At 40.8% G+C, this 71,923-nt stretch overlaps 4 protein-coding genes across 5 annotated transcripts; 3 read left to right on the top strand and 1 right to left on the bottom strand.

The window, feature by feature from the left end:
• The first annotated feature begins 9,760 nt into the window (after window positions 1-9,760).
• Window positions 9,761-28,147, top strand: htr1fa (5-hydroxytryptamine (serotonin) receptor 1Fa). Its single transcript, XM_058615497.1, has 3 exons — window positions 9,761-9,896; window positions 25,173-25,295; window positions 25,670-28,147. Exon 3 carries the CDS (start codon window positions 25,671-25,673, stop codon window positions 26,859-26,861), a length of 1,191 nt encoding a protein of 396 aa, XP_058471480.1. The 5' UTR covers window positions 9,761-9,896; window positions 25,173-25,295; window position 25,670; the 3' UTR covers window positions 26,862-28,147.
• A 1,712-nt stretch (window positions 28,148-29,859) lies between these two features.
• Window positions 29,860-40,780, top strand: LOC131444799 (zinc finger protein 654-like). Its single transcript, XM_058615460.1, has 12 exons — window positions 29,860-30,009; window positions 31,394-31,539; window positions 31,847-31,928; window positions 32,203-32,338; window positions 32,906-33,108; window positions 33,533-33,669; window positions 33,897-34,038; window positions 34,426-34,710; window positions 34,799-35,956; window positions 36,138-36,925; window positions 37,569-38,605; window positions 38,717-40,780. Exons 1-12 carry the CDS (start codon window positions 29,884-29,886, stop codon window positions 38,719-38,721), a joined length of 4,245 nt encoding a protein of 1,414 aa, XP_058471443.1. The 5' UTR covers window positions 29,860-29,883; the 3' UTR covers window positions 38,722-40,780.
• Window positions 40,781-40,886: 106 nt separating this feature from the next.
• On the bottom strand, window positions 40,887-48,152 carry zgc:152951 (uncharacterized protein LOC569013 homolog). Of its 2 annotated transcripts, XM_058615476.1 has the most exons (11): window positions 47,943-48,152; window positions 46,499-46,738; window positions 46,293-46,410; window positions 45,153-45,305; window positions 44,803-44,997; window positions 44,048-44,121; window positions 43,701-43,898; window positions 43,451-43,588; window positions 43,264-43,353; window positions 43,031-43,174; window positions 40,887-42,622 (listed from the first exon to the last, which is right to left on the bottom strand). In XM_058615476.1, exons 2-11 carry the CDS (start codon window positions 46,736-46,738, stop codon window positions 42,494-42,496), a joined length of 1,479 nt encoding a protein of 492 aa, XP_058471459.1. In that variant the 5' UTR covers window positions 47,943-48,152; the 3' UTR covers window positions 40,887-42,493. The 2 variants fall into 2 exon arrangements, with proteins under 2 accessions (XP_058471459.1, XP_058471468.1); XM_058615485.1 differs by lacking the exons at window positions 44,803-44,997; window positions 45,153-45,305 and having other exon boundaries at window positions 47,943-48,151.
• Window positions 48,153-48,598: 446 nt separating this feature from the next.
• On the top strand, window positions 48,599-51,072 carry c2h3orf38 (chromosome 2 C3orf38 homolog). The gene is made up of 4 exons (XM_058622293.1): window positions 48,599-48,789; window positions 49,137-49,312; window positions 49,910-50,121; window positions 50,373-51,072. Exons 1-4 carry the CDS (start codon window positions 48,663-48,665, stop codon window positions 50,734-50,736), a joined length of 879 nt encoding a protein of 292 aa, XP_058478276.1. The 5' UTR covers window positions 48,599-48,662; the 3' UTR covers window positions 50,737-51,072.
• Window positions 51,073-71,923: the final 20,851 nt, after the last annotated feature.

The following is a 71,923-nucleotide window of genomic DNA, read 5'->3' on the forward strand; positions in this document are numbered from 1 at the left end:
ATACATTACAGATTGGATATCAGGGTGTATTTCTTACTCATTGCAAATACTGTCTCTCCCCTCACGACCTGTGGACCTTTGAGTTAATATTATTTTGTCACAGCTCAGGCGCTTGCAGTTGTGTCGATGTGTAATTACCAGAGCTTAGACGAGCTGCTGCTATTACCAGGACCGCTGCTGCAGATAAAAATATGTCTTCTTGTCATCAGGAGTCTAGACTTCTGAGCTAAAGTTTAAACTTCTTAAATTACAATTACCATCACAACCTCCTCAGCGTGGGCGGAGTCATCACAGCACGGCTGCATGAAACTGCAGTGACTTTGTTTTATGCACGATACAAACAAACTACTAGTGACAAACTAGAATTAGTTAATTAAAAAGATTAGTTCAGTCCTTCCTGCATGACCGGAGCACAGACTCGGTCTGACACAGTCACTGATCTGAAATACAGCCGCAGGGTTTGCCGTAGGCTTTTGGTAGTGCTGTCACCAAATACACCTCCTCTGTTAAAAGTCGAGATTTTAGACATCTCCTTGCTAAATGTTGGAGATTAACGCACATTTTCAGGATTTTTAAGTCTTCTTAATTGATCTACAGTTCGGCATTGTTCGGTTTGATGCTTGCGTCATGCCTCTTACAGGGACGGCACTCTGAACAATCGGCTCAGCTCGCTTGGAACCTCGCCAGAGCAGCTAATAAAAAAAAGTACAAGGTAACAGGTACTATCACTAATGGAAAAGCAAAATAACCGTGCCGTGCAGAGGCGAGGCGAGTCACACTAGTGGAAAAGCACCATCATTTGCTGGAAAATTTTGCTTGTGTTAAACAATTGCATAGTGAAAGTGCAATTTGCTGACAACATAATGTTTACACAAAACACTCGATTCCAGTCTTACAGCACAGTTTCCACTCATGTTGATGACTGCGTCATTACACCTTTTTTTTCCTGATTATGTTTACACATTTGCAGCACTTGGTTAAACTTAATGGGACAGATTGCACTTAAGTTTATTACACAGAAAGTTCACAGTGACTCCTGACACAGTGTATTTACTTACATTTAACCATATTGACTATCATTTTGTGTTTTGATGCCTAAACCACAATAACGACACAGTCGTGGATGTTCTGTAATCTCTGGTGCCACAGTCACCATGTGCATTGTACACGTGCCATCAACCCCAACCACCTCTTGGCAGTGCTGCTAATGTTAATGAATGTAGCACTTCATTCAACACTGAATTTAATCTACTCTAGCCAGTGAACAACAACAATAATATCCCAGAGACAAGGTTTCTAGGGACAGCAGAGTATCACGTTGGTTCATCATGCCACTGCTGAATTTTTTGTATGGACCTTTGTGATCCACAACCTCATGAATGAAATGTCTTTATAGATTTATGCCCCTCAGTACTTTAGGTTTATTAGTATATAGTATGTAAATATTTACTGCCTTTTAAGTATTAATGCATGGATCAGCTGTTTTCCCACCTTAGCAAAGTTACTGTGTGTTCAAATCACCACAGCGTCAGAAAGGCTTCTAGCACGGCTCAGTTTTGTTGCAACATTCAAATTTCACTCACTGTTGAAGTGAGATCATTTAAAAAGTTAAGTATTTATCAGCATAGTTGCCAAGTACACTTATTATGTGTAGTGCTTTTGGGCTTGTTTTTCTATAAAGTCACTTACAACTATTGGTAGTCGCAAGTTGTGGGGTTTTTGGTCTCAAATGTAGTTGCGTATTTATTTGGGCTTGTACCCAGCTCCATGGGTTTGATAGTTTGTCCGCTTGTTGGATGCGTCCACAACCCCATGTCTCCCATACGCACAGGTGACAGCAGAGTTTTTCACCACCTGCACCCTTCTTCGGATTGGCTCTAATCCTGATGGCAACCAGTACTAGCCAATCAGAGGTAGAGTACGTCCATTATATTTCGGTTGGGAATTTAGGAAAACTTGAGTGATAGACTAAAAGAAAAAAAAAGGATGAAGAGCGCTTAAAAAGCAATGATAAATTTGTGGATTCAGGATGATGTTTAAGTGTGTGTGCAACGTTTTAATTTCAGGTTTAGTGTGTAAAATTGATTTGCAAATGTTAATTTACCATCTGTTTTATAACTGAATGATAATGGTTGTCGTTTAGATCAGGCTTCCTTCTTCATAAAAGCAACAGGTGATGAGCTGATGGTGTAGAAAGAGACTCCGCTGACACGAGACTTGTAAAGAACAAAGAAAACTTTATTTGTTACAAGCCAAGCATCAGATTCGAACACTACAGTTTGCTTGAGAGAGGGTTTCAGCCGAATCTTGGTCCAACAACTCTGCCCTCAGTGAGCCGGACCGCACTTTTAAAGGATATCTGACATCATTCCCCACTTTCTCCTGCTTTCCTAGGGGCCACGTTTCCTGAAAAACAAGTTGTGTCCACTTCTTCTATACATTGTCATGACCGTAAATATTGGATGCACAACAACAGGTTTGACATTGTCTAAACCCTAAAATCAACCCTCTCATGAGGAAGCTCCTGGTTGCGTCTCAATGCCCATCTTTAAGACAAAGATCAAGATTAAGTTAAGGCAAAAATCAGATCAGAGTCAGATACTTCATGGTCATTGTGCTGATGTTTTTTTGTTTGCGAGAGAGACGTCGCTCGCTTTGGGCTTGCTTTCATTGGCCCGGTTGTTTGTTTCTCTCGCAAGATCTGGCAACACTGTTCATCAGCCATTTCATGAAAGATGTGTCAGTAGCAAGAGAGCAAGGGAAGCTCAGCTTCCTCTAACATGTCATAACATAAATGGTCAAATATGTACTTTGCTGGGCTTCTTCATGATGATGAAGGAGGAACCAGTTTTTGATTGACAGCTTTGCAGAAACATATAAACAAACAGCCGGTAGTTATTATTGTTAATTGCTTGGTGCTATAGCCCCTTTCTGTTTGTGTGCACTGTAAATAAAAACAGCTTTTTAACATCATTAACGCATATCCTTGATCCAGTTCTTAATTCCTTCATTAATTTTTTCCAACGTGGGCAGAATTTATGTACAAATATCTGGCCATGAAATGAGCTTCCCCTGTTTCAAAGAGCAGCAACCGTCACTGGTCAGTAGTCACAACAGTCAGGCTCCATCCATCAAGCCTAATTGGAAATGCTCATACTCAACAAAGTGGAATTACAAATCTGAGCATTCCAGAGCAAATCAGAATCATAAAAAAAATATTCCATCTCTTCCAATACTGCCTGAGTGCATTAATAGTACAATGTAAAAAAAAATAAAAAATACAATACAATCACTCTGTTTTATGAAGCTTTTACTGTACATTGTGAGAGAGAGTGTGTGTCTTGTTCTGAGTGTTGTTTTTGAAGCTGCAGTTTGAATGAGGTGTTACAGTATTGAAGCTGACAGTTGTTCAAGCCTGAATATGCTTCTGACCATTTCACAACAACACCATTAGACCCACAGATTTTTATTTTTTTTTTTACAAGTGACCCTAACAAACTACTTTTTTGCTATTTTCTCCGATATTTTTAGATTTGCTCAACATCCGTGGCAAAGTGAAACCTCTGAAAGGAAATAAGAATATCAGGGATAAAGGAGAAAATGATTGCATCGATGAATTTGCCTTTTCATTTGCCAGAAACGCAATTGAATTGCACTAGACTTGTCTTTTTGAGTGCAGCACATTACAGACCCCGTGAAACCTTGACTTTGTTTAGATCTCCTGAAGGATTAACAGGTATCTAAATCAACTTAACCACAGGTTGCACATTAGCGATTGCCAGGCAACAGCGGTATATCAGTGGTACATGTTCTGCTCTCTAAGACTTCAACAAAAGAAAGCAGTTTAGAGCACAGTGGCTTTTGTTTCTTAGCCTTCCCAGTGCTACCTTAAACAAACCATAAAGCCGGTTATGATTAGGAAATGATAAAGTCATAATGGCTTCGCTCTGTCGCTTTCAAATGACTAATAAACACACTACTCTTTTCCGCAAAAGTGTGACCCGGGGTTGTTTCGCACTTTCTACCTTCACTACAGTTCCCACGCTGTGAGGAACGTTCAGTTCAAATTATTTGTGTTGCTCTTGATATGCAATTGTGTAGGCGGTGAAATGCAACAGCTGATTTTTAGTGGAAATAATGGTGTGCTGTTCAATAAAACAGAAAGCATGCTATTCATTTTAATGCCAAGCGCTCCTTCATCCCGGAACCTCTAATCTGCTTGTTTCGAGAACAAGTGGTTCAAGTAATCAAAGGGTCACAACAATGTGAGTTTGCGTAGAAAGAGAGAACTGAAACTGTCCCTCAAGCTGTGTATCAGTCTCACACACACACACATATAGAGTCTGGTGAGCCAAATGAGGTCTAGTCACAACCAGAGCTGTGATGTGACACACAAGCGTCCAGCATCTCTGCAGGAGGGGGATATTACAACTTAAGCATCTTTCACTGATCTGATGTCATGCCGATATGCAACCGCAAACTTGGGAATAAAATAAACGCTTACAAAGCACGAGCACTGGCATAAACATCAACGCGCGGGTCAAAGTGATCATTTTTTCACCGTTTCACAATTGCTTTCCGTCCATAGTGTACGTGTGAAGCTTGATGGTCACACGTGCAGAGCAGACAACCAGCCACACAGTTAATGGTCTCATTGCAAATTCATTTCCCTGCTCTGTGGTTCAAAGACATAGTCCGGGGCATCGGAAACCCTCAAAGGAGCTGGCATGTACATTATAGCTCAGTTGCATCACATTGAGGAACTAATGATTTCAACTTCCCACCGAGGAAAAAAATATGATATCACCACATGCTTATGCTGCATGTTTGGTGGGTCTTCCACCTCCGCAGTTTAATGAATGCAAAGTTATTTTTGGATTCTTATTGCACCAGTCAAAAGGTGAACAGAGGATGTGTATTACCCTTATATACTCACATATAAGAGGCATGGCCATTGCTTTTTTGCCTTGTCTTTTCCTGTATTTTGGAATTCCACCCAAATTGCTTAAAAAAAGAAGAAAAGAAAAACGTAGCTCTGCAACATAGTCAAATTGATACAATTCCCCTTTTAAAAATATATAAAAAAAATCTTTGGATGAAGAAAAACACACTGTGTGGCCACGGAAACGACACTGAATAAAACATAAGAGTCTCAATCAGCGAGAAGGCCATACTGATGTAACCTCCTGTTATCGTGAGCTATTTCAAAATTCCATGTTATCTAAAGGAGTCACTCACAATGATCCAGATCTGCTGTTTGTGTGTGGTCTACGGTAGCAGGACTACACTACCGACTCCTGTACTTTTATTTTACCATCACAAAACTTAGACTTAGAAATAGGAGCCTTTTCTCTCTCAGTTTAAGTATCTGCTGCTTTTCAATTCTTTTTTTTATAGCACCTGTATGCTAAAGAATTTCTAAAAGACACAAATTGTATTTGCAGCAGTATGATAATGAAGGTAGTGAAGATTATGGAATTAAAATGATTTCTTGTTTCACAGAGAATGTCGTTTTTACACATGCAATAAGCAAGAAGACACAGGTTGATTTTGTAGAGCTCAATAATGCAGGTTTACCGCAGCTAATTAATGTCTCCTATAGTGACAAGATAAGAAATATGCTATATGTATATATATAAATATAAAGAGGAGGTTGAGTGTAATTTTCTGTGACGAGATCTTAATTATGTGTTTCTCTGCATCTGAGAATGGAAGCGATGTCTCATGCGAGGCTTTCCTATTTCAAAAACAGTGAAACAATAGAGATGGAGAGATGATTAGAGGCAGTCCTTGGCGTCCAGGTGAAGGCTCTGTTAGCAGTGACAGATGGAGCCGCACTTTTTGAGCTGAGAGGAAAGTCAATAAGACTTGATGAATGAATGACTTCAGTGATGGATCTCCCTTCCAAAAAAAAAAACAAAAAACAAGTGGATTAGGAGTCTGCCCACAAGTGGAGAGCTGAAACTGCACTTTACCTGTAAAAGTTGAGTGCCTAAAACACGACGCCATCCACGTCTGACAACTGCATGTTCAAGACCTTTAGAGGGGTTGATACACACACACACATACACAAAAGTCTTTGCTCAAGATCTACTTATTTGCTTTGGATTTTAATCCTAGTTGACATTTATCTATTCTTATTTTAATTAGGGTGCAAGTAACAGTAAGTTTTTATTGCTGTACTTTTTTGTTTTGTTTCTTACTTTATTTAAGCGTGTACAGAACCTTGGACAACAGGGGTTGTTTTTTAAATGTTTGATATGAATAAACTTGATCTTGACTTTAAACCACAGTTTTTATCATATTATTATAATTTTTTTCTTCAGACCCACCTTTTTAGCATTGGCTTTTATTTAATTTTAGGGTGTGCATTACCGTTCTTACCTTGTTTAATTATGTTATTTATTCATTTATTTACATACTTACCTTATCCATTCCATTCCATTTTATCTGGGACTACTTATGGTTTTAATTTCTCTTTTACCTTCTTTTATCTCCTGTTTTCATCACCCATTAGTATTTTAGTCTCCCGTGTTTTCCCTTGCGGCTGTTTGTGAATTCCATGATAGGGTTTCCTCACTTCCTTTCCTCTCTCCTTTTCCTTCACTTCCCCATTGTTTCTCCATAAGTTGGCTGAAACGGTTGTTGTTGTGTGGTGAGTTGCTTTCTGTCTGTCTGCTTATGTTTTTTATCCTGTGAAGCACTTTGCGTCGCTTCGCCTTGTATGAAAAGTGCTATATAAATCAAGTTTGATTGATTGAAGCATTTCCAAAACCACTTGACTACATTCTTAAGTGCAGTTTTGGACTTTGGTGACACATTTGCGTTTAACAAAGTGTTATACCAGTGTTTTGTGTTTGGTTTCATCTCATTCCGAAGGTATTATTAACATAAAGGCTTTGCATTATTATATTGCTTGTTTGTGTACCGGTATGTCAGAATATATGAAAGTTTGAAGACGTGAATGGAGACTTATCTGCTTTTAAGTGTGGATAATAAAAATAAAAAGTGACAAGGCTGGTTTACAGAAGAATAAGAAGAAGCATTAACCGCTGTATATCTGATAAAGGTCTTTATGCGTAATCATACATTAATCTTGTTTGTGTCAAGCTAAAAATAAAAAAAAGAAACACTTTACTTTTAAAAACACTTCAAATGCCCCCTTAAACTCTGTGTTGATCTAATTTTATCGTTCAGCCTGCAATATTTCAAAAAATGTTCCACCACAGTGACTGTTAGCTTGTAAAATTTGTATTTCCTCACAGACACTGTTACAGCCACTTACACACTTTGATTTTTTTTGTTTTACACAGGATTATAAATGGTTGTTTTTGTGATGTGATAAAAAAAAAAACAACATTTCGGTCAAACTGATTTGGGACTCCACGGAGCTCCCAGCATTTCTTAAAGACACGTTTGACACAGAGACGGAAGAAAAATCCTCCTCTGAAGTATTGTGTCTTCTTAGAGTTACTCAACATGATTCTCCCAGGAAACACGAGAGCTCTTACCACCCACTGTCCTCAGCGAGGAAGAGAACGAGAACAACTGCAGCAGATGTTTTTTTCAGGGAGGCAGACTTTTTCCTTTTGTTCCATTTTATTTTTACAATAGAACAGAATAGGATAGAATTTTGATTGCACGTTCACAACACCGTTGCCACGGAATTTGGATGCAATACACCAGTGCAACATCTGCTCATAAAAAAATGCCAATATTAAATATGTTAAGAAAATATACATATTTGTAAAAACAAAATCTGGTGTTGTGAGGCTGTCATGCAGCTGTTGGCATTTGTTTTGACTAAAAAGACCTTCAGTTAGTTTTAGTTTTCCTTCTGGCTGTTTTCACAAACACAAAGTCCATTTCCACGATACAGTGTCACGTTAAGGTTGTCAGCGTGGAAGAGGAAAGTGAACATCTGTCCAAGAGTCACTCTATATCCTGGTGTATAATAGTTTAACTCTGTCGATACTTAATTAAACGGAGGATTTGTGTCGCGTCGCCGTGGCCATTTTGTTCCCAGTGACTAATATGGGCTTGGGATTCACTGAAGTGTTGTATAGTAGGCAGGAGACGTCATATTGCTTCATCACTGCAACCAAGGCGTGTGACTGCACTGCAGAAAAACCTACCCATTTATTTCCCTTTTTGGCCTTGAGATATTAGTTTATTAAATCAAACTATATTCCACAGGTTTTTGAAAATCCAGCAGCATGTCTCAAAGAATAGTGCGTTACATAACCAGATGCTCACCACACCATCTTTTTATCCAACCCACCATGAATCAGTCTTTTTTTTATGTTGGATTTGGGCATCTGTCTTGTCAGTCTTGACTGCACGAGCCCACACATCACATCCAACTGTCCACATTTCATCGCCGCAGCTCACCAAACCCCAATCTCCCTCCTGAATGGGGATCTAAACATCAGTCGGTGATTCCTGAGCGGAAACAAAGTGACTACACATTTACATAACACCCAGCCGAATAAACAGCGGAGAGAGCTGTGGCGCTCAGAGGGAGGCGAGATTGATGGGAGAATGTAACACAACACCTCCAACTAGACATCACGAGCCAGCTCATTTCATAACCGGTGTTTTCCAAGACCCTATAATTATGACCATCATCCAAACCCCAAGTATTACCCAAACGACATCATCTGGCTGTTTTTATTTTTTGTTTTTTTTTACATAAAAGCATTTTCTGGTAACTTCACACTTGCTTCAACTCTCAAATGAACCTTTTCTCTCACCTCTGCATGAAACCTATACACGTTTTACACCTTCTCCGCAACGTGAACGTGTTACTGTGAAACTGTGAAGTGACTGTTAATGTGAGGCAAGTGTAGTTTTTAGAGTATAGCATTTCACTAACTTCAGACTGACTCATATGTGCCCTTAAAGAGTCCCTCCGAATCTTTTTTTTTTAATAATGTTTCCTCCCACAATAACACAGCGACTTTTCTAGATTTTTCTTCTTTTAGGACTTCCTGGTAAAGTCCTGAGCCTCTCTGCATAGAGTTTGCTTCTTCTCCCTGTGTGTGCATGGGTTCTCTCTGGGTTCTCCACTTTCCTCCTGTAGTCCAAAAACATGGAGATTTGGGGATTAGGCAAACTGGACACTCTAATCTGATGGTTGTTTGTCTCTATGTGTGTCCCTGTGATGGACTATAGCGACCTGTCCAGGGTGTACCCTTGCTTTTCGCCCTATGTCAGCTGGGATTGGCACCAGCGACCCCCACGACCTTAATGTGTGGAGGATAAAGCGCTAAAAGACGGATGACTGGATGGCCCTCACCCAAACCTACTGTATATGTCCTTAGAAATAAACCCCAATTAAAAGTCATAATCATAACTCTCATGCAGTAAAGATTTCTTTATGATGACTATGGTGACTTTTGTTTGCTGTAGTTTGCAATGCACATATTGCCTGCTACTATATACACCTGCTGCTTATAGAACCCCCCCTCTTTTTAAACACTTTTCCATGCGCAATGATTGCACAGATGACAAGTGAAGCGCGGACACACTTTTATCTGATGAAGTTTTACAGATAATGCCACAGTCAGCTGGCTGGCGGCAGAAAAAAACATTGTCTCCTTATTAGCTGTGATTACTGGAGAGAGCTGTTATTATCTTATCTTTTCTTCACACCGCCTCCTTACTGACGCACCTCTCTAAAGCTCAGTCTGTGGCCAGGGAAGCGCGCTCCCGTACGCGCGCCCACCGCCGCCACCACGCTCTCCTTTCTCGCCGATACAGAAAGCGGGTGTCGGTGCGAACGTCGCTGGGCTGTGAGTGAATTGGCTGTAGTGGGGAATGTAATATCCTTCTCTCTCGCTCTCGCTCCCTGCGCCTGGTTCCTTCTGTCATCTCATCTCTGCGGCGGACGCCGGGTAAGTTCATTTTCTGCATTTATTTGCAGGTATATAGAGAGTGACATGCAGTTATGAATCCGTGAACCGAATATTGGAAGTAGTTAGACCAGACAGAGGCTGCACAGGGTATGTGGAAATTGGGTTTTACTTGACATGGGCGTAAATAAGCTGTTGACATCTTAATTGGTTTTTGAAAAAAAAGAGAGACCCTAATTAAGGTGCATTTTAGACCTATAGGCAGTTAAAGCTCCACACGAGTGCTGGACATAACTATTGTCATTGATATTAAATGATAAAGTCAGGGCTGAATGATTGAATCTGTGCATTTGAATGAACATGCAAATAATTATTTTTCCCTCTTAAATACAAGGCACGGTCACTATGAAGGGGTGGTTTTAATTATGTTAAGGGTGTGGGAGTGAGGGGCTCTCTGTGTGTGTGTGTGTGTGGGGTGAGTGGATGTATACCTGCTGTGAGTGGCTTGTGTAGAATGACTTGTATTGACTGGCTATCGCCTGGATCCTGAGCAGACCTGGCTCACAGAAAAAGAGTCGTGATGAGGGAGATTCCCGCTCCTCTGGAGGGTCAGCAGTGTGTGAGCCAAGAGTAACCAGTGGCTGCATGTGTGTGTTGAGGAATGTCCAATATTATGTCCATGGGCTGCGTCTGCCTGCCCAATGGATGGGATGTGACATCTTGCTTCATAAAAGTCAGCAACACGTTTCCTGGGGACATGTGCTGGAATCCAGGTGGGGATGAGTTCTGCTGCATTGACAGTGTGTGTGTGACCAGACGGAAGCTGTGGTGGCCCGAGCCACAGCTTCATGTCGAGTGTGATGAAGAATGAGGGCGTGTGTGGTAGAAATTATGAAGGGAGGGAGAGCATTGTATCTCAAGTGTTTGTGAGTGTGTGTGTGTGTGTGTGTGGTTTCTTTTTGCCTGACTGTGTTGGTATGAAGAATAGACAATGAAGGAATCACAGAGATGAATGATTTGCAGGCTTTTTTTTGCATTCGCATGACTGAACATACACACACACACACATCTGACTGTTGTGCCCATGTGCAACCTTATTGTAACAAAAGAATATTTGGAATGCACTGTATGGTATGGTTAAAACTACAATTAAAGGTCCAGTGTAACATTTACTGCAGGTTCATTGGAAGAATAAAGATCCTTTGGTTTTCATGGCCGTAGAATGAGTCTTTTTTTGTGTACTGTATGTAAGGCAATGTCCTTCCCAACGGTTTTGAAGGGAACACTTACGACCAAAATGAAGAAGAATGACTTCCTTTCTGGAATACGAAGGCCACAGTAGTTGCCTGATGCACTTGACTCCGAAAGGGAGGGTTGAGCAGAGGAGTCCTCGGTTTGTTACAATCTGGTGTTTCACCACTATCACTCATTCTTACACACTTAAAACCTTATGAAGGATATGGTTCTGGTTCCATGTATACCATTAAAAAGACTTTTAGCCTCAGGTTGACAGCTTTAGAAAGCCTGTGCTTACAGTACATAGTAATTGCTGGTCTGTCACTGGACACTCTTCTGCACCCAACGTCCTCCACCTTACTTCACTACCTTAAAGGGCACAGCTTTGTCTGCGTTGACACTCAGCTCTGACACTGAATGTAAATATGTGTGTAATTGTCAGGATTGTGGGCTGGTCCACACATCGCCTCACTGCACAGTCATAAGTAAAAGGAGGATTTTTAATTGATGTACTCTAAGGCCAGCATTTTCCTTGCAGTATGGGGCAGCATCGGAAACCCTTTCATTAAATGACATGAAGTGTTAAAGGAGGTCTCCACACTTGGCTTATGGTTCTATATTACAGCAAGAGAATTATCTAGGAAAAAAATGGACCCCAGTGATGAGTGACAGAGTCAAATGAAGGACACCTCATGGTTGGTGATGATATGAGGCCAAGGAGCAGCAAGCATATAGTGTCACTCATCCTGTGCTCTCAGCCTAGTCAGCTTTAATATTAAGGTTGCACCAACCATACATTTATCTATACTGATACTCCGTCATTTGTATTCATGATATACTCTGACACCGGGTTCATGTTTCAGTAACTGTGTCATGCTAAACGCACCTGATTTGCTTTAGGTGTGGACCATTAAACCTACATATATTTAAGGTAAGATGCTTGGCTGTAAAGAATTGTAAAAAGACATGATTAAACATTAGACCAGAGGTAGATGTACTGCCTTTCCAACGTTGGTAATTTGTCTTGCGAAGAACATTTTCCTGAGTGAAGTTTATTTCCATTTAGTGACGGCAAATGGAAAACAAAATATACAAATGGATTCACCCAAACGGTAAAATCAGATACAAACATCAGGCATTCGCAAAAAAAAACCTCTCCACTAATTCTCGCCGAGTGCATTACCATAGTCCAAGTGATAAATGATAAAAGCATCCGCACAACTTTGAATGTGCATTTTACATCAATCTCCAAATAAATGGGAAGGTGAAAAAGTTGCGAGACGTGACTTCAGTGAACACCAGGCAGCAGGTTTTATAGCAAAATATGCCAAAGGGATATGAGAGAGAGAGAGAGAGGGAGAGAAGCAGCATGCCACGGATACTTTGGTAACTTACAACCCTAGACAGCCAACGAGCAAACAAAACACCGTGGACATGTTTGCTTTTAGATATTTAACATCTGCTTTGACCCTGGGCCAGACTGGTGTGCTCAGGTAAATTTGTTTTGTTCATAGCCTCAGGGATCTGAGGCGTTGTATTGGAAGTTCAATGTTTACAAAGAGGGAAGACAGTGCTGATGGCTGTGGTTGATCTGACAGGTGGTCTTTAGTGAGGCAGGCATAAGTAGAAAAAATACGTATACATATCTGTTTAAATGTCAGAAGGTTTCTCATATCTGTAGCTTAGGTGGTTGGTGTATGGCAAATCCAAAACAGCTCAATGTTTATTGTTTCTTAAGCCGACTGTTTGTGTTTTCATACCACTGATTTAGGTAAGACTGCAGCCGGCAGCTATTTGCACCACACATTCTGACAAGTAATACCACCACTTCAAAGTCGAGAGCTTTGATTGAATGGGATTTTTTATTTTTTTTTTTCCCTTTGCCCGTGATCCCTTGCTACTCTTAAATCTGTTTGTCCTTTCCTGTGACGGAGCTGTCTTTACTTTATTGTATAATTTCATTAGGATAAATGCAGTGAGTATAAAAAAGCTCTTCAAGTACACTGGGGGGAAAAAAACAACCCCTCCCCCCCCCAAGAAAAACCTATGTCATTTTGCCTTTTTGTGTCACTCTGGTTAAACCCTGGCTACCAAAAAAGGGAAAAAATTGCAGACAGATACAGTTCACAGCTCATCAGAGACATGTTACAGATGGCGGAGCCTCAGTAACAATCAAATTTACTACTTGTTTACTTTATTTAAAAAGAGCAGGGTCTTTTCTAACCCTCACTGTCTGCCTGTTAGGTAAAGAGCATTCAATAAGAATGTGTGTCTGCTACGTTTGAAAACAAAAAAAAAGGCCCATTGCCTTTAGGAACCACTCTTAAATTATTTTTCACCAGTCCATGACTGCGGAGAATAAAAAACAAAATTATGCCAGTGATAGTTGCCAGAAGTATGAGAATGCTAGACAGATCTCATTGTTGTTGGGTTTTTTGTTTTTTTTTTCTTGAACACATTTGAGAGGTCTTCAAACCTAAGACAGCATAAAACAAACATTCAAGCACCGCCGAAAGGGATTCTCCTCTGTGTGTGTGACAGAGACACATAGCAACAGAATGAGACAGATGGAGGACGACCATTTGATGGCTGTTGTCTTGTTTGCAGAAATGAATTCTAGGATTATATAATAACTCACCACGTAACGGTGAATTAGTCTGTTACCCTGTCTAACCTGTAGGGGCTGAAGTGGACCTGAAGAGATCATCCATCACTGAGGCACATCTAATAGTGGCCCGTGTCTAGATGGTCTCTCTCTCCCTTCGGCCTTTTATGTGAAATTGACTCTTCATGAATAAAAGACCCAAAACCCTAAGAGCGACACCTAGGGGCTCCAATGTCCCCCACATTTCACAAAACAAGTGGTAGCCTATTGTTCATCGGGCTTAAGATGCAAGTTGCGTCTTGAGGATGGAACCAGACCCATGCTGTTCACAGACTGGGTCTGGTTTAATCCTACAGAGACCTGAAAGTCAAACAGGGCTGATTTTTGGTTTTTGAATACCAAACAAAAACATCACCAACAAAGAAAAAGAGCTCCTCAACCATACATTATGTCTTGTAAACAGTAAGTTACTCATTAAGTCATTTTTATTAACATTTTTAAGGATTTGTGGCTGAGGAACTGCAATCATGTGACATTATAAAATCCACCAAGTAGCCACAGCCTGAGCCGAGGAAAAACAAATCTCTGTGCCACAGCAGTCAGCTGTGTCCAACACCATGTGATTAACATGTCCAAGCTGTTAAAAGAAACAAACACTGGTCTCAATATTTACATCCTGTAACTGCAGTTCCATCTGTTTTGCTCCGATGTATCTATCAATAATAGATAAGCGCCAGAACCAAATACCTCACACAAAGTGGCTGCCCTCAGGACTCAGTATTTGTCTCTTCAAGGCTGCGTTTCTCTGCACTTTCTGAGGCACAGACAGTTTATCGCAGCCATCTTCAAACCTAAGTTACAAAGGTGGCAAAAAAAACAAACCCTACATTTGGCGAATAGATTTATCAGCGGGGTAATGCATATACTTCACTCTGCATATGTAATGCAGCATGTGCCTGTATGTATAATCAATAAAATAGGACGTGTAGTATGTGCACTATGTCCAAATAATTGCATTATCATAAATCCGACGTCTTTCAAAGTCAAGGTTTGAAAGATTTCAATTGATTTGGAATTGCATTGATTTTCTGTCTGTACTGTATGTTTTCTTCCAAAAATATTAGCTCAGAGTCTCAAAGGAAGACTCTTTGAGGACCTTTGATTACATTTGTGTTTGTAGTGGTGTCTGCGTCTTTTGCTATGAACGCAAAACACTGAATGCTTAATTATTGCGAACGTGTGAATGAGTTCATAGATCAAAGCTAATTTGTTAGGCTGTTGCTTGATGAATAGGGAATCAAGAGAGGGCTCAGGGGGACATTGTAGCAAGTTCAGCCTTGAACGTTTCTTCCGAAAAAGTTCTGCACTGCTGTGTTAGAAGGTTTTAATATGAATATTATATTGGCTTTCCTGGAAGCTTGTTGCTCTTCAGGTTGGAAATAAGCTCTTTTAATTCCCTATGAATGTTGTGGACACTGCTGAATGCATCTGCTGAAGATTCTTCACTACCAATCACATATCAGTGATCGTAACTTTCATCCAGGAGAAGATGTCATGAGGTGGTACCGAGCTTCACTGGGTGTTTTCGATTCCTTAACCACAACGCCTTCAGCCGTGGTGACCAGTCACTGCCCATCTACCCCTGGCTTCCAGCTCATCGTTCTGCTGCCTCCTCCAGCCTGTGCGTCCCCATCTTCCTCTCCCTTCCTGAAAGTCCTAGCATCCTCTGTGTCCCTGCACTGATGGACCAGGTCCTGTTACTTTGTGGTCTTTGAAGCCTCTTCGCATCCGTCTTCCCACTTTCCTGAGCATCCTCCCCAGATCCACCCTCACCTCCCGTGATCGTGCCTTCTTCAGGAGGCCTTTCACGTTCTTTGAGGAAGACAGTGTCTCCCCCGCCCTGATGAACTGGATAGATGTAGCTGGTGCCTCATGGGTCTATTGGGGTTTTTTTTTTGTCTCTCCCACTCCAATATGTCTGCCAGTGCTGTGAGGACCTTATCATGACACCACCTGTATCTTCCCTGGCTGAGTGCAATCTTGCATCCTCCCAGAATGTGCAGCATTGTTCCTCTCGCTCTCTTTCTCTGCACAACTTGCACAGTGGGTCCACTTCTAATTGAAAGGTCTTTTAATTCCCTGTGCATGCTGTAGTTTCAAGTAACTAATATCGTGTTGGGGATTTTGTCAATTTGACAATTGAGAACTGTAAAAGAGGAGTAGATTATCTGATGATGAAAGTGAAGAACCCAATGTTATTCCATTAACTGAGTCACATTTACTTTGGGGGAGAAAAAAAAAGAGATATACTTGATAGTACAGCACTTGTCCGTTACTTATCTCATCAGAATGTGCAGTGACTTCATCCCAGGTACTTTTGTAGCTGTTAACTTTGTACTGTGTGGGAGGGTTGTAGATGCTGACAGGATAATGTTGCTCTGGTGTATTCATTAGTCATATGTGTTTGTGAATTACGCTCTGAGAACTTCTTGTAATGTGCACAACTGCAAAAGACTATCTATGCTGTGAAGTTGTGAGAACTCACACATCATTGACAGAAAATCCAAGACACAAGGGTTTACAGACGTTGGCTAAGGTTCGATTAAGAAGAGAAGCTATTGGATATAATCAATTATGAAATAAATTGGAATTTAATAAGCATTGTTAAATCTGTGATATTCTGTAAGATTGCTATCTGACATCATTCAATAACTGGAAAATTAAGCTTCTGATCAGAAAGGGCTGGATTGGTCGATGTTGCATTCACAAGAAACATCCATTGACTGACTTTCTCTTATTACTTATTTATAATTACTCCCAAGGCTTCTAGGGAACAAATATAAATGTGGATAGTGATTTCTTTCGCCATTATGCTGTGAAATCAGTTTTAACAAAATAGTTGTCTAATTCAGCGGTCACATTTTAAACAAATTAGCAACGTATGCTTCTCTGCATTATGAATCCATGCATACTGCCGTAATGTGGTGCCGGGCAAATACCTTCCACTTCCGAACCCCTCACCCCAGCTGACAGGGGCTTTTCATCTAACATTTCATCATCCAAACATTTTCAGTGCATCTGCTGCGGGCAGAGCTTGTGATGAGGCGAGCGAAGACTAATGGACTCAGAGTTTGTTCCAGAGCTTAATACCTGCTGGAAATGAGCTCTGGAAGCCAGAAAGCTGTAATCAGATTGGTAATTTGTGATTTGGTCAACCCCTGGAGTTGTAACAAAAATCATTCTTAAGAGTGTTTGTTGTTGTAGACTCACCTTGCAGGTTCTAATCATTCATCTGCTTCAGTTGAGAGAAGAAACAATTTAATTTACATTTTTATACAAATGACAACAAATGTAGCCACCTGGTTCAATGTTATTACCATTTACACTAAGGTGCCCTCATTACAGGGCAGCTCTTGTGGAAATAAGTGACCAAAGGCAGTGGCTATTAGCTCCTGTAGGTTTAAGGAACTATGCATGAGGTGCACGTTAATTTAAATTATGTGGCTGATTATGTCTACATGAGTGCACGATGGGGGTTGTTTATGTTATTTTAGATTGAGTAAACTGATTGCTAATTGTTTTCTGACATTGACTTTTTAAATTTCACAAAAAATGATGCTGAAATCGGAGTCACGACTCCATTAAAGACTAAGCATATCCATTTACCAGGAAACAAAACTCCTAATGAAACATAACGTGTCTCTGCTTGCTAGATTTGGATTTGACTGCATGTTTTGCCAAAATATTTGGTGACACAACTTAGTTGTTTCCACTTAAGCGACACGATTAGCTGTAACATGTTGGTAGCATGCCAATAATAACATCAAACATCGCATTTTAAATATTTAAATAGGTATCTTTAATTAATTTATATCACCATATGGTTCTCTATGGTTTCAGCATTTTCGTGACAATTACTGTTGGCAATTGACACATTTCTTTGACGTAAATGAAGTACAACGCAGAACATGTGTCAGAAAAACCCAGATTATCTCACAAACAAAAGCTATGGGCTGTCAAGCTCGATTGAACACCTGATTACACACACATTTGTATGCATGTATGTTGTCTGTGTAAAGAATTACACCCTTCACTGTTGACGTAAGTAAACATGAATTAGGTAAAATGTACATCAGCAGCATGACACGAAAAAAAAACAAGGATACCCACGGTACATTTAATTCACCTGTTCTGGATTTACTCGATTTGTAGATCATTTTTTGCAAATGTATTCCTGCTCCAACTTTGCTTGCTCAAATTAATTATTGACAAATTTCCTTAATGGAAGCAGCGGCTTTTGTCAGAGAACATTTTAAAGACGTATGAATTAATAAAATATGTGTGAGAAAGAGAAACTTGTACAAATGTGCTAAATTAGGGTTGGGAATCACAGAGTACCTCACAATACGATACATGGGCCACGATACCAATAATATCACGATACAACTGATAAACGTTACGATATCTGTCGAACTGAAGAAAACGTCTGTGAAAAGTTAAAAGTGCAGTATTTCTCTGTTTAATCACGTCTTAGAGAACAAAGTGCATTGAACCTGGATGGGGCGTCTCTTCACGTAGCTTTCTCCGCTGTAAATTCCCTCTTCCACCCAAGTTTCCCTCATTCATTTGAGCAGTGCCACCACGAGGAGACATGAAGTAACGATGCCCGACGAGTGAAACTGGCAGGGACTGTCTACTTCAGAGTGCCTTCATTTGTAAAAAATTGTCAGTATTTGTCAGTATAGCATGTACTTTTCAAAATGCACAACCAATAAGCAATAGTTTTGAGTTTTAGTTGTCTGGTATTTAGATTTGTTTACTTCATAAGCAAATCTAAAAGTCTATCTGTATATGCAATAATATACTCAGCTATATAAAATACTGTTTAAGATGCTTTCAGCTGTTTCCCTGAGAGACCAGGTTATTTAGATGAGGACGTAGGATTGCTGGGACCGAGCTGTTGTCAGGATGTTCACTGATGTAGAGAGATAGTGAATTACTTTTTCATCTTTGTGAGCACAGTGCATCCCAGCCAGATGTAGAGCGCACATTTAAGCCTGCCAATCGGCACCTATTTCAGGCAGCACTCGGCTCCCCCCTTCACCTTCCTTTCAAAATCCCCTCCACTAAGGGAAAACAAGGATATCTGAGTGAGAAATCTCTGAAAAGTATAAGAATCCTGCAATCACACAGTCAAGAGTCAAGAGAGAACAATAATGTGAGCAGAGACAGACCGTTCTCCAGTCATAACACAATACTGTGGAGAGAACGCTACCATCTCCCACAGGCACAGGGGTTTGGGTTTTGTTTTGCAGCCCCTAGACATGTAGAGCTCTGTGTTTTAATCCAGGTAAAGTGTGGATCAGAATGTTTAATGATTATGTGCTTCGATGCAGTACTTTCCTCATTAAAGACTGCAAACCAAACACAATACCAGTCATGCTGCCTTCAAAGGAACTCGATCCATTGGGAAGAAAAAAATGCATTCAAAAAGCTGTTGATGTCAGTCACCTCGAATGGTCACCCAAACGTTTCAAACTCACAAACTAAACCAGAGCTTTTAGTATCACACCTGTTTTGTAGATGTGGATTAAAATGGGAGAATCTCTGTAATTCCTTGCTCACTAGACTAATGCTTTAATGGACTTATTCTTTCCCTTATTATAATGTCTAATAAGGGAACGTGTAAGCTGTTTTGGGAATGTTAAAATATTTAACTTACAAACTACTAAATTGTAGTTGAATTACTATAGGGCAGGGTGACAAAGGAATACCAATTATTATATACTGCACATATGTTGTATATATGACACCCAGCGAGAAAACTCATGACATTGACTGATTAGATTTTATGTTTCCCTGTGAGAACCTTTTTGGCCATATTACCCAGCTCTACCTGTACTGGTGATGAGCCATTAAGCCATTAGGAACATTAGCTGTCACTGTCATCTCGTGTCAGAATGGCGACAGATGCTGATTATAAGGTCTGACTGCACGTCTGCAGCCCGATTCAATGTTCCCTATTAGGGCATTAACGACTTGTCATTTTTCAGATCGACTTATCTGTCAATAAAGTCGAGTCGACAAGTCTTTCGAAGTTCTCTGTAACCTTAACAGCCAGTAGCAGAACAGTCACTAATAGAATTTTCAGGTCATTTTAAGTGCACAACAGAAAGTCATAAGGTAACATCTCTCCCACTCAGCTCTTGTCTGGGCTACGTCCACACCCAGGTGTGTTTCCCCCCCGTCCGCTCATCCCGAAACCCCCCACCAAAGCTCAGCGACCCCGTTGTACCCACTCGATCCCAGGGCTGATGAACTCGACGGTCACTCTCCGTGCACTGACCGCATACCCAATTCTCAGTTACGCGTCTGCTTTTCTGTTAATGCCCGATTCCTGATACATTACTACGGCACATCTAGGGGAAAAAAATGATCTCCGTCAGTTTAGCAGTGATTGAAATCTTGCTGTCATCATCTGGAAGAGGACAAGACTGAATTCTGCTTTGACAGATCGTTTTGTTTGCTTTCTGATCCGCGTTCAGTTCACATGTAGCAGTGACGTCCACGTCTTTATGTAAATTTCGCATTTGTAAATGAGCTCTCCACCACTTTCCCCCTGCAATACTAAACCCCGTACGAACAGCAGAGATGTGGCAACGAGTCAGCAATGTAAGCTGTTTTCCCACATTGTGGTGTCACAAGCTATTCAGAGACATGTGTCAGTGTAGTCACCAGTTACGATGAGTAAGTGATTCATGGTGTTTTCGTTATGTCTGCCTTCTATGTCCGCTTGGTCAGTTTAAGCTGTGTGTGTGTGTGTGTGGAGTGAAGTCAACACATCATGAAATTCTTGAGAGCTTGGATGAGCTGAGTTTAAAGATCTCACACAAACAATGACTGCAGAAGTGATATAAGAGATGGACAAACACAGCAACAGATGCCTTTTCAGAATAACTGCTGTGCTGAACAGATGCTGAGCAACATAGCTGAGAGTCTTAGATTTACTTAAGTTTCATTCAGCATAAACACAGCTTAGTATCCAAGTCAGGCTGGTTTTCAAACGCTTTAAAGATCCCACAGCCCGGAAGTGCCAATCAACGTTGCATTTTTGTGTGTATCTGCGTCATTACCTCGTTTATGAAGCCCTAAAAGTCCAGTTCAGCCACTGCTGAGAGCGCAGGGTTTGATTGTTTTCCTGAGCGCTACAAAGCGGAACGGCACTTCCGTTGACTAGTTACGTCACTGGCGAATTTCACCACTCCTCTAACAGCAGCGCCTCGTAGTCCGGGCACTAGAGTCCAGGCACATCCGGTGACATACTTTCAACCATAGAAGAAGAAGAACTACTCTCATTGTAGCTGCTGAGCTCCGTACAACCGATACGCTCAGCAGCTAGCAACGAGAGTAGTTCTTCTTCTTCTTCTATGGTTGAAAGTAGCAATATAAAGCAGGACACGGCACCAAACTTCACCTAAAGGAAGGAGCAGTGCCAACAATACGTATATTACTGTCTATGTGTGCTTGTTTTGTCCTTTAGCATTAGCGATAGCCGGCTACAGACTAAGCTACACGCTAAGCTCATGTTTTCTTTGCAGGTGTGTTCATCATCTCGGTAACCACAACGTTATCCAAGCTACAGGCGTTCTGCAGCAGTCTTTCACTTGACACAGTGTCTTCTGACTCTGGGTCAGACTCCGGATCAAATGCGTAAGGGATTACGGCATTACTCAATGTTATGATAATTGCTAGTGGTGCATCTGCCTTTCCAGAGGGGGAGCTGTGGATCTGAGAGCTGTGATCAGTAGGAAAGCGCTCATTGGCTGGCCAATCACAAGACAGTGGGAAAGCTCTCGTTGGCTGGCAAATCACAAGACAGTCCGTGTTCTGCGGGTGTGGTTTTGGTCTGAAACTGCGCGGCTGACAAGAGCCTCAGTGATGAGATATTTACATCGGCTCGCTTGTAGCGACTGGGACGTTTTTGATTTCATAAAAACGACTTCATGTTTGTAAGTACACCTCCACATCTCACATATAAGTGAGATAGGACCATGCTATGGCCGCTTTAATGTTTAAATGTTTCTCCGTGCCTGTATGCATAACCTGTAGCTTTTACGCCGTTCTGATTGTTTTGTACTTTCTCTCTTCTGGTGTTTCTTTGGGTTTGCTTCATTTCTGTAAAACACACTTGAATGGATGAATCTGCCTTGTCTTGCATTGCTCGCTTTGAAGTCAGAGTAAGTCGTCTTTCGACCCAAAGGTTGTGCGTTCGTCTACATGCCGATGGGCAAGACACTTAAGGCCACGTTGGCAGCTGTACCGGCAGCTTGGTGAATGGGTGTGAGTGAATGGCAAAACTGTAGTGCAGCTTCGAGTGGTCGTCAAGACTAGAAAAGCACTATATAAATACAAACCATTTACCATACAGTGAGGAAACATCTCCTTTTCCGGCACTTTTGAAGGTGCCATCGGCCTTTGTCAATTACCTCAAACTTAATGACTTTGCTCGTCAACAGCTGTCTTCGCCAATGGAAATCAGCACCGCAGCATGCCAGAAAGCCCCAGTCCATCCTTTGAGTACTGTAATAGTGAGTCACTGTAGCATGAGATGATGAAGAAGTCGTATTGCCCAGAGACCGTATTCTATCCTCTTGTCTTGTCAACAATGAAACTCTCATGGCAAATGCAGCTCCCAGCAGGAAACCCGATCCAGCAGCAGAAACCTACATATACTTTACATACATAGCACCTTCAAATGCACAGCATACAGAAACGAGCAAACACTGACAGAACCTCACACATAAGCCTACTCAGTGTTTAAGATGAGAGCAAGATGTCCTGTTCCTGTTTCCACAAACCTCCAGGTAAGTGGAAACAAACAGGGGGACGCATCACATCTGCCTGTCATGTTTTGACCCGGTCAGCGAGTGCTAGTTCCATCAGTTAGTCCCCGCTGGGCATCTCACCAGTTAATACATCCGTCTGCATGCGGCAGGTAGATAAAATAGATGGTTGAGGTTAATGTTTGTGCGTGAAGTGATCCAGTCAAGCTTGAAAGAAGAACATAGGTCAGTAAGTTAAACCAGTGACTGCTGCAATAAGTGAACATGACAGTCGATCAGCCCACTCATGGCAATGGGCACGATATCTCCCTTTCAAGATGGGTATGACTCAATGTGTCACTCTACAGTATTTTGTTCACTTTTTTTTTTTTCCGTTTTTGTTTGTGGTCTCTGCACGTCATATTTAAAAAAAAAATAATAATAATAATCTTACACAGTGACTTAAACAAACCAAAAAAACATTGCTCAGATGTCATAAAGTCTAATCTAAGCCCACTTACCTTTGTTTAGTGTTGGGTGCTTTTCTGTACCAGAAAGCTGGAATTATTCACATTTACATTCACTTAAGTTTAAAATGCTTTTTCTGCTCAGTAAGAGAAGACAAAAAAGTACTTTATTATTAGAAAGTGTCATTTGGAGCTTTTTGGGTTTTGTTTTTTTTGCAAATAAAATAGATAGCAGATGAAAACAGATGAACATACTTGTGCTTGTCTCCACAGTTGATAGTCGTTTTTTTTTTGTTTGTTTTTAGCAATGTGAGTTGTCACTTACACAATTAGCTCCATACTATCCTCCTTCACACACATAAGAAGCCCACACTTGGCAGCTTGATGTCCTTCCTGGAGCAGCCTGTTTGTGTTTCACACATTGTACTACTCCACGTTACACATGCAGCTGCAGTCTTCTTGTATGATGAGGGAAAGATGGACTGACATTGTTTGGAAAATAGAGTCAAGTTTGCCTGCATACAGAATAAACCTATCCTCCTCTCTGACAGCTTAGGAAATATTGAAATATTTTTGATTTTCTGTCGGCTTTGTTAGCCACCTTTTTTTTTTTTTAATCTGCTACCGTGCATGTGATAACCTTGAATTTGACGTTTGTCGTTAATTCAGTGCAAAACAAATATGCCGATATTGTAGATGTACAGTAGATTGACAACCGCATTACATGGAACACAACTTGCTGTGCAATTTAAAAACAATGTGGCTCAGTGAATAAAGCTGTTTTTCCAGTTCACGGAAATGTACACGTGGGCTTTGGGTTTTGTTCTGAATAAAGCCGAGAGCAGATTCCCCCTGACTCACTGGAGCTTATCTTCAGATGGCCTTGAGCAGTTGGCCTATGTTTTAGAGCATTTCAAGACAAAAACAGATTATTTCTTTGTGCTATATAAACGCCGACACAACCTGTCTTATCTATTAACTCACACTGACATAATGCATGCTGCACGTGCACCCTGTACATATACATATATACTGTATGCATACCCATATCTCAGAACTGTATATATTTCTGCAAAACATTGACAAAAATAACTGTTTTTCAAATGCACATCAGAGAATATGTCGGCGCAGTAACAGAGCGCAAGAGGACTGGAGCTGTAATTATCATCTGTCTATCTGTGCAAAGTAATCTGCATATTAAGTACCATTTTCTTCCATATTGATCCAAGAGTAAAAGGGAAGAGGAATAGAACTGCATGAGAACACATTAGAACAGGACTTTTTTTTTTCTTAAATGCTAGAATCACAGATATAAAGAAACAAATAGCTTTTTTATTGATTTACTTCACAGTAGAAATCCAAATAGGTCAGTTTGTGCCAGTAAATGTGTCATACACACTAGAAATAAAATACAAGAATTAAACAGTAAACAATGAATCAGTCTGGCAAATGGATGACCAGTGCCCACACCTTGAATGAATACACATCATATGCCTCTGCACTGCTCTTGAATTTCACCTGCGTATTACATAAGAGGGTCAACATTATGATGTTGGTGCAAATACAATAATTTCACATTAGATTTTTTACAAATGACGCTGAGAGCTTTTCATTATAATGCACAATTAACTATGAATAATGATTACCTAGGGTCCAATGCTAATAACTAAGTGAAGTATTCACTCTTGATTTATATCAGCAGGCACTTTGCCGTGTCTGAGGGTTAAGTGAACTGTTCACGTACTCACCTACCTCTGGAGCTACCATCTGGGGATTGAACAATGTCATTAGGGACCTGATGGTCAGAGTTTGGCTGCCTCTGCGCCATCAACACATTAAGTAAAACTACTGTAGTTCATGCGTTTCTATAGCAACAGCTCCCACACATGTCTTCGGGATACTAAGTAATGCAATGCGAGTGAATGAAAGCTGCCATGAGCATTTCAATTTAAACTAATCAATCAATCAACTGATAATTATATGGATATGGGGGGGGGCATTACATGAATTAAGTGAAATAAAGTAAGACATGAAAGCAATGACTGTAACTGCATCTGCAGTGATTTTTACTGTTGTATAACCATACTTGTCCTTGGTGGATTTTTTTTTTCATGTCTCCTTTCTCTTTCTCCTCTTTTGCAATTTCTCTCTCTCTCTCGCTCCATCTCTCGTTCTGTCTCTCTCCTAGGTGTTGGTGAGTGACGGGGGGTAATGTGATGGCAGAGCTGGCAGGAAGGTCAGATCAAAGCAGACTCTCTGCTGCACACTGAACCAACTGGATGCAGCCATTCTAAAGCTACAGCCAAGTCAGGTAAACGTTTGGGTGCGAATGTGAAGAAAAAAGTGTCGTGGCTCTGTCAGCCGTTTCCTTCCATAAGACCTTGAACACATATAAGGTTATCACTAAAAAGCACATTTTGAAGTCAAACTTTTCTTTCATCCACTTGGACATGTTTTATGTGCGAGGATTAGAAACCACAAAGACACCAAAGAACAGCACACATTTTGCAGCCCTTTAAAGGTGACTATTTAAATTCTGCGTCAGATTAAGAACTGATCAAAACAAACAAACAATATACACAGTTTCACAAGAAATGGTCTCCTAAATAAGTCATTTTGACAGCTCAATTTCCCAACATTTGTTTCAGATTCTAATGCACAATTGTCTTTAACTTCTAACTGCAGAATGGATTTCCTCAATTCCACTGATGGGGTGTTTGCCACAAGCACCAGTGGTTATGACTCTTTGGATACGCTTCCTCCCAGTAAGACACTGCTTACACTGACCCTGTCTGTACTCGCCATCCTGACAACATTCTTCAACTGTCTGGTGATCACCGCTATCGCAGTGACCCGCAAGTTGCACCATCCAGCCAACTACCTCATCTGCTCATTAGCAGTGACTGACCTGCTGGTGGCTGTGCTGGTCATGCCCTTCAGTATTGTGTACATCCAGAAAGAGCGATGGGTCATGGGCCAGGTGGTGTGTACCATCTGGTTGAGTGTGGATATCACCTGTTGCACATGCTCCATTCTACACCTTGCTACAATTGCCATTGACCGTTACAGGGCCATTACTGACGCAGTGGAGTATTCGCGCAAACGCACAGGTGCCAGGGCTGGAGCAATGGTAGCAGTGGTGTGGTTTTTGTCCATACTCATCTCACTTCCCCCTCTTCTGTGGCGGCACTACAGTGGGGATGCGGACCACAAAGACCAGTGCATCATCATCCACCATCACATGGCCTTCACCTTGTACTCTACCCTTGGAGCATTTTACATACCCCTGCTGCTCATCCTCATCCTCTACTACAAAATCTACCGGGCTGCTCAGACCCTTTATATGCGCAGGGAGGCCAGCCGAGCCAGCCGTCACTCATGCATGACCAATGGGAGCATGATCCCTTCATCGTACCCTGCTGGAGATGGTGACGCTGATGGGGAGCCTCAAAGTCCAGAACCCATAAACCCACCAGAAAAGTCTATCTCTGAACCTTCAACTGAGGAACCTCCACGGGAACGGGCGCGTGTCTCAGTGAAGACTTTTCACTGCAAGAAGCGCCGGCATGAGTCGCGGAGCGAATCACGCCGGAGCCAGTTTTACCAAGGACCTCGGATCTCTGGCTCACGTGAACGCAAAGCAGCTTCCACACTGGGGTTGATAATAGGAGCCTTTGTCATCTGTTGGTTGCCATTTTTTGTCAAAGAGGTGATTGTCAACACCTGCAGCTCGTGCAGCACTTCCATGGAGATGGCTGACTTTCTGACATGGCTGGGATATCTCAACTCCCTGATCAACCCCCTCATCTACACCATCTTTAATGAAGACTTTAAAAAAGCTTTCCAAAGACTAGTAAGGTGCAGCCATTACCTCTGATGGTCGCATTTGTACATGACAACACGTAAACACATAAAGGGGAGGGTACAGATAAATAGCTGGTGGTCAAAGAATAATGACTATAATGGGCCTGAGAGAGAATAATCTCATACAGGAAAGGACTGACTCTGCTTTTCAGACACTCCACCAGGCATTTCAACAACCTTAATGGCACTAGCTCAGAAATGAGCTTTGCAGTTAAATTCCACATTGAAATCCAGGTCCTGCTATTAATAGAACAGCCTGAGATCTCATTGATGTTAAGTGGTGTGCAAATGTGAAGGGACACTGACAAGTTGGGGTTTGGAAAAAAGGCCATTGCTGACCTTTTGGAGATATGGGTTCTCAGCATTTAGTGAACAGCTCTATTTAAAGGTCTAAAGAGTGCAGTCTATTATGTCTCTTCCTTCTAATGTCCGCCCCTCTATATCTGCAGGCTGGACGTGTGTGAAATATCACAGAATTAAAACACACAAAAGTTTTCTTCGTATGATGTTGTGGGTTGGGTTGAGTGACTTCTATCTGACTGGCTAATGACTGCAAACCATGTCAACAAATACGTTATAGAATAATAAAAAAAAGGTTGATTGTTGAAGCTAAAATAATGGCACTGATTCTTACATAATTGATTTGACAATTTGAAAAGTGGTATGTTTTCACTTCCTTTTCATAAACCTCACATTAACATACAGTATAAATACTGAAAAAGATGGATGGCACCATAATAGAATGCCTTAAGTGTGATGGAAATGTTTTATCATCTGGGGCCAAATCATATCATTGGTAACACTTCCCGAAATGTAAAAACAACACGCGGAACAAAAGCATCTAATTGTTGGAGAAGTTGTAAAGGTTACAGTTTCTATGAAGCCTCTTAAATTGATATTTTTGCACAAGTCATTATGTTCCTTTAAATATGTTTTCAGTTTTTAAGTTTGAATTATATTTGTCTTGAAACCATTACCATTGACATGCCATCCCATCTAATTCCCACACTATAGCCAGCATTTGGTTAATGGCTGTGATAAACCACTGGTGAAGAAATCCTCATTACATTACTCCCACTCAAGTACTTGGAATAGAAATACTGTTTCTTTACTGCCTCCAAGAGGGCACATGATAAATTGATGAAAATATGGATGAGTCAATTGAGAGGGTGTACTGTATGCTAAGGAGTATACACGGTGTGCAGTATTACATACATCTCTGAAAGTATGTCCAGTATTTGTATGCTGTTTCTTTGTCTTTCCGTCTTAATCATCACTAATAAACATTCCACATCTGAACGATGACCCCCCCGCTCTCCGAGTCATTGCTACTGATCATATGATGTTTGAGATGAGTACACTTGCTATGTGCATGTAGAGAGAGTAAGTATCAACAAAAAAGACAATCCATTGATAATCAGAAAGCGTTATTGGCTTTTGAAATCACATGGTGTTAATCTAAGTTTCACTCTGCTAACATTCTGCTGTTAAATGAACAAACCTCAGTCTGGTGTGATGGCACCTCCCTGTGGCTAGCAGAAATACTGCAGACTTTGCTGGTTGCCGTAATTAATCGAACAGCTTTCTTTCACAGACGCAACAAAGAAAACCATGAATGTGGCAAAATAGTGCTGTTCATTTGTAAAGACTGTTTTGATGTCTAAGTCCTCATTGTATCACATATAATAAATAAATAATCTGAGAGAGACCATCAAGGCAAAGTCAAATTCACTCTACATTATTCACTATTTTTGTGATAGTGAACATTTTGTTCTTTACCCAGCGCACATAACAAAGCCAATTGTAAGTCATGCTTATCATATGTTTTAGGAAACTGCTTAGAGGGTTATATTCACATGTTGCCATGTCCGTTTGGAAAATCTGAAGAAGCATACCCCTTTAATTCTAACCTATACTCACTATTTATCCCATTTCCAGTAAAATACTGTATAACGTAGATACTAGGAACAGAACTGTCTGTGGATGTTCAGCCCATCTAAAACTTACAGTACAAGCTGCAATGTTCATGTACATGCAGTTGTTACATCACAAACGTACTGTGCTCTGAAGGGCCGCTGCCAAATCTGTCTCCAAAGCACACAAACTACAACTGCAGCAAAAGTGAGCGAACGCTCCCCAGGGAACATCCATGCAGATACTGTATGCCAGGCACAGACCAGGCAAAGCCTTCTTTCTCTGGCCTTAAAGAGACTGTGCTGTTCTTGGAGGGAAGGTTCATCCCAAATTCCTCAATAACAAGGTACAGGACTGAAAAGGGGACGCATGGCCTTTCTTGACATCCTGGTGGATTTGGCTCAGAGCCTGTAAAGTTTAACATTATAGATTCAATTTTACTTGTTAGAATGTAATTTTTATAAAATAAAAGTATGAACATTCATCCATAGAATTATGGTATATATACACAGTGGTACAATACTAATATATTGGTTCATTCAATAGGTCCATCCATTCCAATTTTAAGGTATGTTGTTCTGGTGATGCTTACATTTTTGGATTAGGAGTCATTTGTTTTTCAATGTTGGTGGTAAATCTTTTTTCTTATTTTTTTGCACCCTCTTGAAACAAATCAAAAAATGGGGCTAATGCCTCCATGAAGTGTCGAAACAGTTGTCGAGACATATCAAAATGACACTGTTTTTGAACTAAAACAACTCAAATAAATAAATAAATAGAAAAACACATACATAAATAATTAAATAAATTAATATATAAATAATGTTTTTGTAGTTTTTTTTTGCCTCAAACCAAGCATCTTGTACCTTGTGACATTACATTTTCCTAGGTGCTTTGTAAAAATAATTCACCTTTAATCTGCCAGTTTAATTCGGTCTAAAGATTTGAATTGTTGGTTGGGAGTGTGTATTTTTGTTGTTGTAATTTACCTTCTAAACTTTATTAAAACGTTTTTGTAATTGCTGTGTTGCCAGGTTGGTAGTGTTTTATTTGAAGGCGATTGGTGGATGCTTCCATACCAACCTGGCAACTTTGACTATGCGCTGGATACAGCAATCAGTATGGCGGACAGCGAAAGCGATGTAGATACAGAGGGACTTGAATCAGCCCTAGACTCGTTGTGTAGCAGACATTGCAGCGACGAGTCGTCGCTGAAGAGCAAAAACTATTGCTCTGAGTTTTGTGAGGTAAGTTACACTCCATTTTGTTGCGTATTCTACCAATTCGGTGTCTGTTTATAGCTGACGCGTCTAGCTTAGCTAGCTAGCATTAGCCTCCAGACTAGCGTTATTAATGCAGTTGTGTCGCTAGCGCCAGCTATGCTATAGCACACTAGATATACAACATAGGTGGTTAGCAGAAAGTAGAAAACATAAACGGCGCTCCTTGCAAAGTTAGTCGAAGTATTAATGTGTTATTCCTGGCGTTTGATAATGCATGGCGTTATAGCTACTATGTTGAGCTAAGCTAATCAACGAGATGAAGACTTACAGCTTTCCGTATATTACTGTTTTTGATAACACTCAAGTTACGCGGTGAAATTCTCCATGTTTTGCTGTCCAACATTGTATCTCAGGAATCAGTTAAATACCCCGAAGATGGTTAGCCATCAGATAATATAACGTGTCTTAAGATAACTAAGTGCACCTTTAAAGAGTCGTACGACTGAATTGTCTGTGTCAATTACACCAAATTTAAACTGCAACCTTGTTTTATGGAGCAGGCATTACCAATGACAACAGTCATTAAAAGCTAGTGAGTCCCACTGTAGGACCAACAGGGTTAATACAGGCCTGATATGATGAAGAGTTTGATGGCATTTCTATTCTATTATATTTATAACTATTATAAAACTATTTAAGATTGTTACACATATGGACATCATTTTAAATATAAAACAATACAAATGAGTTCAAGTAGTGTTGAGCTACTATCACAACAGATAACTTACAGTAGCTTCTGCGCTTTTTATTTAAATAGAAAATCAAAAATCGTAATTTCTCATTTGTAAAAGCATTTGAATTTCAAACCTGTAGTATCTTGGATCCACAAAGTAAGAGACTCTCACCAGTATCTGGCACCGTTTATTCAAGCAAGTTACTCCAGCAGTTACATGATCACTGTAGTCTGTTCTAGCATTAGTAAACCTCTACACAGTGGCCTCCATAATTATGAAATGTAAATTTGGAGCCATTATGTCTCTTTGAAGAGTTGGTTGGCAAATTGGGAAGTCCTTTGCAGAGATGTGAAAACCTGCTGGAAGGAGGATCATTGAAATAGCACCCCATCCCTCAGGCTTTTATCAAGTAGACAGGCAAAATATAATTAATTAAATATAATTAAACTCAATTGTCAGAATGATTCTCTGGCATTATGAGACAAAACTGAAATTGTTTGCCAGAACTTTAAAATTCACCATCATCTATACTGTGCACCATGATTGGGGCAAAATCATGGATCACCTGAATCAATGATTCTTCTCAGCTGCACATGTGTAGTGCGTGTAATTCTTGTATTCTTGTATTAAAGTAACATGAGTGTTTTGCGGTGTTCTGTGTTCTTGTCACACAGCTGGTTGAGGAGTACACAGGGCAATGGCAAGTCCCTCTCCCTCAACTGATGGTGCTGCGTACAGCACTCTGCAGTTTCACCAAAGCCACTGCTGCCTTCCCCGATGACTGTCAGCACATCCACTATGTTCTCAGTAGTTTGGCCTTGTAAGTATTTAACTTGGAACTAAGATACTGAATATGTCATGTTCATGCTATATTTTCCACTCTAATTTGAGTAACTGTTCACAGAAAGCAGGAGATATGAACCTTACCTTTAAACCTTTCACCTCCATTAACATAAATGTGGGGACATTTTTTTATTATAAGAAAATATTCAGATTAAGAGTAAATTCAAGACACAAATTTGTAAAGAATGGATTTGTAAATGCCACTAAACACCCTAAGCGCAATTAATTTTTTTTCTCACTAGGTTATTTTTGATTAACTCTTTTTTCCCCTCATTGTCTTACAGGAGCTTTTTTGAACTGATGCTGTTTTTTAGCAAAGAAGAATTTGTGGAAGACCCTTTAAAAGACATCCTTGATTCCTTTCAGGTGACAAAACTGACCCATCCTCTATCCTTTGCTCGCTTCTTTCATAGATCTTAAAAGACCTAGCTGCTGTCTACCAATAAATGTGCTCAGTGTTAACAGTTATAAACAACCATTCCATGCAGTTGTATTGTCTAAATAAACATACTTTATTGTTTGCAAACATTGCTTTGTTTCACCTGGCCATTTTAGACTGCAGTGTCTTAATTTCAATGTTTCACCTTTGCAAAAAAAAAAAGAAATCAGTATCATAAATCAGTTTTACTACTCTTTGCAGGAGTGTCACACTCAGCTCCTGAGGCACAGGAATGGCTACTTTCAGCAAGTGAAGCTGGTCATCAAAGCAGGAGGACCATGGGAGAATCCAGTGTTGCAAAGAATCTTGAAGGAGGCAGACTTGCAGTCAAAAGATGGTGAGCCCATTATCATATATAATAGAAGGCATGAACACAGAGAAATGTGTTGTCAGACATCAAAGGGTGTTCAATAACAAATGTAAAGTATAACAAATGTAGCCAAATCTGGTGAGAGTGTGGGGATGATATGAAGCAAGACAGTTCAAGTTCATATTTAACTTTACTTTATGTTGTTCACTTCTTCCTAATACAGCCAGAACATGTTGTTGGAATTAGTGGTGAAGTTGCTACTGTGTTTTGTTCTAAACTGTTGTTTTGAACGCTGATCTTTTCTATAAACATGCCAATTTACTGGAGACTCGGATCACTTGTCCCATATTTCAGTTTCCTGGATCATGTCATGCTCCCTGCAGTTGTTTTTGTTGTCTTTTGATTTTGTTTCATCTTAATTTCTTAATTTACTGAGTGTTCCACAGAACAGCACAACTGTATTAAAATATTTTTTTGATTTCTTTAGATAGTGGTTTTGAAAGTGTCTATCATATTTAAGTACATATATTAAATATTTGTACATTTGTACATTAATTTCATATATATATTAACACATGTTATTCCCTCCTGTAGTTGAGGAATACCTGAGCTCAGAGTTGCCTGTATTCTTGGAGCTGCGAGTCCGGTACCTGCAGGCCTGTGAAAAGTTGCAGGAGGCTATGGCCCTTTCTAAAAGCTGCCTGGAAAATAGTGAGGCCGGCAAGCACCTGTTCTTCCATCAGGCCTACCTGACCTGCCTCTACAAGGCCTCGCTTCATGACCACCTTCACAAGGAGGTAGGAGTAAAATCAACAGCACTAACAAAGCAAAGGGCATTAGCCTCCATGGAAAAAAATAAACGGGATAGTATAAATGAACATGTTTGTACTTTAACAGAGGAGGAGATGGATATAAACAATTAAAATAGCCAAAGGTTAGAAAATAATAACTTTGTGGTCTAAATAGATAATAGATGATTTAATAGAATGATACAAATCCACCAGTAACAACTGTAGTGAAAATTGTAAAGGCATATTTAATACTTGGCTTATTATTTTACAGAAATACATTCTTTAGTAACATATCTACAATAAAATAAGAACAACATTTAACCGTATACATTTAAAATATTTTCATCAATTTCTGGTACCTTTCATCACTTGTAATACATTTTAATTTATCTTCTAGTGTGTTTTCATGTGTTCCACGTGTCTTCCTCAGATGGCAGTGATAGATGGTCGTGATGCAGTCGAGATCATCTGCAACACGGAACGCGTTGAAAAAGATGAGCTCCTTTTGTCACTGTGTAAAACTTTCCTTACCCAGTATCTACACAATGGAGACATGTATTACATCTGGTAAGTATATTTTTCAGACAATTGCATCGTGCTTACAAATGAATAGCTCATTGCTTGTTATTATTGAATAAGTGGTTTCTCTAGCTTTAGTCACATTCCCTGGAAATTCCCATTGTTTGCTCCTGTGAGGAAGGAATTTGAAAGTATGCTGGTTGTACAAACCTTTTGTTTTTGTTTCATGATAATATAACAAAACAAGATGTCTTTGACTCACTGTCTTCCTGTAGGGACCTGGTCTTCATCTGGAGTAGGTTGCATCTTAGGGCCCATTCCTCAAGACCAGGCTTCCTGGCTGAGTGCTTAACATTGGCCTCCTCTGCTACCAATGTTAGAGCCATCTTCCCTTTCATCAAACTGGTCACCACAGAGGTGATACATAACACTCTCACTCATCTTTTTCCATATTGTGCTTCATGCAAATAAAATGAAAGGAATCATATTCAAAATCTCGTACCACCCATTCCCTTTTTGCACATTTTTAAGAATACATTTTAAAATTATACATTTGCTGTTTGCTAAACAGACTTTATTCAATAACCCGTATGATAATGTTTTTTTTAAAACTTATCTACACAGAAGCCCTTTTGCGGTAAAATATTTTCTTCTGGTACAATAGAGTGAACAGAATTTAGAAATACAAGGTGTCCTGACTGAATTAAGAAATATACATTTTTTATTTTATTGTACCGAGTATAGATTCTTGTTCAAGAAATAATATTCAATAAATAAATGTTTTTTTGTTTTTTGTTTTTACAGGTGGGTGGTGATGGAATTGAGGTCTGTGTCGAGCTTTGTGCCAGGGCTTTGCACCTGTGTGACATACAGGCGGATTCTGTTACCCGATCATTGGTCTGCAAGACCATCGCCTTCCTTCTTCCACATGATCTGGAGATCTGTCGAGCGTGTGCACTGCTGGTCTTCTGTCAAGAACGCAGCCTTGAGGCTTACCGAACCGTCTGCATTCTTTACATGCATCCTGACCAGGACCAGAATCCCCACAGCAGCCATGTTCGGACCAATGTTCGCTTTCATATTTTGCAGGTTGGATTGGGGGAGAATGTCTTGTGCATCATAGATATTTGTGATATTTATGAACCTGTACGTAACACTTTATATATTTGTTTTGCAGATGCTGAAGGAGCGCCTGTGCTTTGACCCTGAGTTTTGGAACATCCTCACAATCAGGTCCCATTGCTTGGAGTTGATAAGTGACAGCGTCCTGAAGGCTGCTGTTCTCAATGAGATGATGGAAGAAGAGAATGTATACAGTGAAGAGCTGTCAACAAATTGTTTGAATGAGCCATGCACCCAAGATGTCAGTGTGCCCCAGTGCACTGAAGTTACGTTAGTGAACCAAGACCCTCCAGAAGAGCAGATTGTAGATGAACAGGCAAGGAAGTGTGTTTCCCCGTCAACTAATGCTCCCTTGAAGAGGAGAAAATGGAGGAGAAGGCAGCGAAAGAGAAAACATGCTTTGTCTGATGATGAGGCAGAACCTGGCGATGACCCAGAGTTCAAATACAATCTACAATCCACCTTGCCGGCTAAAAAGCCCATGTATTCACTAAGACGCACTCACACTATAATGGACAGTTCTGCATCTGCAAAGCTCCCTCTTAACCGCAAGAGAGAGTATTTGTCTAGATGTGTGAAGAGCCAAATTTTGAAAAGGAAAGGTCGGAAGAGACGGTGGTTGCAAGGCCTTCCAAAGCTGGAGCAGGTACAGACGGTCCTAGAGAAGTTGGTCAAAGTTAAAGGAAAGAAACGGGGAAGGAAGCCTTTAGTCAAAGTGGAATTCTCTTACCCTGATAATGAAATTTTTCTTTCTGGAGATGAATCTGGTTTCGAGGAGAAAACTGACACAGACAACAAAGAGCTGGATATGCCTCATCTGGACAATGAACTTAAACCAAAGAGTGAAGACAAAGAGAATAAGCTTGAGTCATTAAAAGACCTTGGAGATGAAAGTGGACCTGTGAAAGATACCGACATGGTCTGTGTCAACAGTGATAGTGAACGCACCCAAGAGGAATCGGAAACACAGCCGGACTCTAAGCTTAATGAAGGTCCTCCGAGTGAGATTCCTGCTGTCGAAGGGGATCCGGAGCTCGATGGACCACTCTTGGAGCTAATGGACTGTCCAATAGAACTGCAACACTGCTACTCTCTTACCTTCAGAAACCCTGACGGTGACGAATTGCAAGAATCCTTAGCACCAGATGAGATTAATGAAGATTCAGAACAGGAGCCACAACCCCCCATGGAAGCAGAACTCTCAAACACTAAGGTCAGTTTTTATTCTTTAATTACTATCCAAGGGATTTGATAATGTATGTAATTGCCTACCAGTAATGAAGGCAGATAATACAGTTGTTCTGATGCATCATGTTTGGGGGTATATTAGCTCTTCTGTTGATTTTTTGATGTCTAAATTGTCTAATTTCTGTGTTGTTTTTTTTATTCTCCAGCCAAAAATCAAGAGAACTTGGAAAGACAGACTACTTCGCACTCGGCAGTTTGCCCATATGATGCACCATTGCAACATCTGCCGTAAAGACTATAAAGGCTTGAATATCATGAGACACGCTCTTTCACACCTCAAGAGTAAAAGACTGAGATGTATACTGTGTGGAAAACGCTTTAAACAGTTTTCTTTTGCCAAAAAGCATATTCTGGACCACTTTGATGAAATGTACAAGCCCACTGATAAGAAGCCCCACACCGAGGACACCCCACTTGCAAATGGAGTAGTAGTGAATGAGGAAAATCCGAATCAGCCCCAGATTGAAAATCAGACTTCTATTGCGAAAGAGGAAATCCCTGAACGGAAAACTGGAGGCAAAGTGAAAGTTTCCAGCCTCAAGAGGGAAGAACGGATCATCAGAAATATCCGTACCCTCATCAAAAAGACATCTGTGCTTCACAGAAAGTGCAAGAGCCCAAATTCAAATATTTTTAAGAAGGTGGAATTCCAGGATGAGCAGGTAGTCATTAAAGATGGCCTGGTGATTATAAAAGATCCATCTGTGATCGAGAGGGCCGGTCAAGACGAAGAGGGGAAAAATAACCCAGTCGGAGAGAATGGCTATGGTTTGGACATCACGTATCATTTGTGTCCATCGGAGACCTGTGATAGAGTTTTTTTGAGGACCAGTTCAACACTAATAAAGCACGCAATCAAATGCCATATAAAGGAAGACAATGTGCTGGAGAAGACGTTTGTTTGGGCCAAGCACAAGTGCTCCCTCTGCCTCAGGTAAGATGAACAACAACGCATGGACTTTAACATGATTATTTTCATATAACTGATGTGAATGACTAACTTTGAACTACCAATAGAAAAAAAATGGTGCATCCTAAAAAGAAAAGTATATATCTATTCTATTAGTCAAAGCAAATAAGAAATTGCGAGCTATAATTCAAAACAAATTGAATTATGTAAATGGTGGTATAGAAATGTGGGAATTTGGATACTTTACACGTCCTTAGTAATGTCTAATAACAGGTTCCCTGTTTTACATCTAGTATCTAAATCATGAAGCTGTTCAGATAATGAATCAAATGGTATCATTCAACCTTTTGGCAAATGCATGTGTGACAAGTAAAACACCAGGGACAAGTGGTGACAAGGCAGTTGAGATCAAAGCAGCAGTTGTTAAGCTGATACACGTTAAGTATATATATATATATAAGTTTGGTTTTCAGTGTTTGTTTTGGCCAGTCACAATATCATGAGCGGAAAATCAGGTAAATCATATTAGGGTTGCACAACTTGTCAGTTGTAGTAGGAAGAAGAAGGAAGAACTTGTACATGTTTGTACAAATGCACATCCATTCATTTTCTTTCTGTAATAAATAATGTTTTAACTTATTATATTGACTGTGCTTTCCTCCAACAGGCAGTTTCAGTTTTTTCAGAATTATAAAGACCACATGAAGCTCCATGATGATCCTCTCCAGCACTTCTGCTACCATCTCGACTGCAGCCAGCGTTTCGTGACTCAGCAGGAATTAAAGGACCACATCAAGACTCATGAGCCCCTCAGACCCCAGTGTCCCTTCGCAGACTGTGAAAAGCTCTTCTCCACCCTTCTTGGCCTCTATGACCATGAGTGGAGACACTACATCCCAGCACCTCAAAGAGAGGAGCTGGAATTGGCAGGGAGTAGACAGAAAAACCAAAGTGCAGATGCTCCGTGGAAGCAGAGAGTGAAGGTTGAGGAGTTGTGGCTGCAGAATAAAAAGGAGCAGAGCGACAGTTCCACCCCTCATCATGTTGAGGCCTTGAATCTTGAGGAACTAGGGGAAATGAGCAAAACTGCCGAGCAGCATTGTGATGTAAATGATCAAGGCAGCGGTGAAGTCTATTATGAGCCTTCAGAGGACAACAAACACACACCCATCAATGGATATGAGGAAGAGGTGTCAGACAGTGCGACCTCTACCTCTCTTGGTGCCGCAGCAACCACCCCAGACAAGAAGTCTCGGAAAAGAATGCCTGTCCAGGTGGACCCTTTGAATGTCAAAGACCTTGAGCATTTGTCTACTTTGTCTGAGGGCGCCCAGCAGAGACTGGGAGAGCCACACATCACCGAGCACAAAACCTTCAAACCCGAAGATCCCACCTACGCAACTTTTGTCAAAGCCCCCTTCATACGGCCACCGCCCTCCACTTACCTGGATGAATCTGTGCTCTCGATGCGCAAGAGGAGGTCCACTGAGGGGGCGGCCCCGAGGAAGAATATTTACTGGAACAGTAAGAAAAAGGAGACTGAGCCAGAGAAGGCGAAGGACGCGGTTAACGTGACCTCCCAGACGAAGATCAGACATCGATGTGACAAATGTTTGTCCTTCTTCAGCAGCTTGGAGGAATTGACAAAACACCAAGCTCTCAAAAACTGCTCTTCACTCTTCGGCTTCGATTCAGATGATGAAAGTAAGTATAACTTAATTCACTCATTATACAATTGCAATGTTTATCAACTCATTGTATGAATACCTCTAAACGTTTGAACATTGATTTACTGGATAAACTTTTTTCTTTTAGGTTAGTAGTGCGTGAAGTGGAGCTGTAGCTGGAACGACCCTGACACTCATCACCTGGCTCAGGAACACAAAATAACACTGGAAGCCTTCGTGGGAAAAAAAACCCAAATACTGTACTTTTATTCACTTTTTGAACACCTGTTTGTTAACAAAGGCAGGACATGTGCCAAAACGGTTAACTGGAGCATTGAATTCATTTATAAACCTTCAGAAGCAATACATTTAACAGCTTAAACTAGTTTTTAACAAGGATTTCCTTCAAAACATCAAAACAAGTATGGGTGTGTCAAAATGAGTACATTCAAATCTGGGTGATAGAAGTAATTGAAGTAACACAATGTGGGTTTTGCTCTTGCGCTGCCTCTGCCATGACATTCGAGACCTGAAACCTAGAAGTTACATAGAGTGCACTATGTAGCTGCTCAGGCTTTGACAGGGGTGCCTCTCACCCTGTTATAAGCTGATCAAAATATTCTTGATCAGCTTCAGTATCATCAAAATATTCTTGGAGACATTAAAAGAAGGTTGAAATCCTACATTGTGCTGCTCTAATAATAATAATCAAACATCAATATTCAAACTTTAAATTAATTTGGCCAAAATGTCATAGGAAAAACAGCCGTGATATAACTTCAGAAAAACCAATATTTCTTTTTTTGTTAAACTGCAGAATGCCTGAATAGTTGGAAGGAGACAAAGCTCTCTAAATCAGGATTAACTGGGAAAAACTTTAGGAGTCTTGGTCTCACTAAATGTATTTATATTCATCATAACTTAAAAGTACTAGTACATGGCTTGATATTTGACTTGCACATGTAGGCTGTGTCGTTTGCATCTCCCTGCTTCACACTCGCAAAAGTCCCCTGCAGAATTTGATACAAAAAGGATTTCTTTAAATGTCATATCGTTGAAACGCCTTATTCAGAACAGGTATTAACCCAAATCCTGCGTCATCACCGTCTCCGCGTCTGTCTCCTGTGACCATTTGTGATCAAATCTTTCTTCTCCTGCTTGTGTTTTTGCAAACGGACATGTACGTAATTTCCGTTAGTAGAGATCAAATTATGTCCAACCATCCAATTCAAATGTTAGGTACATTTGAATTGATGGTTTTTCAGTGATGCGTTTTGGATTCACACTGCTGAAAGAACATGGCCACATGCACCCGAATGCATTGTCAGTGCGACCTGGGTTTTATCCACACTTGCTCCAACTAGTGTTCTCCTCATGCCTCGTTGGTAAAGACTCAGTGACAGAGGCTCGTAGGGACTTAACAGAGAGGATTTTACATGTAGTTCATTATGGCCAGTGTTTCTAACTGTATGAAATATTGTTAAAAGAAAAATCACAGTAATGAATGGACAGTTGAGCAGCACAGAGAAAGTACAGTCTTCCAGATAAATCATGTTTTGTTTTTCGAGAGATTGTGTTTCACAATGTTTATTAGACATGTCAATAACTGGATTTTCGAAGATATAAAATTTACTTTAACTCCTGGAAAAGAAATCCTCTAAACCTTTGTCACATAACAGCAACTTTCCCAACTGTAAGATGAGCTACATGTGTGTTATTTGAGGTCGGGCACATCTCTGTTTTTTACCTGCAACTTCTGCTCATAGCATTATATGAAGTTTTGGACTGATTGAAGCTGAAACCATGTAAATCTGCTTTCATGGCGTCACGTAAATTCTCTGTACAGCGTACGTGTCGCCACTTTATTAGTGCCAAGACTGAATCAGTGTCACACTGTAGGTTAAAATTGAAAACTAACACAGCACCACTTTACTTTGAATTTCAAAGTGTATCATTGTTACTCAGTGTAACTCCATTGTCATGTATTTTATTGTGTAGAATATTTAACATTGGTCCTCTTGTTATGTATATATATTTTTAAGATCTGTTTGATAACTTTTTACTGTCATCTTTTTATGGGACTGTGCACTTCGACCTGCTTATTTATATGTACAAATGTTAATAGCCTGGATTTGTAAAGGTAATGATTCATCATCTATTTTTCTTAAGAAATTATGTGATTAAATTTGTTCGAATAAACAAATCACTCTGTCTGCTGTCGTGGATGATAATCATGCTTCAGGTTTATATCTATTGTTGCACATTACAGTATTCATGTCCATGAAGAATGGAGTAAAAGACACTGCAGGCCGACAGAATACTGTAGATATAGACTTTATTGTATTTAGCATTGCATATTATTTACCACTCATATTGCTGAAATATCCCCAAGAACGAGGTAAACAGTAAATATATCAGAATTGCTTCTCTCGACAAAGTTTTGCATCAGATTTTCCTAGAACATGAGGTAAGGTTGCAATGACACTGATGGTGTGTGTGTGTTAAAAAGAAAAAGTGTAGAGAACACATGAGGCGTTCACATTTTAACATGCAGCTAATGCATTTCAGTTGTGACACATGCTTACAACAACAACTGATGACTTGGATGTTGTTCCCTTTCACGTTGTCTTTTAACCTGAGATCAAATCCAAAAAACAAAACAACCCCTTTCACGGTAGCGTGTCCAAGTCGCACACTCCTTACAACTGACCGTAAAAAAAGCATGATGCAGCAAATGATGGATTCATCTTTGGATGGATGTTTTGAGGCCAGCGAAGAAAGGGCACTGTAACCTGATTTAATTGTACTTATGTCTTCTGATGAGATTCTAAATATTTTTTAAGACTGGATAACTTGGGATTTTTTGCACACATGCTGGAATAAATGGTAAACACAAATCAATACTTTCCAACAGTGAAATCGTACAAATAAGATGACAAGTGTTCAAGTGCATTTAAATATTTCCATAATTCTTAATCTTATCACTTTTTTTTCTTTTCTTTTTTTATAAATAACAATCAAAAAAATCACAGTTTTACCTCTTTTGTGTTTTAAAATGGAAGACCTGGATTCAAAACTAACGACGACTAACTGACGAGAGACAAAGAAACAAAAAAAACGTGCTGAAGCCTGAACACTTCATCTGTCTGTGTCTCTTCTAGACAAGAACACAGTAGCTGTCATTTAAAGTCCGGGCCTGGATCATCCTCCAGGTTCTCCTCATTGCCACAGAAAGCGCTACTGGAATAACGGACCAGCTTTGTGCACAATCTGCAAACCCACTACACTTGCATTAGTGGGTTTGCAAGTTTCAAATGCTTGAAGCGGCGGTGCATTTGGATCAAATGTGACACTGTACATGAGCAGCTGTGGACGTGTGGATCATGATCATCTATTGACCCTGAGTTGCTGATGTGGTGCTTAAAGACTAAGCCAGAAAACCATATTGGTTGACGGAAATGTGTTTTTAAAATAATTTATTGATTTATTAACTATTTTTATATATAAGCATTATAAGCAAAGTCAATACACTTGAAGTGCTGTTTTATCAAATTATATAAACGTGCTGTTGCAGTACAAAACGTCTGTAAACATCCTGTTTTTCTGAACTAGGCAAAAACTAAAAACCTGTATATTTTAGACGACTTCCAAACATGGCTTGTAGGGGTTTACAGTATCATATATAGCAAGACAGGTGTGATCAGTGGTATAGTGTAAACACGCCCCCTTCCTCTTTGGATTCAAGTTTTTGCATTAAAAAATTTGCATGAAGCTGGGGACCAGTGGGGCTGTACTTGGCGAAAAAACACGCCATCGCCGACCATCTGGGTTTTTATGTACTGTAGATGCGGCTCAGCAGAAAGTGGACAGATGCAAGAAGACGAAGTGTGTGTAGCTCAGTGTGTTTGTATGCGCGTGTTTCAGCTCAGTGGGTGCTGTTGGAGCTCCAGTCATAAGGGAGGAAGGTGACTTTGGTTTTCCCTGCAGACAGGACGCCCTGTAGGCTGGTCTTCTTCGGCGAGTCGCCCATGTGCTCCAGCACCCAGTTCAGCAGCTACAAGAGGGAGGATAACAAAAAAAAACAGTGTGAAATCTATTGAAATTATACGAAAGCTGAAACTATCTTCAGTTTTTGCTGATGCTTTGAATTTATTATACCAGCAAATATTGTGGATCCAAGAGTTTATAACTAAACTCACAGAGTGTCATTTCTGCTGCTTGGGTCTCTCTTTAAGACAAATAAGAGAAAGACCTATTTTTGATGCTGTTGGAAAGCAGCATGGGATCATGGGATTTCTGGTCTTGGTTGTTTTGTTCGCCTGCACATTTGAGCTTATTAAGGAAGAACATCAGCCACAAAAATGAGCAGCAGACCTAGTTAAACTTTGGAAAGTCAAAATCCCAAACTTTTAAATCAATACAGATGAAAACAAACAGATAACGCAGTCCACGTTAAACCTACGTTCTCATCGGTGCTTCCAAAGTCAGCCTTGTACCACTTGAACAACTGGCTGAGTCTCACTTCCCCTTTCCCAGAATCCACCACGCAGCCATCGTCATTCTCCAGGAAGGCTTCAGCTGCCGTGCGGAGCTGGCTGTCAATGTCCTGAGAAGATTCGGGCAGACCGCACTTTGATTTCAGACCTTTCAAGCTTCTTAGTAGACGTTTACAAACCTGCAGTGAAGTGTGCTCACCTGTGGCGTGTACGTTTTAATCGGCGGGCAGCCCTTGGCGCCGCAGTTCAACGCAAAGTGAATGAGGGGCTCAACGTGAGGGAGAGCCACCTGGTGGACAACGAGAGAAGTTACAGTTAGTCGTTTCAGTCGATTAAAGGACGAGTTAAGGTGTTCGGTTACAATTTAAGAAAGAGAGCCTGTGTACTTGTAGCCGCGGGTCTGTTTTGGAGAAGGGCCTGCAAAACTGCGCGAGACCTTTTCTGTTCCCTCGCAGAACACCGTTCTCGATGTCCTGTAATGTGAAAACCTCTCCTCCAATCAGGTAGCTCACATAGTTGAAGAACTAGAAAATGGACAGAAACAAATGTTTTTTTTTTAAAAAAACACATACCTATATTTCAGTCTCAAGTAGGTTTTGACATAAAGTGTGCGGCATCTCTGAATGCAGTTCCTACTCTGTATCTTTGCCATATGTTGGTGGGGACCCCGAGGCGTAGGGCCCCGTGGATGACCAAGGCATTGTAGATGTTGATGAAGAACGCCAGCTTCTCCTCTCTGCTCAACGAAAGCAGCTCCACCCTCTGCAGCTGAATGGCTAGCTCACAGTAGCGCTCGAACACAGGGTTCGCCGACATGCCCTTGTAGTCCACAGACTGTGGGGCACACACACACACACACACACACACTCAGATTCTCCATATATGAAGCAAACTATGACATCACTAATGCCAGTGTTTTTGACTTATATAACATAGGTTAAACACACACAACAAACTGAGTCAGAAGCCAGTGAGGTCATTACCTTGCCATCGGCAGAGAGATGCTCAGAGAACAGCTTCAAAATCATCTCCCGTAAAAGCAACGACAGCTCGCCAGCTGAGAGGGACAGAAGGATGGGAAGGAGGAAGGAAGGAAGGGAGACACATTATGAGGAAATGTTTCCTGTGACAAAATAGAGCATTGCACAGAAATGCAGAGAGGGCAAAGCAGCGCCTGTAGCTACAGCTCAGATTAGCACGTTAGTTAGCCTCTGAAGAAGAAGATTAAACAGTCAGTTTACAAATACAACACGGAGCCAGAAAACGTGCCTCGCGAACACCACGAAAGAAAAAAACACACACCGAGGATGAGGTAAAAGAAAAGGAATCTGTAATCTGACAAGAGACGGCAACACAGCTGCAGCAAAGCAGAACTGGTTGTGAAATAGGGCTTGACGATAATGTATTCTGGCCAGATTGAATTTAACCCAAAACCTACAGACTGATATTTGTGCCAACGCCACAAGCATTTTTAACACATTATTTTTTCAGCAGCCAATTAGGTAACACCCACACTTGTTAAAATGTAGAGAATGTATGCATCTATATATCATTAACCCCCATTTCAGCTCTTACCACCACAACCTTCACTGTCATTTTACACAAACCCAACCCAAGCCAACCAAGAAAGCCAACAGCCAAGAAGAGGTGCAGGTGAGAGGAAGTTCACGGGCACTTCTCAGCGTGATCCCGGAGAGTGACGTGTGTACGGCCAAAGCCTGGTTCAGTCCTGACCTACCCTGTAATGGAGTGCAACTTGCAGTTTGTCCTGCGTTGAGGGCTGAATGAGGGTCATCCTCCAGCAGCCTGTACAGTGTGTCCATGGAGTCTTTCCCTTCTCCAAAAGTGCCATCCTGCTGCCCACTGCCATGCACACTGACCATGTACTTCTTCTCCAACAATGCCTGACCAGTGTTACAGGCCTCAGCCATGGCTACCACACACATGGCCACAGTCAGTAGAGCACACATGTGGATTTGACTACACTTTGTATGAATCATGACACCTTGAGACAGTTCAAAGAGTCTATATCTAAGTAAATTTGACAGAAAAAGTCTGTTTTTACTGACGCTTCACATCCTTACTTACCCATGCCTTTCTCTTTCTGCAGCCATTCAACCAAATGAGCCCCCGAGAAGCTCTTTTTGTATAAAGTCAGCCCCCTCCTTTGACTGCCAATCACACTGCCATGTTTGAGGTCTGCTACCAGGTCGGCCAGTTCATCTTTCTCACACACAAACTCTTTGAGGGCAGGGATATGCCAAGCCGCACATGTACAAACAGAGAAACACACGTTCACACCCCCCCGGGGTAAATAACAAAAGTGTGGAAATACTGTCAGTCTAGCATGTGCATAAATAGGCCTCTGGTTTGAGGAAAAGGGATTAACTTGTCACCTGCTTTGTATTTTTTCAGGAGGAAAAATGAGAAGCAGAAGAACTGAAAACATAGTTTAGCTGTTCAGGGAGAAAAGCTCATTTTCTACATTGATGGACAAAAATATTAAACCCAATCATTTATTAAACCCAAAATACTCAAAGAACAAATGATTTTTAAACTTGCAAACTCATACGACACGATACATCGAGAAGACTCTCAGAACATAGCTCCTCCTCTTTAACACCCACTGGCAATTTTGTGTGGCAGTAGGAGCTGAAATGACAGGCTATGTTGCGACCGCACAATTACAGGATTTAAATTCCCTCCTACTACTTGCTCTTGACTTCCTGGAATTAATGATGATGTTTCTCATGTAACACTGCATTGTAATATTCCTCAAGGAACTGCTGTGTGTGTGTGTGTGTGTGTGTGTGTGTGTGTGTGTGTCTGCCCCCAGGGGAAAGGGGCTGTTTACAAAGAAGGGAGCTTAGGGATCACATACAGTATAATGAGGTACTCTGAGGTAACCTGGTGCTTCAACCAGAGAATCAAGTTCCCCCGCATCAACTCTCTGTGTTGACCTAGGCAACGAGAGATACTGTATAAATGTTGTCGCGAAAAACAAGTCCATATACTGTATAAGCCCACGTTACGATAAAACCAGTCACTGCTTTTTGGTTTTTCTCCGTAAAAAGATAAGCAGCCTTCCTGACTCAGGTTTACTCCTATTTTGGATGTTGAAAGAAGCTACAGACCACACCCACTTCAGAGCAGATGTTCCCACACAGTGATACGGAAAAAAGTAATATGAACTTCGTACCAGATTATTTAAATATATACTGTACTTACCTCCATCAGTCTCTCCAGCCTCATCCTCTGACTGATCCCCCTCTGGCAATGGTGGAGCATCTGCTGGAAGAGGCACTTCCTTAACCACACTTACCAACCTCTGAAGCTCCTCAGGAGCCTAATGAAGTGAGACAGATCATGACAGCGGACAAGGTTAAAGGTCTGGTTAATGATGATTTCTCTTGACAGTGCTTGCAGCCTCTTACCAATTTCTGCAGATCATCATTGCCTCCCACGTGTATGTTGTTGAAGAAGATCTGAGGGACCGTGCTGCGTCCTGTTAACTCTTTCACTGTGGCTCTCAGCTCTGGATGCCGGCCCAAATCCACGTCACATACTGGTACTTCCAATTTCTTAAGGGTGGCTTTAGCCTGCAAGCAGTGTGGGCAGCCTTGGATGGAGTACACGGTCACTCGACCCAAAGCTTTGTCTGCGGATTCCTCCATCTGCAGCAACAATAATAAAATATAAAAAATAACACAAGAAAGGTGTTTCAGTCAGGATTTTACATGTACAGGAAAATACAGTTTGATTAATTTATGCAAATAAAAAAAAAATCAGGTAAGCATATAAAGAGGTAGTTTATGTGTATTTGCTGAGGAAAAGTTTTGGAAAGGGTTGAATATTTATTTAAAAAAACCTCTTGCTGCCACTGACTGATACTTGGGTATATCAGGGTTTGCAAGAATAGAATAGAATAGAATAGAATAGAATAGCCTTTATTGTCGTTATTTTGTGGACAACGAAATTTGGGTGCAGAGCAGTTTGAGTCATGTTTGTGGAGCAATATGTTGTGTAATTTAGACGTTGATTTGTGCAATATGCCACCACTGTGACTAGTATGTAAATATTTGTGTACAACAATCTTTTGCACTTCAGTACGCGTCATCCTATTTATCTTGTAACATCATCATGTGCGACTGTGTCAAAGATAAAAGAAGGCGAAGCTGTCTGACTCAGATGAACAGGCTGCAAAAAAAGTGTAAGAGCCATTCACTTCCTTTGTGTTAACCAAGTTCTCCAGATGCTTTTTCATATAATAAAGTGTATTAAAAGAAAACATGTCATCTTCAGCTTTCAGTTCTATCTATTCTGTGATGGATGTTTTTTGTTATGTTTATATTTGTTTTCCGGTTAAAAAAACCCACTTAATGTTAGTTTTATTTCCTCCTTCCTCATTTCTAAACATGTCCTTGTTTTAAAAAATAGTAAGCGATGGCCTTAGTCACTCTAGACTCATAAAGTGCTGAACAAAGCATTCCTTATGTTGATATCAGTGTGCAAAAAAAACATAGGTCAGGGAAGGTCCAAGGTTGTGTCCACATTTCAAAACAATTTCTCTCCTTTGCTGAAGTTTAAAAGAGGAACACAAATATGCATGCACATTCACAAACAACGTTTTTATTTATTTAAGAGCGTAAAAGCTAGTTATGTCATACATTGTTGAAGAAAGAGTCTAATTGTACATGGGACTTCAGTGAACAGCGCTACAACAAACTAGTAATAAATAAATCATTACACAACATACACAGAACCATTTGACCACTATATATATAGTGTTAACCAAACGCTGTCCGAGCTAAACTGTGGAGCAACGTTGGTTAATGCAAGTGCAATGTGTTACCACATATAACAATAACGTTACGTTACCTTTCTGAGTTAGACTCCCTCAATACATCTGCATAGACCCTCTTCGTCCTGTTAATTACAAAGTGTTAGTCAAGCGAAGACCTGTAAGTCTGCTTGAACGAACCTGTTAACGAGTAGAAGGTCGTTTAGAAGAAGGTAAAGTAATCTGCTGCATTGACAACAGCACAGTGTGTCATCACCACTGCGCAGGCTCATCCATGTTATCTGCCTCACTGCTGCTGACTCCTTCGCCTGATGATGCCTTCACTGTCCCTCGTAATTCTACCAATCTAGAACACTTGACCCCAGCTAACATTACAGACCACAATTTTATGTGTGGTACGTGAAAGAGAATAACCGCCCCTGTAAACTGTATTTTGCCTTTAAAAAGCTGACAAATTTGGATTTAATTTTACCATTATTTGTGGATTTTTAATCAGTTTATCTTGTGAGACACGACAGTAGACGCGGCTTACTCCAAAAAAGTGAATTTCGTCCTCCACACTTTACATGAGGCGGTTCAACAACGAGTTCTAAACACGTGAGCAGTCAACAGGGAAAAGACGTGGACCAAAAATGTGTATTCGTATCATTTTATATGTAGACGTCGACATTTCTTACAGCCATAAAGGCAACGATATCCCATAGCGCGGAACGTTTTGAGACTGATACTTGTTCCTATACAGCCCATTTTCCAGTAGGACGTCAATGGCTGAAGAGAACTGTACACTGGCATAAAATATGTCAGGACTCTCAGAAACAGAGCGCGCTGGCTGTTCAGTGATACTAAAGCTCATGTCCAAAGCCGACTTGTATTCACTTAGTGACACTGTCACGAATAGGATGGTAGTTGTGGAAAACAGCACAGGTATGTTTGTTTATTCAGCGACTTTCGATTTCCTTATGTCGTCAAAGTATCCATGTATTCGCATTTCCATATCTTAAGTGACCTACGTGGAAGGTACAAACCTGCGTGACCCTGTATAATGATTATTATTATGAAAAATATAATTTCTATGATGATGATGATTATTATTATTATAAATTCAAACTTGTATACAAGGTGCACGTTTACCAACAAGTAAACGATTTGTTCCAAGTTATTTGGTCTTAGGCGAATCCAAAGTAAACTTCACTTCTGCTTTTGCTTAAATTATGTGATTTAAAAATGAACTGTCTAATACATCTTGACCTTCTCCTCATCTGTTCGTACAGAGGCTATGGAAACCATTCTGTCTTTCAGTAAAAGTGCTGAGGAATTTCTGAAAAGGAAGAAGGTTCATCGTGACCTAATTTTTAAGCATCTGGCCAAAGAGGGTGTGGTGATGTCCCCCAACAGTGAGAAACACCAGTTAGTGAAGAGGACACTGGAGCTTTGGTCGTCAGGGAAGGTACAGACACAAAGGGCCAAGTCACTTAACCCGAACCTTCTGGGTTAATTGCCAGCGAAACTTTGGCACTTAGCCTGGAATGGATGGGCGTACAACTACATTCCTGTATTATGCCACTTCATTCTAAATCATGTTCATTGTAGTGCTTACTGACAAAACTTACTGTTTTGAGGCGTGCATGGAGTTAACATCCAAAGGCGGAGTTCATTCCCCAAAGGAAAAAAAGGACAATTAGTTTAACTTGTTTGAGTGTGTGCTTGTGTTGTATTTTATCTACAAGTATCATTCAGCAATTGGCATTAAAGTCTAGATATCAGAATTCATACCTTATCCTAAATTTTTAATCAATACACAGCCCTATACTCAGCCATGCTTGTATTAAGTCTTATAACACTGAGACTGACATGTGTACTCTGTATTTACTGACTGTGATATCCAATACTACAGGGAAAATACCTAAACAAGAAAAACATATCTCAAGCGTGTTACAGTTGTATTAGTCTGCAGATAGCTGGAAAAATAGAACCGTAGTCAGTATAGCATGTGTTACTGGACTATTTGTGAAATCCATGACTGTCTATTTAACATTTCTTTAAGGCTGCGGTTAATAAAGCAGAGACGGATAACACCAGGGATAAAACCTCGGACTTGCAGGATGAGGTGGGCTTTGACCCACAGGTCCTCGGCCAGCAGTTCTGTCGCTGGCTCTTCCCGATCCTCAACAGTCAGAACGCCTCACTAGGCCAGCAACCTCAAGACTGGGGACCGCAACACTTCTGGCCAGATGTGAAGCTACGTCTCCTCTCCAGGTAAGAACTGAGGTAAATTTAAATCAGCCATTAACATAGGGGGTTCACCTTAAGTTTTGTTTGCTGAATTATTACTGAAAGTTTATCACTCAAGTGCTCCAACCAACAACCAATTTTTGCTCAAAACAACATATTGTGCTAAATCCTGACCTGCTGACTGACAAAACTAAAAACATCAGATCTGATTGCAATTAATTGAAGGAAAATCAAGCCAAACTATGATGACAGAGAGCTGTGTCTCTCTTTGTCAGAGCTGGCAGTGAACAGATGGAGGAGTTCAATGGGGCTGAACTGGTAAGCCTTCGTCTCCTAGCCTTGACCAGGGATGAACAACTCCTACTCAGCCCTAACCTGGAGTCCCATGGCCTCAGGACCCTTGTTTCCCCTCATGGCTTGGTGCTGGTGGCCGTGGCTGGGACTATCCATAGAGATGCAATATGCCTGGGAATATTTGAGCAAATCTTTGGCCTTATCCGATCGCCACTGGAAAATAACACCTGGAAGATCAAGTTTGTCAACCTGAAGATCAGAGGACAGGATGCTCTGGGTGGGACAGAGGTGGAAGCACCTTCATTGACTTACAACTCCAGTGAACTGCGATTCCTCTGCAGCTGATGACAGTCACACTCATTACTCAATACTAAATTCCCCAAAATCCATTTTTCCACAGGCTGGGTTGAGCTACTAGCAAAGAACTATTTTCTTACTGACAATTAGCAGTCAGGACAGGTTGTACAGGTAGGTGGACACTGTTGCATTGAAATCGACATAAGAGGTTTATTGGTGTCTTCAGCAGCTGCAGCGTCTTGTGGTGGAATCATTTGTCTTGCTTTCTTGTGTTGTGATGCAAAGCTATTGTGCTTTGTTGGCCTGTGCCTTTTGTAAGATAAAATATAAATACAGACATGCTCTTGTAAATAAGTACCATATTAAATACAAATATTATATAAAGTGCTTCTGTATAATTCTGCTTTATCAAAATATCTAACATTAGATATACTCTTTCTATAATGTTTTTTTTCTTAAAAGCTCCAGAAGTGTAAATTCTGTCGCCCCCCTGAGGACTTATGGGTATTTACTGAAAAATTACTTTGATTACACAGTTGTGAGCAGTTGTCTTGTCAAATTGCTGAACACATCCAGGTTTTTTTTTTAACAGAATAATCTACTTTGGAAGATTTTTGTGGGAGTTTCAAGGCATTTTCAAATATAATTCAACCTTTTGCAGCCATCTCACTTTAGTAGCACTATGCTGATTTTGTGCTTCAGGCTTCAGTTGGCACGTAAAACAAATCACTTCCTGTCTACGGTGTGGGAACGTGGCCAGACGTCACAGGATTTAACACGGCTAAATTCAGAAACATGGCGAGAGTTGTGTAGTTGACGGGTTCAATCATCATGGTGTGAACTCATTTGGCAATGTCTTAAATGTAATGGACTTTTATTTATATTAAAAAGTTACGCTCTGCAGCTTTAAGTCATTTTAGTTTTTTGCCAGTTTATGGGTTTGACACATTTACAGTGGGGTCGGGAAGTATTTTTAGTGCACTTGTCTGTAAATTGTGGACTCCTATTGAAATAAATTCACGTCTTGTGAATTTTTTGTTTTATTTATCTTCTTTTTTTTCCCAGACATTGATCATTCACATTTGGATTGGAATGATTTTGGCATATTATATGTGTCATATATTTAATTACGACTTTAATTAGGGTTCCATTTCCAGCTTATTTTCTGGATGTTTTTCAATAAAGTTATTGAAAAATAATTACACTGTACTGTATGGTCATTATAGCATTGCATTTTAATTTCTTGTGTCTTTATAGACTAACAACTTCCCACACATCTCGTATCAAAATAAGCATATTCAGTACCTGTCGTTATAATGAAATCCTCCATCATATCAGGCATGAAAGTCTTTCTCTTTTTTTCTAATCATGGTTGATGATATCATATTACTTGCACACTTTATGTATGGAATCAGAGTCTGTGTTTTGACATTTGTAGAGAAGCACAGCAGTGAAGGTCGAGCCTCGTCTGCTCTGCAGTCTGCAGGACAAAGGCTGAGGGGAAATAAGGGCCAATATTACATGTAATGACTTCCTCATTCCTTAGATCCTTTTCTGGGCAAGGAATAAACTCCCAAATCACTCTTTTAACGAGGGAAAAAATATGTAAGATACCTCAGGAAGAGCCACAGAAGAGGGATCACTCTTCCAAGGTGGACAGACCAATGTTGTGTGTAGAGAGCAGAGAAACACAAGAAAATCTATTTCACACAATTATGTTGATAATGATGATAGCCACAGAGAGCCCCCACAAAAACAAACTCTATCCTCAAAGCCACTTTGCCTTTCTCTCTGACTGATATGTTTGGTTATGTTTAATTTACCAAACACAGGATTGAACCAGATTCCCTGAACAGCCCCATTAATGTGACGAAACGAAATAATTAATCTACAGTACATTTCACAAGCTCCAAGTGGACTCATTCTTAATCGAGTGGCTCTGGTTTTCCATTGATTCCACTCTGTCATCCCAGTCTGGGCACATAGGGTCTGGCTGAGTACAGACTGTGCCAGTATAACTACGTGGCTTTAGTGGGAAATGTTACATGTGGGAAATTATTCTTGGCAGCCATTTTCAAAGGCCCCTGGAATAGTTAATATCTGTGACTGTATGGGTCGGAGCTGCACGGCCATAGTTGTGGTGAGGTAAAACCACTGTAGCTATTGATCTCAGCCTGTTCACCTCTCAGAAAGAATAATAACAAGCTACTTGCCGTCTGTCTTTATGGCACTTGGCTTCTCTGTGTTTTAATAAGCGGTTTTTGGCCACGAGCGCAGCTCTGACGCACGGGTTAAGAACTGCCACTGCTGCAGCGTCTGGGGATGGTTTTGCCTCAGAAGAGACACCCCCTCCCTCCCCACACACACACACACCTCCCTTTTTTCTTGCCCTTCTTTAATAAGGTAGTGTGTTTCTCATAAAGAAACATGTGAAAACGCAGATCAGTGGCTCTTTGAAATAGCATTTAGGTGGTGAACCATGGAGACTGCTGCTTTAATTGCGATCCATAATTTTTTTTCCCCACTTCTTCATTTGATTGTGACCTATTGAAAGTTAGTTTTGCACACACACAGAAACGGCTCCATTACTTATCACAGATTACTTTATTAAACGCTTCATGCTACAGCCCTTTGTCACTCTCTGACAGTCTAATAGCTCCGCAGAGCCATTAATGCCAAACTTTCTAAATGTCTACAGTAATTCTAAAAGTGGGTCAATTGGACACCCATGGTTTTGTCGTGGATTTCCTTTAAGTGTTCCAGACATTTCATTCAAAATGAGTAATAATCGCATCATGATTCGCTTTTTCACCTTTACTCAGTGCTGTCACAAATATGTCTGTACCAATCGTACACAGATATTTTGGAATGTGTGTATGTATGTATGCGTGTATGTGAATAAGCCAACGTTATTTGACCTTATGACAACATCAGGCCAGAAGAGGGCAGACATGCTACACTAGATATAGAAAGACTTTGATCCCCATCCAACAAAAGAAAGGGTGGGAAAAAAAAAATCCTTTTAAAACTTATTACGTGAGAAAACTCATCAATTCCTATGAGTAATATGAGTGAGTTGATGTTACCGGACAATTTCTCTCTGGCCACAGCCACAAGGAAAACTGTAAATTGTTCAAGTTTGAACCGTTCTCCATTAAAGTAATGGGCTTCTAAAAGAGTGACGCGCTTAAACTGTTGCCTTTCATAGGCACAAGAGCACGTATTTCACAAGTTATTGAAGTGTCAGTAATTTATTGGTACTCTGATGGTGTCAGAGACAGCTTTAACACAATACTCTCTCTCCGTGGTCTGTACTTTCTGGACAATAAAGGCTGGGATTTATGCATGGGAGGAGAATCAATCAATGGCCAATGATATTTCTTCTGCTGACAAAACGTGTTAGGAGGAGAATTCAATCATAGATTGACAGAGTTGTTTTGGTATTTTGTTGGACTTGCCCTCCAACTGAGCAGGGTTTGATAATACACTACACACTAAAACTGCATTTAAACAACAACATGCCTTGTGGAGGAGGGAATGAGGTCATCAGTATGAAGTGAGCAATCCACATTTTTAATCTTGTACTTGCAGAGGAGGGAGGTGCACTGTGGCTTACTGTGAGGACATTACCTGGGATTTTAATGAACATCTGCATTTCTATCAGTTATTTTTTATCTGAAGCGAAAAATGTTATGTTACATCACAATATCTAGTCCTGTCACTTCTCAAAAAGCAGCAGTCATTTCCTGAAAAGATCGATACAGACTCCAAATGCAAGTAGTGAGGTAATAACATTTACATTTTAAGGACATTACACAGAGATAAAGGGAGTTCAACAACATTGTTTTGAGTGGAGAACCAGGTTTGGCTTCTTTTTTTTTTTTTTTTTTTTTTACATGACCACATTACAGGGCTGGGGCCCTTGTTTTGTGTGTTCACATCACAGATTGCTTCTATCGCATGTCTCTTGATTATATCCCTCGCTGTCCGAGCTGACATCATTGGTTCGTTTTAACACAAATTGGTTTGGACCAACAAGGCAGTCATCACAGTTCATACCGGCCCCTCTCTTGACCTGACGGTGTATTCTTACACATGCGTCATTATCTCATGTAAACAGGAGAAACGCAAGACTGTTGGGGTGCCGAACGCCATTCAAGGCAACAAAGCGAGGGCTGAGTGAAAAGATCCTGGGCGGTGACACTCTCATTTAGCGTCAATTACAGAAACAAGCAGAGCGCTTTCTGCAGGCAGTCGGGCTCAATGTGTTTATTTATACCAAAGCCAAAATGTATGCTTGAAGGAATGCATTGCATCAAAGGATGTTTCAATCAGACAAACATGAGAGTAACAAAAACTTCCCTCACTTTGAAATGTTCTTGAGTTGAGCTTGCACACATTACCCTTCCCCCTTCGCTCCCTCTCTGTTTATCTCTTTATGTTCCTCTGTCCGTCTCTCTAACATAGAGGCTCCACTGTGCAGCTTTGCACAGCAAGTCCCTTTTTGTATGAAGTGCGGGGCCCTCGATGAGGGCCTTCCCTTGGCTGGCTTACTAAACAGGGAAGATGGTGTTATCTGAATGCTGCCAGCTCATTTTGGGCCATACTGACCAAATGGTCATTTGGTGGATGCGTTCTGATGCCAGACTCCCAGTGCTCTCCCTCCATGGACATCTGTGTATGGAAAAGCCGTGGAGTTTGCCTGTGGTTGCATCTTAATCCTTCATCTCTTCGGCTCCAGCCATGCCTGGCCAAGCAAACCAGCAGCTCCACTCGCCTTGCTTGTATTAATTGCCCTTGCCTGGCTCACTGTGTGCTTCTGATTACACTCATTAATTTCAATTCCCCTAGGAAGCCACCACCACTGAAGTTGCCTTTAGACAGACACACAGCATACGCGCGCACACACACAAACGTCCATTTTATATAATTCACAGTAGAAATAGTCATCATTCCTTAAATTGTTTGCCCGAGCATGCTTTTCATAACACTTCCAAAAAAGAGGGAGGCACCACACTAATGTCTACACAAAGGGGGTTTGAGCAGTGCACTAAATATAATGCTCAACATCTGGCATCTTAAATATTTTTAATGTATTTTTTGATATCATATTCACAGATGCAAACACATCCGCTGTGTTGTCAGTAGCTGGCCATGTGTATGACATTAGTAGCTGCGGTATGGGTCTGTCTCTACCCCGGTGGTTTGTAGCTTTACAAGGCAAGGGACAGGAAGAAAGATGCTCTGACCTGCTGGTCATAAGTCACTGTCCTCATCCCAGCAGGTGGACCACATCTGGTAAAATCCCAACATTTGGGCCTGTAGGGTGGCCTCATAATTACAGCAGCTCTACAGACTTTGTTAAAAGTTGGTAGAACAAAAAAAAAAAATTCAATGTTAAGCTATATCATTATCCTTGACTCATTCAACTTTTAAGCTCATGGGCAAACATTTCCATATAGCAAATGCAGCATAATTAACAAAAGTATGTTTCGTTTAGTAGAGGTATGCACTGGAGAAAAGAGGAATGAAGGTTAGCATAGGAGCAAAATAGAATCCCTGTGTGTGAATAACAGTGAGTCAGGTAGCGCAGTGAAGATGCAAGGAGAAGAGGTTGTGGAAGTTAATGAGTCTAAATACCTGGGGTCAACCATCCAAAGCAGTGGACAAAAGAGTCGAGCGCAGGGAGGGTGGAGACGAGTGAAGGGTGATGCGTGACAGAAGGATAGCGTCAAAAGTGAAAGGGAAGGTCTACAGGACGGTAGTGAGGCCTGCTATGATGTGTGGCTTGGAGATAGTGGCACTGTCTAAAAGACAAGAGGCAGAGCTGGAGGTGGCAGAGCCGAAGATGCTGAGATTTACGTTGGGAATGACCAGGAAGTAAGAGAGGCAGGGTTGAGATGGTTTGGTCATGTGCAGAGGACGGAAGGTGAATATATTGGACAAAGGTTGTTGAAGATGGAGCTGTCGGGCAGGAGTAGAAGACCACAGAGAAGGTTCATGGATGTGTTGTGAAGGAGGACATGAGGACAGAAGGGGACGCAAGGGACAAGGTGGAGGCAGATGATCCATAAAGGGAGAAGCCAAAAGAAGAAGACAGCAGCATAGTGACAGTACAAATGAGAGAATTTTCAAAACCAGTTTGGATCGAACAGGCATCTATGCAATAACTGTATGTATCCATGAGTGTGTATGTATTTGCAGTCCAGAAAACGATCAGCATGTTTAAATGTTTAAAACAACAACACCGGACCTTTGATCCATAACAATCAGATTAGAGAAGCGTAAACTGTAAAACCATCCCATAATAAGCTGCGTGACCGCTCAGCTTCTGTCACCCTGCCACCCCAACCTGGGATATCCTGTGAAAGTAGGGCTTCTGCCCTGATTCATCACACAGCTGTACCCTTAAAGGTCCTCATGGGGGCGTCACACCAAGGGTCAATGCCCTGGGCTGTAATCTGACGGCCACGCAACAAATAAAAACCTCTGAAGCTTGACTACTTCCTCGCTGAGGCCACGTAACCCAATTAGCGAACCAGTCCTCAGTTGGACAAAATGAAAACATTCCAGACGCGAATTCCCAAGGCAGCCGTATTCGTTTATTAAATCCACTGCTTGTTTCACCCTCTTCCTAAGATACTGGAGGACTGAGTTTAATGGTTCACAGAGGAGCGGCTCAGCAACTCAATGTCATGCCAGTGGGTGGTAAATGTACTGTACTCTGACAAGCTTGAGTACTCCACATTATTGTATTAGCTGTATTATCTTTTTAAAAGACATCCAGATAATGAACGGTGATTACATCAACGCTGTGGGTGCCGAGAGTCCACATTACCCAGTCAGCACTGTAGGCTGTGGGGTGGGAGATGCAGGGGGGTTGAAGTCGAAGAGAACAATCTGTGCCCACGAAGGTCACATTGACTGATATAGCACCCTGTGGACAGTGCTTTGCATTACAGCCCCCCTCGTGCGTTTGGTCTTGGTTGCCAGTTTGCCGTCTGTCAGCACTGAACAACACAAACCGGCAGAGAAAGACGGATAAATCAATGACCATCTCATACAGGCTTCTTTTGGGTTTTTCCCCCAATCATCCAAACTGGCTCCCATGGCATATCTACCTGCACCTATACCTCCCGTGAAAAACAATAAGAAAGTCCTTTCTACAAAACAATTGATTGACGAACGGTCAATTCCTTAGGCAGCCATGAGAAAACCACTCATAGACAAAAATATGAGGATGATGAGGAAAACAAGTAAGGAGGACTACATTTGCCGATTGAGATCAGGTCCCATGTGTCTTCTCTTCCCCACATGGACTTCTGACAGAACTAGATAGGCCTCCTCACCACTGACAGCAAAATGTCCCCATCCATCCTCATCCAAAGAGGCCCGCAGGCGTCATCAACCCTGTCTAGATTTCCCCCGACGAAACCCCAAAGCAGAAATCTCTTGCCCCAAGCCTGGGAAAGCGATGGCGCTCAGAGTATTCTGTGGAGCTTTTGTCAATATGTCATCATTGTCAGAGCAGCCAGTTGACAACAGGGTGTAGTAACCCACGGCAGACGTGTCAACAAAATAGCCTCAATTTTAATATAATTCCTTTCCACGGAATATCCATTGCAGTATCAAGAAACCTCACCCATTTGGTCACAACTCAAGCAGCCCATGATATACTCCCCATTCCTGTGATAGAGAGCTATTTATGATGATGAAGGAACACATAAGGGTGTGTTTGCAAGAGGGGGGACTCACAGCCGAGTGGAGCCATATAAGGAGACAGAAGCACTTCTGGTCCTACCGACAGGAGATGTGCTGTTTTTGCTCGAAAGAAAAAAGTCTCTGTTACAACAGAGAAAGCCCAAAAATCTTTAAGAAATGCATGTGCAGAAGAACAATACAGCATCTCGCCCACACAATTGAAATGTCACCATCCAGTCCCCCACAGCTAACTTTTATGATTCACACTAATAGTCCTCAACAGTAAAATTATACAGAATTTAACAATATTTATTCATTTAGACCAGAGGGTACACTGTAAATATGAAGCACCGTACTAAAAGCAAAGCAATTACAGCAATATCATAGCCATTTGGAGAACAGAATCATATACACAGTGGAACATTTCTGGGTTTCATATCACCGGCCTTCAGATGGTAATTGTCCATAGTGCATTTAGTGATGGTCATAGAGCTATACAGGGGAAAAAAAGACAGAGACAAAATAAAAAAAGAAAAGAAAAGAAGGAGGAGAGGCAAAAGGAGAGCTAGTGAAGGCTGACTTCTCCCCATGGAGTCCTGAGCTGTGCGTCCTTTCCTAACAAATCACTGGAAATTGCAACCTTGCACATATTGCGATAAATTTATTTTCCACGTCACAGAGGAGAGCAGAACAAGTCTACACATGTTGCCATGACCTTCCCTATGTGGGAACTGTAATAGGACACACGATGACTCTGAGATATCATGGCAGAACAGCGGCAGGGATGATGATGATGATGATGATGATCACATGACTTACAATTGCATTTAAAACATATCAGCTTTGGGACAAATAAGCTTCGACTTTCCACCACTGACTATCATAGCACTTTGCATACATTCAATCTAGTGCGTAGGGGTTTTGGGTTGAGCGAGTTAGAGGTAGCATGTGAGTGTGACTTTTGACCGAGGAATGTTTTTCATAGCCAGGTCATCCATCTTCATTTTCTCCCGGTGGTTTCTGTGCGTCCATCATTAATTCAAACAGCTCGAGGTGTTTGGATAGCTCAGTCCAGCGGAGGAGGCACACCCAAGCCTGTCTGAACTGACGTCCATCACTCAGATTTGTTTCAATAAGGTATTAGGTTAACTTCATGTTATCGCATACTGCATTTGGACGTTCGGAGGTCACATTCTTTCAGTCGATGTGAAGTGTGGAATCAGGCCTTTCGAGAAGGATTCCAGGGATGTGGAGGAAAACGCAGAAACCGCTCAGGGCGCCCATATTTTTTTTTTTAACTGACGTGTCAGCGAGTCCACTTAAATGTAAATTTAAATAAAACAAAGTGTACTTACACGTGGGAAAGGTGTGATTAGAGTGACTGTTCTGGAATGAATGCACTCCTCTTTGATGGTAAAACAGGGGGATCCACTGTTTGCAACTTACTTTTCTTTAGGTTGATCGGATATAAAGTCAGCTGTGCCCCCCCCGCCTCTACACAGTGGGACGCTGTGCTGTGCAGGCACATTCTAACAGCGTGCTCGAGCAGCGGTCAATTGCCAGCCCCTAAGGACGCTGATTGACTTTTACAGCGGCGGCAGTTTAATGGTATTGATGGCGTTCGGTTTAACTCCATATTCTTTTAATAAGGACGCTTGCTGGTGCCTCGTGCATTCAAAGTGAACTTAAAGAGACGGTGAGGTGCAGAGAAAGTGTGAGAGGAGCAAAGAAGGTCGGACTTAAGTGAATTAATTGTTTAAGATCAGGGCTTTTTCACTTGGACCATGACATCTAATTTTTTTTGCCTCTAACTAATAATGATAAACGAGTGTAATGTTAAAGTGGTACATTAATTGCTACATTTAATTTATGAAATGTTTTGTCTTTTTGCTATATATATATATACCTGTAAGTCCTAAGCAAAGACATAGGAAACTTCAAAAGACAACCATGTCCTCCTCTGACTTTTCAATCAGGCCTCCGGTGCTACATCTATTCCCGGCCATGTTTTATTAATCCACCTGCATCCACGAAAACTAGGCCAGTCACACAGAACCCACTGTCCACTGTTCTTATAGTCGGGTCAAGCGCCGCACAGAACAGTACTATTTTCATGCTTGTGCGAGCAAGGATGTGTTGAGGATGTGCCTCAATCAATGTGCGAGTAACTGTCTCTGCTGTACGGAGACACATGTCTCTGTCTGTCACGATGACTGTGCATTTGCAGTTGTGCAATGAGCAAAATAGTGTGTAGAGTTTCTCATGCTCTCGTGTCCAATAAACAGTGAAAGGCTGCTTTAGTTCATGAGCGCCGCTGTTGCCCTCTTGCCAGCCATCCCATTTATATAAATGCCATTGAGGACGCACTTAGTCTAGACACCAGACCACACAAGGCGACACTGGTTGCCCCCAGTCGTTGACACTGCCATCTGTGTGTTTGTATGTGAGAAAGACTGTGTGTGTGCGAGCTGCTGCTGAGTTTGTGTATAACAAGCTTTACACGAAAGGGAAAAATAGATTCATATGCTACACATGTGCACCACGTGACTGACAGAAACAGACACAGTGTGAGACCCCTCCCCCCCATGGGTATAGGAATCTGTGGCAGACTGTGTCACCAACCCTGGCTACTGCTCCAATTAAAGCCCTAATGATAGGCTTTCAACTGAGACACAACTTATCGTTGCACATAATCACTTAGCGCCAGTTAGTGCTTGCAGAATTGCAACCATCTGCTCCACAAAGATGATCATTCTTTACGCGGCACTAGTATAGGTTGTGTACCTTTTCTTGTATGAGGGGACCCCCATGTGAAAGTCTGAGCATTTTTTATTTTAGATTACTTGGGCATGTCTGTGTTTCAGCAGTTTTATGGGATATTCATGCATTTACCACTTTGTCCTCCATAAGAGGGTCACAGGGCCACTGGAGCCGGCGGGGTGCACCCTGGACAGGTCGCCAGTCCATCTCAGGGCCGACATGCAGAGATGAACAACCATTTACTCTCACATTCTCTACCAATTAACCTCTGCATGTTTTTGGACTGGAGGAGGAAACAGGAGAAAGCCCACGCACACATGGGGAGAACATACAACCAATCTTTTTGCTGTAAGGCAACAGTTGTAGCCCCTGTCAGGTCCCATCACCCTCACTGGAACCCATTTCCTCTGATGCTCTCTTCCACCTGTCTCCAGTCTGAGCAATGTCCAGACTACCCATTAGGACTGATCATAAGCAGATTAAATGTACAGGTGGATTTTGGCTCAGAATTTCACGTTCGATGGAAATGATTGCGACGTAAGCGCGATCTTATTGCGATATTTGTCTAAACATTGGTTTTGAAAATCATTAAACATCACTTTACAGTTTTGGTGGGTCCACTGTCTTCTACCCTTATTTTAGTTTTTCTGCGGTAGCAATTCACTAGTTTTTGTATATAAAAGTCCCAATAAGTTCTTATGGTAACCAATTGCGTGGGCATTAAATACTGCAAAATGTTTGTTCGCCTGTGTATGTTGGCCTTGCAATGAACTGGTTACCTGTTCAGGGTGTGCCCCGACTTTCAACCCATGTCAGCTGGGGTTGGCTCCAGCGGCTCCACCACCCTCATAGATAAAGCAGTAGGCAACGAATGAATGGATGCAGTATGGGCATGGATGGATGAATATACTACAAGATAGTCGCAGCAGTTGCAAAGATGTAAAGTACTTCTCCAAATGAGGCGAACTGTCTTTTTTACAGGGAGAGATCACACATTTGGCTCATGAATAATATCTGTAGGCTGAATATTTGAAGGATTTTCAAAATGAAATAGATCTTATAGGTCATGGAATAAAAAAAAAAACCTGCCTCATGAAAGAAGGCTATTTGAACGTTTCTGTAAACACTATTTACAGCGCTGATTTTACTTGATGTCTGATTTGTTGACCCAATTTCCCACAGACTGTTTCCCACACAACCAGTGCAACTTTAAATGTTTCATACAGTGAGATTTACTTCCTTTCACTGAATCGGTCTGAGGTCACCCGAGGAGCACTCTGGGACAACTCTGAGACACAGTCATAGACTATCTGACAGAAAGGCTTCATCTCCAGAGCTGATGTAATTCTCCTCTGTGCTGGGTGCCCTCAGATGTTCTGCTGACAGAAAGAGCTTTGGCACAGCAAAGTGATGAGAGCAGCTTGCAGCCACTGAAGTCAATCCTGCCTGTGTTTATTAAAAGTTTCTGATCAAAGGAGGGGGGAGGGGGGGGAGGGTATGTGTGCTGTGGTTTTCATTTTTTTAATGTTATTCTGCGTTCATGTTAGAATTGATCCCATTCCATTGACCTTTATTTCAAATAAACGTTATAATGTCTGCAACAAAGCCTGTCGTTTTGCAGGGAATATCCTCTTTATTCTCTTTATTTACCTTTATTCTTTCTTTCAGCTTCTCCAACAGCGACCGATCTGCATATTTGATTTGGCAGAGAGTTTTAGGTCCGATGCCCTTGACACGACCCTCCCATTTATCCAGGCTTGAGAGTACGGCGGACACACTTTAGAGTGTCAAATTAACTATGAGCAATGGGGATTGGGTGCTCTGCTCCAGCCCTCGACCCAGCAGGGGTTTGAACCGGCAACCCTCTGGTTACGAGCCCAATTCCCTGCCCCCATTCTCTTTATTTATGTTTCAGAAAATGTCCTGTTCACCTTCAAGTTCACCATGTATTTTCCATCCTCAGCTAAAAGTGAACAAACGGAAAAAAAAAACATGTAGAAAAGTGTTTGACAACCTCTCTCTGCAGGGCCCTGAAATCATTCATGATTAATTAGCTGCTTATCTGTCATCACTCTGCGACTTTCCTTTGAAGGGGATGAAAAAGGTGGAGTGGTGCAGCTCAACTGTGGCATTTTTTATTTTTTATTTTTTTTTAATCAAGCTGAGTTTTGATCTCCACCAAGTGCCACATTGGTTTGTTCTAAAATAAAACTAGATCAAATAAAATAAACACAGGCCAGTGATGTCATGATTAGGTTTTCCTAAATTGGACATTGTTTTATTTTCTTGGACTTTGGATTTTCATTTGTTCTGTACTTTGGGTGTTTTTTTGTTAGTTTAATTTGTCATACATTTCTCTGTCTGTCACGTCTTTTCCTTCTGCCCTTGCGTTTTCCCTGATTACCAACACCAGTTCTTAATTGGTTTCACCTGTGTTGCATTACCGTCTGTTTTTCCTTTTATTTCCCGTCAGTTTGTCTTTTCAGTTCCGTGGTAAACGTTCCCATGTTCTCCCTCATGTTACGTGTTTTTGAAAATATTCAGTGCAGAAGTACCAAACCAAAAATGACCCTTATCATTTGTCACACAATTAAATTTTGTTTGTCACATAAAAAAATAATACACGACATGCATTGAAATGCTTCTCCATCTGGCCTAAGACACCCAAATACCTCCCCGACACTTTAAAAGAAGAATCATTTTCTAATGTAAACCATATCTGGGTTGTTTTTTTTTGTTATAGCAAAAGTGTTTTAATTAAAGTCCCAATCTCCGTGATCACAAATGACTTGAATGAATGTCCGCGTCTCTCCTGCTTAGATCTCCTCTGGCCCTTTAGCACGGATTCAAATGTGCGCTGCTTATGAGCCATGACATACATTACAATCATTGGTTTTCATGGCTGGCTCCTAACCAATGTATCATGACAGCCAATTGACTCTGTGATCTCTCCTGTTCCCCCTTGCTAAACTGTGGTGATACGATCAGAGCTGGGGTGCAGATGTTGAATTGTGCCCCGGAGAGGAGGAAGTGTCGTTTTTTTTTTTTTTTTTTTTAATCAGATGGGAAGATCACAGGAGACAGATAATTCAGTTATCACATCTGCGGTGATTAGAGAGACAGGACGTGATTTGCAGATACGGGTCTGTGAGCTCCTTGGAGTCTGTGGCCTGTTGTTAAGAAGCTGGAAATGTTCAACATTCTCAACGGTGTCTCGTTGCTGTCATCTCTCGCTACGTGCTACATTGTTCTTGTCATCCCACTCTTGAAGAGATCAATACATTTTTTGGAGGGGCCTGAGAATCAAGGGGCGTTTCGCCGTTTCATCTTATCTCATTTGATCTTGTGATGCATCTCGAGTCGTCGGGCCTCTTTTCCAATTTGGTGTTTCAGTAGGTCTCCTTCACGTTTCAGCAGGTCTCTGTGATGTGTACAAGATAAGAGAGAAAGAAAATGTAACAAATGCACAACATTGGGGCTGTTTAGTGAAGTAAAATCCTTTCTGTGGCACTTTTTGGTGACACTTTTTTGTCATTATGTTGTTATAGCCAATTTGTGTTTCTTGCAAGACCTGAGACTCTGGAGTGGAGACAGCCTCCAATCCCGCCACAACAAACCATTTACCCATCACAATGCCTCTGAAGCTGTTGAACTACGTTAAAAAAATCCTGCACATTTCTGCTTTAAAAACCTTTTCTCTCGTTGTCTCTTTCTCTCAAAATTAAAGTGCAAGCAGTTTCATTCCGTGTTTCTCAAAATGCAGCGGTAGCGCAAACTGTGACAGAGGTTAACATCCACGTCTGGAACAGGACAATGATGAAGGCGACGGTACAAGCTCTGACATCCTTTTCCCTCCCTTTTTTTGAAGGCATAATTATTTCTCTCATATCCCTTCAGGTAAATCACCTTCTATTGTCAATGCCACCCGGGGACTAACGTGACAGGCTTTCTCTCTCTATCACAGTAATTAACGTCTTCTCTGATCGTCTGCGTGCACACACACACGCGCACGTGTGCACACACGCACACACACTGTGATAGAGCCAAAGAATAAATAAATAAATAATAATTAAAAAAAAAACAACAGCAACACATTGATCATGCTTGTCAACCCAGTCATTAGCCCATCATGTTGGCCCTGTCAGGTCACATCACAGTGACTGCCAAATTACTGCTGAGAGCAGGTAACACAGTGTGAGTTTGCGCTCATACATGCGTTTGTACGTGTGGGTTTCAGATTATGATGTTATTGCATAGTGTAACTGTCGGTTGTTAGCTAAATATAATGCAGTGGTATTCACTGATGCAGATTTTCCCCAAGTGGAATTCACATGACTATATGTTCAATTAATACAATACAATTTTTTCCAATTTTGCAAACAGGTTAGAGTGTGACCCTAAACCCTTTTGTTTAGCTGTTTGGGGATAAATGCTCACTCCCTCTCCCTCAGTCAGGGACACAGCGTACAAATAATACATTATTTTTGTTCATGAAGACCAAAGAGAGACAGAGTAAAAATGTCAGCCAGATGATGAACGGCCAAAAGTCCTGCACTGCGAAAACAAATAGCTTTAAAACTGTTTTTTCGTGTTTTGTTATCTGCCATGTCCAGCTGCAACTCTGTTGCTATAGACGACAGCATCCTCCGTAGACCTCTCATTATAGTTCAGTCTGTGTGTCCTTGCCCCTGAATTAAGTCACAGGTAGTGAGTCTCTATTCTTATTCTCTCTATATCAACCTTTTTCAAAACATGTCACAGCTGCCTGTGTTTTAAGGTGCCTTAAAACTCCGACAACTGGTGGTTTGGTGTGTTGCCAGGCTGTGTTGCCGTGTGTGTAGAATGGACAGAAGGTAAATGTGAGAAAAATCACGCAGACAAGGGAAATATTTTGGATATATTTTCTTTTACTCTCATAAAACATGCTCCTCCAAGCAGAGTGGTGCACTTTGCCAGTTTAAGAAAACATTATCTGACTGAACTGTGCCGCGTCTCCATGTAAAGGATATTCTTGCGAAAGAGGGCCTGCTGCTCTGTGAGACTGCCCCTGAATAAATGAGGGTTATTTGTTCAGACACTGGCCTGTAGATGAGCAGTCACACACTTGGTATAATTGTAAAATTAAGCGCAGAAAGGATACAGTACAATGGCTCAACAGATGGTGGTGGCTCTGACTGAACACTTCAGACGGGGGCAGCAGGCACAAGATGGCAAATACAGGTGCTGAGAAGGGCAGTGTCTAATAAGCACTAATAAGTGCACACAAATCTACATACTTATGCGCAAAGCACAGCATTTACTTACCGACAAAGTAACAAAATCAGAGCTGCTGCATATAGACAAAAACTAAGAACATTAAATGTAGAAATTACTTTTGAATTTGTGTGTGTTTTAAGCAGTTACTGCTAGCATTTAGCTAGCATTAGCATTTAGCTAGCAAATGTTACACAGCGTAACGCTTCAGCGGAGTCAACTCTACGGTGTAAAGCAGTGGTCTCAAAGTTGCGGCCCGGGGGCCACATGTGGCCCTCCAATCGATTTCATGTGGCCCTCCAAACAATATCAAGTTGTAACAAGTTAATTTTGCTTATTAGTTCATTTTTTTATTGTGAATATTGTTGCATATTAAAACAAGCACTTTTATTTTGAAATGATCCAATCCAACTTTATTTGTAAAGCACTTCAAAACATACACAGTGGACCAGAGTGATGTACAGAATAACGAATAAGTATAAAGACAGAAAAGCTCACACAAGGCAATGGAGTACATATAAAAAAAAAGGAATCAATACGGCATATTGATATAACATTTTGAGCTCATATCGTCCACCACGACTGTTGTTTTTCCCAAAAAAAGTTGGCCGTTTTTTTACTTGACTGGCCCCCGACTGACCAGACGAGACACTCAGTGGCCCAGTTTGAGACCCCTGGTGTAAAGCCTTATAAATAGGCGTTACACCATATCAGAAATGTGACAATTGTTATACCAACTCTCAGAATGGGTTCAGGGATTCAGGACAGTGTGTTTTAATTTGTCACCTCATCATTATTTGATCCACACTAACTCAAAAGGGTAACAGAGTTGGTCATGTCTGGTGCACGTTGTTGTTTGTTTTGTCATTGAGATCAGTGCTCTGATGAAAACGAATGTAAAGAAATGACAGGTGCTCACTGAATGTGTGTGTAATTGTGACAAATGGAGAGATTTGGCAGGGCACTGAAGGGTTACAGCCGTGGCATTCTTAGTTAGCGCTGCAGTGCCGCTCACCTGCATGTCAGCTATGCAAACGTTGGTCATGCTTGCTCGCTTCCATTATTTAAAAAAAAAAAAGTTTAGGAGAAATAAAGTCTCTTGCAGCTCTGAGCTCCGCATTTGGATTCAGCTTCTATTGTCCATGCTTGGTTCTACAAGAACCAAAATCTGTCCTGTCCGATTAGACATGCTCAGCGGCACTCTTTCGTCCCCCACAACTTGCTCCACACTGACTGCCCCCCCCCCTCTCTGACTCCATTATAGAGCTCCCAACAATCACCAACTTCTCTCTTCCCCCCCCCCCCCTCTGTGGTTTTTTTGGGTGTAGCGATCAGGAGAGCAGTTGCTCCACTTAAACCATTTAACCCCTCTGTCATTACCTTAAACTGTCTCACTTATTATGTGTTGTTATTGACTATTATAAGAGGATAACATGTACTAACTTCACAACTGATTAATCATAAAACATAATCCCCATCCTGTTTTTTTTTTAAAAATAAAAGTTTTTTATGTTGCTTTGTCTAGGGATTTAGTTTAGAAACGTTCTAAGCTTCTATTGAAATACTACAATAAAATAGTGACAACTTTGTTTCAGGTTCACCCTCATGTCAGCCAAAGTGACAAGAAATCTCTTTAGACATATTACAAATGCTCAAATCTAAACCCTCTGAGCTTCAGCTGCTCCTGCAGCTGATCAGCTGACCTGAGAGCCCGTTATGGAACATGTGAGTCAGAGAAATGGAAAGAGATCAAGTCAACTTGAATTGAAAAGTCCAAATTCACAAATCACACTTTGCCTGTTGCATTCGGTTATGGACGAGTTTATTCACGTTCCAGTTGAGCTGCATCGTCGCTATGTTTCTTCAGTTGATACCCATTGGAGCCAGCAGTCGAGCTGTTGGCTATGTCTGTATGTCTGCTTGTTAACGAAGGTAAAATCATTTCATCTTTGCATTTTGACATGCTGTAAACAAAGAGCTAACTCGCAGCGTAAAGAGATTAGAGATTTTAGTTTTTATCTTACTACACAAATGTCATGTTGATCATCAGCTTGTTGCTCGGTTGGAAAAAAGATTAGGTGACATTTTATGATGCATAGCTTTTTTTTTAAGTTTTGACTGCAAACTATTTAAAATTGTCCATAGCACATTTCATAACAGCTCTTTTTTTCAAAATCTGCTTTGCTTTGAAACATTGCTGGTGTCTTTAGTTGTGCCCTATGATGTTTGGGAACCAGGAGGCTTCAGAACAAACTGCTTGGAAATAAAGTCGCCATATGACATAATTGAAAAAGGCAACCAGGCTACTGCTGTTGTGGAGGATATAAGACAGGAGGCACACATTCATACATGTAGACTAAACACCAAATCCTGAACACATTATCAGAAGTCAAACTCAATGTGAACTTATTTTTTCAGAAGAGATAACAGAGAGGAGGAAGATATCTTGTTTAGTCTAGTTTATTTCATGGCACCAGAGGAGTGACACAGGACTTGTTTGGAGTAAATAGGACAAGCATTGCATATGCTGTCTGCACATTTTGTCGTTTTCTGGGAGGGTGGGTTATGCAAGCCCCCTTTCACTGCTAATTCCATCAAAGCTTCGGGAGCAGTTCTAATTGGGCGTCTCTATTTCTGGTTGTCTTCCAGCCCTGTTTTGCAGCCTTTGAGCAGAGGCAGCGCGGCGAATGTAAAGCTGTGTGATAACAGGGCCATTCGCCACAGTACCGAGATTGACCCTACAACCAGCCTCCATGACGGATGTGAGATGATTCCTAGCCCTCCAGCTCAGCGAGACACACTCAGCATAACTAAAAAAAAAAAAAAGAAAAACACTTTTTAAATCGTTCTCTCGCATCTTATTCTCCATATATTTCAGTCGCTGTAACTTCACAGATTGACTCCGTACCGCTGTACTGTACGCTGTCTATTCAAAGCTGGTGCCATTACCACCCACTGCTGCTTTAAGAAGTGGTGACTCACCTAAACTGCTCTGTGTGAGTGTGTGTGTGCGCACATATGTGTGTCTGTGTGTTAGGGGACATTATATAATCTCAGCTTTAGTTCTACTTTTCTCCTCTTTATAGTGACAAGCGCTGCAGTTTCACGACAATAGCACTTGTCTGCACGTCAGAGCGATATCTTCAGGATGTCTAGATTAATACAAACGCACACGCACACACACACACACACTCAATCACAAGCTGTGCACTTTGTTACTGAGTTATGTGCTATTGGCATCCAGGGCACTTTGAGCTTCTGGGAAAGGCAAATGAAGACATTTGCATTTTCTCTTCTTTGCTCAGTAATGGGATATATGTCAGCGCAAATGAAGTTTGGATTAAGGTTATGTGTCAGGGAAGGCTGTGTACGGCCTGTGTATGGGCAACCAATTATAAACAGGGACCGTGCTCTGTATATGTGACAAGAGCTTCCAGACAGTCAGGCTGAGCAGTTTGTCCCTACCATGTTTTTTTTTTGTCTCCCTCCTCACGTGTCTGCATTATTAAATAATCCCTGAATAATTCACAGCATTTCGTATCAAAATATTTTTTTTAACAACTTGCACCTTCAAATAGGCAGAGGGACAAATTATGGCACCACATTTAATCCCGTGGCAGAGGAGAATTGTTGTGAATAATCTAAGTTCTGTCTCCAGTTTGACGCAGGCAGCAGTGTCATGATCTGATGGAACTGTCTCCCCTAACACACGGAGCAATACCAGAGCACCTCAGCTGGTGGTGTGGCATTATTACATGGTAGACGATGACGTGCCTGTGCATTTATACCACAGTTACTTAATTTAGACACTGTAACACAACGAGATGAAAGAAAACATCACATCCAGAAAGATGTGGCTTAATCAGCTCACGTGACGTCTCGTCTCATAAGAACAGAGTGTAGTGGCTCTGGCGTGTTACTATGCAAACCCTGTGTGGTGAAGACTCTCAGACGCTGCACGGGGCGATGATGGCCCGACGTCTAAATCTACATGACGCCATGATGTCATGGTGGGCGGGGACTGACTCTTGTGCTGACTTATTAGTCATGCATTGATGCACATTTTAAAGAGGACTCCAGGAAGCCCGACAAATGCACACACACACACACACACACACACAGAGGCACTTTTGCACATTTGCACACACAAAAAAAAGAAACCAACAACTGACAACCGCTGAGTGCTTAAAAAGGAAAGTGGCTGCATCATTTCTTAGTCTGGCATGAAACCTTGGTTGTGTGTTTCCATGATGGGAATTCAGAACGTAAAATATCTCCACGGAATGAGAAACAAAATGGCTGCAAATTAAAGATACATCTGTGCACTGTATTTTATTATATTACAGTCGACTGTTTTATTTGTAACTCTGCTTTTCCAATGTGCAAATTAAAACATGATGGATGACACAGATAAAAGTTAAATATTTTCTTTTACCAGAGTTAAAGCTCAAAAAACGATTTCAAAGGTTGCATAAATTTGCAAATAATCACTTGTGATTTCAAAATTAGGTTTATTGTCCGTCTGGGCTTTTAAAGCCTGAACCATCACCATTCTCCCTGCACAGCTCAGTGAAATATTATTTGAAAACTTACAGATCACATATTAGCTTATTAAATATTAGCTTTTATAAAGTTGCTACTCGTCCTTAAAAGATTATGGACACTTTTAGTGAGTTTTAATATGTTTTAATTAGTTTAGACCTGTTATTTTCAGAAGTATAATAAATGTGGTTTTATTAAAAAAACAAAAAAAAACAACACCCACATCTAATAATAATAATAATGTTGACTATATATATAGACTATATTTAACTAGGACATAAAAATAATGTATTAATCCTGTTGTATTAAAATATATTAATTTCATATTCATTCTCTTTACTGTCAGAACTCTTTTCTTAAATTATTATAATATGATTATGCAATATCAGTTAGAGTTGAAATCTAATTTAATATTTACAGGGAATTAAATAACCTATAAAATAATGAGACACCAGCTGATTAAACATATTGTTTATGATTTTTTTAATAAGCTAAAGTAAGCCAAAATGTAATTCAGAAAAAAATAATAAAACTGACCCTTTTTTTTGTCTTTAAATACCCCCCAAAATGTTTTGTTGCAATATCTGATTTGGAAAAAATGTGCTGTATATTTTTTCAACATTGAAGTTGATGTATCTTGATACTTTATGTATCTTTAAGGAAATACACATGAAGTAGAATAGAATAGAATAGAATAGAATAGAATAGAATAGAATAGAATAGCCTTTATTGTCGTTATTTTGTGGACAACGAAATTTGGGAATATATATGTATGTATATATAAGTGAATATATATGTATGTATATATATATATATATATATGTGTGTATATATATATATATATATATATATATATATATATATGTTTAACCTTTCACATATTGGCCTGGTGCCAAATATTTCGAAATGGAACGTGGTGCATTTACTACAAAGGCTCGAGCCAGCACTGATCAGCTATAGTTAAGTCCTTTCTCATGCA

The sequence above is a fragment of the Solea solea genome, chromosome 2, assembly GCF_958295425.1.
Source record: "Solea solea chromosome 2, fSolSol10.1, whole genome shotgun sequence".
NCBI lineage: Eukaryota > Metazoa > Chordata > Actinopteri > Pleuronectiformes > Soleidae > Solea > Solea solea.

Excerpts from the sequence above, each read along its gene's own strand:
- htr1fa (XM_058615497.1), top strand. The coding sequence starts at position 25,671 with ATGGATTTCCTCAATTCCACTGATGGGGTGTTTGCCACAAGCACCAGT.
- LOC131444799 (XM_058615460.1), top strand. The coding sequence starts at position 29,884 with ATGGCGGACAGCGAAAGCGATGTAGATACAGAGGGACTTGAATCAGCC. Across the intron at positions 34,039-34,425 it reads TCAAACTGGTCACCACAGAG|GTGGGTGGTGATGGAATTGA; the intron begins GTGATACATAAC and ends TTGTTTTTACAG. Across the intron at positions 34,711-34,798 it reads TTCGCTTTCATATTTTGCAG|ATGCTGAAGGAGCGCCTGTG; the intron begins GTTGGATTGGGG and ends TTTGTTTTGCAG.
- zgc:152951 (XM_058615476.1), bottom strand. The coding sequence starts at position 46,738 with ATGGAGGAATCCGCAGACAAAGCTTTGGGTCGAGTGACCGTGTACTCC. Across the intron at positions 44,122-44,802 it reads AAGTTGCACTCCATTACAGG|CTGGCGAGCTGTCGTTGCTT; the intron begins GTAGGTCAGGAC and ends TGTCCCTCTCAG. Across the intron at positions 43,175-43,263 it reads TTAAAACGTACACGCCACAG|GACATTGACAGCCAGCTCCG; the intron begins GTGAGCACACTT and ends GAATCTTCTCAG.
- c2h3orf38 (XM_058622293.1), top strand. The coding sequence starts at position 48,663 with ATGTCAGGACTCTCAGAAACAGAGCGCGCTGGCTGTTCAGTGATACTA. Across the intron at positions 48,790-49,136 it reads AGTTGTGGAAAACAGCACAG|AGGCTATGGAAACCATTCTG; the intron begins GTATGTTTGTTT and ends CTGTTCGTACAG. Across the intron at positions 49,313-49,909 it reads AGCTTTGGTCGTCAGGGAAG|GCTGCGGTTAATAAAGCAGA; the intron begins GTACAGACACAA and ends CATTTCTTTAAG.